The following is a 72,089-nucleotide window of genomic DNA, read 5'->3' on the forward strand; positions in this document are numbered from 1 at the left end:
GTGCCACTCAAGTGGACAGAACCGTGAAGAAGGCCTATAGTGTGTTAGCATTTATTAACAGGGGGCTTGAGTTCAAGAGCCACAGGGCTATGCTGCAACTGTACATGACCCTGGTGAGACCACATTTGGAGTATTGTGTGCAGTTCTGGACACCTCAGTATAGGAAGAATGTGGAAGCATTGGAAAGGGTGCAAAGGAGATTTACCAGGATTCTGCCTGGTTTGCAGGATCGATCTTATGAGGAAAGGATGAGGAAGCTAGGGCTTTTCTCTTTGGAGCGGAGGAGGATGAGACGACTTAATAGAGGTTTATAAGATGATGGGGGGGATAGATAGATTGGACGTTCAGAGACTATTTCCTCGGGTGGATGTAGCTGTTACAAGAGGGCATAACTATAAGGTTCAGGGTGGGAGATATAGGAGGGATGCGCGTGGTAGGTTCTTTACTCAGAGAGTGGTTAAGGTGTGGAATGGACTGCCTGCTGTGATAGTGGAGTCATCATAGAATTTACAGTGGAGAAGGAGGCCATTCAGCCCATCGAGTCTGCACCGGCTCTTGGAAAGAGCACCCTACCCAAGGTCAACAACTCCACCCTATCCCCATAACCCAGTATCCCCACCCAACACTAAGGGAAATTTTGGATACTAAGGACAATTTATGATGGCCAATCCACCTGATCTGCACATCTTTGGACTGTGGGAGGAAACCGGAGCACCCGGAGGAAACCCACACACACACGGGGAGGATGTGTAGACTCGGCACAGACCCAAGCCGGATCGAACTTGGGACCCTGGAGCTGTGAAGCGATTGTGCTATCCACAATGCTACCGTGCTGCCCACTTTAGGATTCCTGAGTCGGACACTTTAGGAACTTTCAAGCGGTTATGGGATAGGCACATGGAGCACACCAGAATGACAGGGAGTGGGATAGCTTGATCTTGGTTTCGGACAATGCTCGGCACAACATCAAAGGTCGAAGGACCTGTTCTGTGATGTACTGTTGTATGTTCTATGTGCAGTTCTCCAGGTTTGGCCTAACCAGTTTGTGAATCTCGGGGCTTTTCCAGTCATACTGAGACCTGAAATCTTCCCTCACAGACAGAACAGTAAAATCTTTTACCTTCCACACCAGATGCTGCTGAAATTCAGTTTCTAATGAATCGAGTGACTCTGTCAGATTGCGATGTGACGTTTGGTTTGTGTTTCCCGTCTGTTAAACCTCCACTTCCAGTATCCTGTAAATTTACAGAAACCTCACTGTCAGTTTAGGATAGAAATTCACAACATTCTCTCCTCGCCAACTTTGAGTAAATGTATTCCTGGAGGTTTGATCACATGACCTGCCCCCATCCTCCAGCCATTAATCGGTCGACACATCCATCCTTGTGACACACTGCCTTCCTCGGCCAATTGGGAAGTAAAAGGACTCATTACCTTACAGGACAGTGATTTGTCAGCCAAACAACCTTTATCCCATTTTCAATATTTTATATCCGCTGAAGAGAAATATTCAAAAATATTTTTGACTGTCCCAATGACTTTCCAGACACCCAGGTATGAATCTCACTGAGGCAGAAGGTAAAATTTGAATTCATTTAAAGTTTACTGATGACCATGAAATCATTGTCGATTGTTGCAAAGACCCACCTGGTTCACTGATGTCCTTCAGTGAAGGGAATCTTCTATCCTTACCTGGTCTGGCCTACATGTGACTCCAGATCCACAGTCAGCTGGTTGACCCTTAAAATGCTCTCTGAGATACACTCAGTTCAAGGGCAATTAAGGATGGGCAGTGAATGCTGGCCCAGCCAGCGACACCCACATCCCGTGAATGAATAGAGAAGAAAATCTGACATCCTTACCTGGTCTGGCCGACACGATTCCAAACCACAGCAATGTGGTTGACTCTTTAAATGCCCTCTGAGATGGCCGAGCCAGCCACTCGGTTTGAGGGAAATTAGGAATGGGCAATAAATGTTGGCTCAGCCAGTGACTCCCACAAATGATTAAAACAAAATCCTGGCGACTCCAGTCAGTAAATCCGGGAGAGTTGGTATCCGCTCCAGGCTCGCAGCGCATGCGCACTGCGGCACCTTGTCCTCTGCAAAGATGGCAGCTGGTAACCCGGGCCTGTCACCGCTCAGCTCTCACTCTATTCGGTGCTGTTTAAGACGGGACCGTTAACATTTTGCTCGGGAGTTCAAGCCCCCACAGGGTATTTATGTAGCCTCCCGTCTCACTCCGCAGCTTCTATTGGTCCCCGGCCACCCACCGGCTCCAATCCTGAAAGTTGCTCAATTGTTTCTTCTTTCCCGCTCCTCGCACCATCAGCGACAACCTGAACTGTGCATGCGCCGGTCACAGCCCGAACGCCGCATGCTCCAGTCACAGCCGGACTCTGCGCATGTGCGAGAAGCTTCTGTCATGTGGATAGAGCATATTCTCAGCTGCAATCCATGTTGGGTAATAAACCCGCCATGGAAATGGATATTTTTTATATAAATTATGCTTTGCAAAATGATTACGATTAGTAACAGTGGGCCAAGGCAACACCCACATCCCAAGAACAAATTAAATTGCCCCTTGATTGGAAAACAATATAAATTTATATTTTTTTTTAATTCTGAGGGATCAAAATAGTTTGGATAGGAAGGTCCTATTCCCTTTGGTTGAGGGATATATATAAAAGGGGGCAGATATTTAGGGAAGGACTATGAGGTTTAGAGGGTGGTGAGGATCTGTGACATGCTGCCTGAAATGATGGCAGAAACGCTCATAACATTTCAAACGTATTTAGATAGACATCTGGATTGATGTAACCCAAAAGATTGCAGACTAAAATCTGGAAATTGGGATTAGGCTGAATACCTACTTTGTAGCCACGATGAGCTGAATGAAATGCAACCGGAACAACAAACTTCAATAAAATCCCGGATAGTAACTCTTACTACGAACAAGGTCAGCAGCTTGCCCACTTTAGCTGCCAAGTATGTTAATGTGGTAATTTTAAAATTTACCTGCATACACAAGAGTACAACAGCAAATTGTTTAACGTCTCCAATGTGATCGGTGTAATTAGTCTCAAATTTAACCTGGAATGGTCATTAAAAGTTTCCTAGTCACTCTGATATCTGAAATCTTTGTCCTCAGACAGAACAGACAAACCATTTTACCTCCCAACGATATTCCGGTCCTGATGAATCGAGTAACTCAGTCAGGTGATGATGTGATGTTTGGTTTGAAGTTCCCGTTAGTAAATCCTCCTCTTTCTAAAGGAATTTCCAAAGGAATTTCACTCTCAGTACTGGAGAGAAATTCAGGAGATTCTGTCTTCCGGCTTCCGGTTCCTGGATGCCCGCGCATGCGCCCTGCTGAACAATTCCGCTGAGAAAGATGGCGGACGCGCAGGCGGCCTGCGGCATATCGCCCCCTAAACAGATGACAGCCGTTAACAGGGGCCGATCAGAGATAAAATCACAGATGCGGCCGCCCCATTCGGTACAAACACCGAACTGTATCAAAATTGTCGGAACCAATTTATCAGCCTGAGGAACGTAACTGAATAATGGCGGATAAGGCTACCCAGAATGCCGGGCGCGGAGGAATACGCCCTATCTCCATCACAGGAGCCAGAACGCGCAGGCGCGAGTATGCCCCACCCCCGAAAGTATCCTCTGCGCAGAGCAGGCGCGGTGCTGCTCCGGGCTGAGCGCAGCCGCAGTAAGAGTAAGTGTGGCTCCCAGAGGCTGAATGAGAGCCGCCGCGAGCGGGGACAATGGTGAGAACCCAAACCCCCCCAATAAGACCCATTGGTTTTATTGTCAGTCTGCAGACAGGAGTTGGAGAACTGAACCCAGGCAGAGGAGAGGGAGGGAGAAAACTGGGAGTGGAGGAAAGAGATGGTGAGATGGGTTTGTGTTTCAGCCCAGGGAGGAGGGAGAGTGTGTGGGACGGGGATTTACAGCTTTGGAGGAACAAGAGAGGGAAAAATGTTCCAGAGAAACTAGAATTGCCTGATCAGAATTTCTGTCTTGGACTGACAGTGATGGCTTTTGTAAACTCCTTTTACAGGATATTAGAAGTGGAGAATTGGCTGACAGAAAACTCAAACCAAACATCACATCGAAACCTGACAGCCACTCTTTTCATTAGGAGCTGAATATGATCAGTCTTTGAATTTGGAGTGAGAAATGTTTGTTCTGTTTCAGCAGTGTGACAGCAAAAGCACCCGAGGGTTCCAATGGACTAACTGTGGAGAGAGCTTTAACCAGTTAGACATCCTCAAACAAAGTATCGCATCATTCACTGCAGGGAGAAATTATACGCATGTTTTGTGTGTGAACAAGGCTTCAACCGGGAGAGAAACTCTCACCATGGAGAAACCGTGGAAATGTGCAGACTGTGGGAAGGGATTTAGTTACCCATCACAACTGGAAGTTCATCGGCACAGTCACACTGGGGAGAGACCGTTCATCTGCTCCATTTGTGGGAAGGGATTCACTCTTCTGACACCAGCGAGTTCACACTGAGGAGAGGCCATCCAACTGTTATATCTGTGGAAAGAGATTTACTCAGTCATCCCACCTGCTAACACACCAGCGAGTTCACAAGTGACGACAAGGTTTAGGTTATACCCTTATTGATGCTGTTAGTCATGTACAGGACTGAATAATGTTCACTCTGACAGTCTTAATCTGCTGATGAGGTTTATTATTCTGAATAAATGTGAAATAAATCAACTTTGTTTAAAACGTTGTTGCAGATCTTTATCTTTCCCACCTGAGTGTTTAACATCACCTGCCTGGGGCTCAGAAAGGACAATCTGGGGGAGGATCACACAGCAGGAACAGAACTTCAGCCTGGACACAGTCCTTCAGGGTCACACTGAGAGGGACAAATTACACTTTCATCTCTCTTGACTGTCAGCAAAGTACCTGTGTGGGTTAATCCTGAGGCGTATAAGAAATGTGTCCCAATCACTCTCTTCCATAGCTCAGAGCTCCTAGACATAGAACAGAAGCTCCTTTACAACTGTTAACAGTCAGGAAGAACAATGGTGAATGCTGGAAACGTGCTGTCAAATCTGAGATTGGTGGAAAACTGTGATGTTCTTGATTGAATGTAAAGCAGCTAGTTTAAGTTTGTGTGACAGTCACAATGAATTAATTGAATAGAAACCTACTTAAAATAGATTGGTTGAATTCTACGTTAAAATAGCAGCTGTTAACTGCTGGGACAATTAGACAACAGTTTGATTCTTGGATAAAGAAGAAGCTCCAGTGTGTGTCCAAGAACTCCCAGTTTTACTGAGGTGTGGTTCCCACATTCTGTCCTTTAAAATAAACCTCAGCCCTACCAGCCTTTAACAATCAGAAACATAACAGAGAAAAAGGTGAAGCTGTGTCTGCCCCTTTAACTGGGAGCTGAGCAGTGTCAGAGTCCCGACTGTCCCCTGAAGACTGAGTGATGTGTTCAGCTGAAGATTCCTCTTGGCTGTTTTCTGCGTGGTCTCCTTATTCTGATCATTCTCAGTGATTGGATTGGAGTTGTTTATTGTCACGTGTACCGAGGTACAGTGAAAAGTATTTTTCTGCAAGCAGCTCAACAGATCATTCAGTACATGGAAGAAAAGGGAATTAAACAAAATTCAAGAAAATACATAATAGGACAACACATGATATCCTCGGGTATGTGAACCTGCTCTCCTGTCTCATTCACTGAACATCTCTCTTCTCTCTCAGATTCTCACTTAACCTCTCTCCACTCTCACACTCACTCATTTCACATATCTCCCACCTCTCTATCTTTCTCTCTGACACTCTCTGTTCACCTTTATATTTACAGAGCGCCTAAATTCACTAAACTTTTCTCTCTCTCATTATCTCTCTCTGAAGAAGCGCCGAACACACTGAACCTGTCCGCTTTCTGAGTGAACATCTCATTTATGGAGACTCAATATTTTCTCTCTCTTCCTCTCACTTTCTCTCTCTCTCTGATTGGCCCTGACTCACTTTTAATCTCCTATTTTCTAATAACCTACTTTGAGGAAAATTTAAGTTTCTATAATGTCCCCTCATTTCTCCCAGTGATATCCTCAGTCCATCTTCAGTAAATATGTTAAAAATCTAAATAACCTCATATTTTAATGTTTAAAATGAGAATGGAGGTGAATGTAATGCTGAGACTGGCAGCAATCTGTGTGGGTGTTCTTGATGCTGTCAGAGTGAGTTCACCCTCACAGGCAGGAAGACTGTTCACGGTGATAACATGAAACTGACGCCTGCTGTTTCATTCTCAGGTAACACAACTTCTTGTTTCTCTGCTGCCAGTTTCAAGCCACACATCTCACTTCTGAGCAGAAAATAAATCCAGGGACCACAATCTGGTGGGACCATCTGTCAGTGCGGCTTATATCTGCCACAGAGTCAGGGCAGAGTCACACAGATCACATTGTGGTGACATTTACAAATGAGCCGGTTATTTCTGTTCAGAGTCCCCATTCCCGGACAGAACCTGCTGTGTCTGCGGACCAGTCACTGAGTTCCCTCTGCTCTCTGTAGCTGGCAACTGATAACCTGCTCCCTTATATTTTATATCATTCTTTCTGTGTTACTTGTTTCCTCTATTTTTCAACTTTAATCTCTCGCCACCTCATCTTTCTGCTGTTTAAAATCTCAGTTTTTCTCACAGTTCTTCTGTCTCTCCTTTCCTCTGTATCTCTCTCTCTCGATATCTGTATGTTCCTATTTAATAGAGGTGTTGAATTTCATGAACGAGTTGTAATAGATTAAAGAAAGAAAGAGGGAGAAAACCAGTAAATGTTGGAAAAACTCAGCAGTTCTGGCAGCATCGGTACTGAGAGAAACAGAGTTAACGTTTCGAGTCCCTGTGACTCAGAGCAGGAGAAACCGGGATTGTCCCTCTGTGATCAGGGAAGGTGAAGGGGAGATTTAATAGAGGTGTTTAAAATGAGGAAGGATTTGTGATGGTGTCGATGGGGAGAAACTGTTTCCCAAGAGCAGGAGGGTGTCTAACGAGAGAGCATAGAGATTTAAGATATTTGACAACAGAACCCAAGGGGGTGATGAGGAGAATTGTTTTTACACAGTGATGTGATGTGATCTGGAATTCACACTGACAGGCTGCTGGAAGCAGATTTCACTAACTTTCAAAGGGAGTAACACTTGTAGAGGGTAAATTGGCAGTATTATGGTGAATTAAATGAATTCGACAGTTCACTCATAGAATCTCTACAGTGCAAAATTAGGCCATTCGGCCCATTGAGTTTGCACTATACCTAGGCGCAATGCCCCATCCTATACCTGTAGCCCCACCTAACCAATGCATTTTTGGACACCAAGGGGAAGTTGATCATGACCAATCCACCTAAGCTGTAAATCTTTGAATGGTTGTAGGAAACCCATGCAGACACTGAAAGAAAGTGCAAGCTCCACACAGTCACCCAAGGCTGGAATTGAACCAGGGTCCATGGTACTGTGAGGTAGCAATGATGCCTTTGTGACAGTCTGAATTTTCTCTCCTGATGTTTAACATTTGATCTTTTCAATCACAATGTGTCTCAAAGAGAAGATTTAAACTTTGGTTTTAGCTGTCATATATATTTCCTGTGTGACTGTAAATCGAGAACCACTAGAATGATTTCAGTTCCTCTCCAGGTGCACCTCAGATACCAGAAATACCTGGAGTTCCCCATGTCCTCATTGCTCTCATCTTGGATAGAACAGTTCTGAATCAGGTGGAGTCAGTCACACGTGCCTCTGTCATGGTATTTCCATTCCTATTTTATCATACTGCTCCCAGTGACACTGACTATAGCACAGAAACATCAAATTATCATTGCTACCTTGCATCTTGCCCTCTTATTATTGTCTAATGATAACAGTGACAGAGTAACACACACTGGATTTGGACTGACAGGCAGGTTATTGTCTGATAATAACAGTGACATAATTATTATCTGGGAAGCAACAGTGCTACCCACTGTGCTACCATGCCGCCCTAGATTGGCCCAGGTAGCGTGATATTTTAGAGAGGTCGGTGCAGATTTGATGGGCCGAATGGCCCCCTTCTGCACTTTAGCGACTCTTATGATTCTACATTGAATCTAATGATATGTTCACTCACACACTACAGTCTGACTTATTATTGGAACATACACTGTGTTTGTTACTCTCAAAGTGAGTGAATCCTTTGCTGTTTCCCCTCTGGGTCCCATCTCCACTATTATTGTCCTGATTGTCCCACTGAGACTCTCACTGTTATTATTGGACAATCAGCTAATCAGCCTGAGCCTGTGGCCGCTCTCACCATCTGGAACCGTCACAATGCCCGGGTGATTGACGGCAGCTCCGGACCAATAGGAGGTGGAGGAGCGGGTCTGGAGGACGATCGGGAGCGGCTGGTCCTCCAACCAATCGGAGAGAATGAGGGGAGGGGTCCACTGTGATTCAAGCATGCGCAATGTGGGTAATGGCGAAGGAGAAGGGCGTGTTCTTCAGATCCAAAATTCGTAAGGGGCGTTTAACAATATGGAGAGAGCGAGAGATCGCGGGGGTGGGCGGAAACGTTGTGTAAAGCTGTTGTAAGTTGCAATCCTCGGTAAAGGGTTTTCGGGACCCGGGTTGTACCCAGCGGGGCTGCAGCTCCTCATCTTCGGCTCGGGTTAACGGCCGCCATCTTTATTGAATGTGCATCAGGGCGCATGCGCGTTTCTCATCTTTGTCGGGGCGATGTTTCAATGAGTGGGAGGAGCTTGTTCCCCATTGTTCAGAATGGAGACAACTTGTCCATCAAACTGGATTAGTCTTTCAGTCCCAATGTTTTATTGATGATGCAAAGCGGTGACAGAGATGGAAAGAAAAGGAAGCCAATCCTGCTCTCCGGATTTCACTGTCTCATTGGACATCCTGCCCCATGTGTCCAAAGCTCTGCGGCTCTGTTCAGCCACATGAAGACCCAGGGCAGAAACTCTCAGCCCTGAGGAGACGTCACGGCCTCACGGTAGCATGGTGGTTAGCATCAATGCTTCACAGCTCCAGGGTCCCAGGTTCGATTCCCGGCTGGGTCCACTGTCTGTGTGGAGCCTGCACGTCCTCCCCGTGTGTGTGTGGGTTTCCTCCGGGTGCTCCGGTTTCCTCCCACAGTCCAAAGATGTGCGGGGGTTAGGTGGATTGGCCATGCTAAATTGCCCGTAGTGTAAGGTTAATGGGGGGATTGTTGGGTTACGGGTATACGGGTTACGTGGGTTTAAGTAGGGTGTCATTGCTCGGCACAACATCGAGGGCCGAAGGGCCTGTTTCTGTGCTGTACTGTTCTATGTCACCCTCAAATCGAGGGACTGCTGATGATAATGAGGGTCAGTGCGCAGCGGGGGGCATGAGCGGTTCATCCTGGACCATAAGCAGTAAGGGAAAATGTTGTGAATTTCTATCCTGGACTGACGGTGGTTAATTTTGGAAACTCCTTTTACAGGGGGTTAGTAGGAGAGGATTTACACACAGCAAATTCAAACCAGGAGAAATGTTTATCTTTCCTGAATTTCCTGAAGGAAAATGTTAATGGTTTTTCAGTTTTTTTCTGAAACAGCACTGAACAGAGTGACAGCTGAGCCGTGACAGGCCCTGGTTACCGGCCGTCATCTTTACAGAGGACAATGCGCCGCAGGAAGGGGCTGGTTTAGCACAGTGGGCTAAGACAGCTGGCTTGTAATGCAGAACAGGGCCAGCAGCGCGGGTTCAGTTCCCGTACCAGCCTCCCCGAACAGGTGCTGTAATGTGGTGACTAGGGACTTTTCACAGGAACTTCATTGAAGCCTACTTGTGACAATACGTGATTATTATTATTATGCGCTGCGAGTCTGGCCGGATGCCAACTCTCCCGGATTGACTGACTGGAGTCTCCAGGATTTTATTTTAATCATTTGTGGGAGTCACTGGCTGGGCCAACAGTTATTGTCCATCCCTAATTTCCCTCAAACCGAGTGGTTGGCTCGGCCATCTCGGAGGGCATTTAAAGAATCAACCACATTGCTGTGGTTTGGAATCGTGTCGGCCAGACCAGGTAAGGATGGCAGATTTTCTTTTCTATTCATTCCCGGGATGTGGGTGTCACTGGTTGGGCCAGCATTCACTGCCCAGCCCTAATTGCCCCTGAACTGAGTGTATCTCAGAGAGCATTTTAAGAGTCAACAAGCTGACTGTGGATCTGGAGTCACATGTAGGCCAGACCAGGTAAGGATAGAAGATTTCCTTCACTGAAGGACAGGAGTGAACCGGATGGATCTTGCAACAGCCAACAATGGCTTCATGGTCATCAGTAAACTTTCAATGAATTCAAATTTTACCTTCTGCCTTAGTGAGATTCATACCTGGGTCTCTGGAAAATCATTAGGACAGTAAAGAAGATTTTTGAACATTTCTCTTCAGTGGATATAAAAATATTGAAGATGGGATAAAGGTTGTTTGGCTGACAGTCAATCACTATTCTGTAAGGTAATGAGTCCTTTTGCTTCCCAATTGGCCGTGGAAGGCAGTGTGTCACAAGGATGGATGTGTTGACCGATTAATGGCTGGAGGATGGGGGCAGGTCATGTGATCCAACCTCTAGGAATACGTTTAATCAAAGTTGGCGAGGAGAGAATGTTGTGAATTTCTATCCTGAACAGACAGTGAGGTTTCTGTAAATTTACAGGATACTGGAACAGGAGGTTTAACAGACGGGAAACACAAACCAAACATCACATCGCGATCTGACAGAGTCTCTCGATTCATCAGAACCTGAATATCAGCAGCATCTGGGTGTGGAAGGTAAAAGGTTTGTCTGTTCTGTCTGTGAGGGAAGATTTCAGGTCTCGGTGTGATTGCAAAAGCCCCAAGATTCACAAACAATGGTTAGGCCTGAGGAAGGATGAAATGGGCCTTGGAGCGAGTGCAGCACAGATTTACCTGAGTGATATCTGAACCCCCCCCCCGGGGTTAGATTACAAGGCAAGATTAGACAAAAATGTCACAGTCAGCTGTCAGCACGGTGGCGCAGTGAGTAACACTGCTGCCTCACAGCGCCGAGGTCCCAGGTTTCGATCCCGGCTCTCGGTCACTGTCCGGTGTGGAGTCTGGACATTCTTCCCGTGTTGCGGGGTTTCGCTCCCAAAACCCAAAGATGTGAAGGCTAGTTGGATTGACCATGCTAAATTGCCCCTTAATTGGAAAAAATGAATTGGGGTACTCTAAATTTATTTTTAAAAGTTTAAAGGAACATTATGGCCAGAGAAGGGCATTCGGTCCATTGAGGTCCATGCTAGCTCACTAATCGGCACAATGGTTAGCACTGTTTGCTTCACAGCGCCAGGGACCCGGGTTTGATTCCCGGCTTGGGTCACTGTCTGTGTGGAGTCTGCACGTTCTCCCCGTGTCTGCATGGGTTTCCTCCAGGGTGCTGCGGTTTCCTCCCACAAGTCCTGAAGACGTGCTTGTTAGGTGAATTGGACATTCTGAATTCTCGCTCAGTGTACCCGAACAGGTGCCGGAGTGTGACGGCTTGGGATTTTCACAGTAACCTCATTGCAGTGTTAATGTAAGCCGACTTGTGGCACTAATAAATATTATTATTATCTGGAGCAATCCAGTCAGAGTCATTCTCCTGCTCTGTCTCTGTATCCTCACAGCTTTATTTCTCTCAGGTTTCTATCCAATTTAAAAAAAAAATAATTTATTGTGTCTATTTCCAAACACTGTCCTGGGCAGCAAGTGCCACTGGCTGTGTAAAAACATTCTTCCTCATACATCCTGGACCAATGTAGAAAATAGGAGCAGGAGGAGACCATTTGGCCCTTCGAGCCTACTCCACCATTCATTGCGATCAGACCTGATTAGGCTCAATAACCTAATCCCGCTTTCCCCCCATATCCTTTGATCCCCTTCACCCTCGTGCCTGTATCTAACTACTTCTTGAAAACATGCAATGTTTTGGCTTTAATTGGCAGCACGGTAGCATTGTGGATAGCACAAATCGCTTCACAGCTCCAGGTCCCAGGTTCGCTTCCGGCTTGGTTCACTGTCTGTGTGGAGTCTGCACAACTCCCCGTGTGTGCGTGGGTTTCCTCCGGTTGCTCCAGGTTCCTCCACGTCACAAAGATGTGCAGGTTAGGTGGATTGGCCATAATAAATTGCCCTTAGTGTCCAAGATTGCCCTTAGTGTTCGGTTGGGTTATGGGGATCGGGTGGAGGTGTTGACCTTGGGTAGGGTGCTCTTTCGAGAGCCGTGCAGACTCGATGGGCCGAATGGCCTCCTTCTGCACTGTAATTCTCTGCTAATTAAAGTTCCTGCAGCGAACGAAATTCCACAGGCCTCACCACTCTCCTGGTTGAAAACATTCTCCTCCTCCTCTGGTACTAAATGGTCTACGCCCGTATCCTCAGACTGTGACCCCTATTGTGGACACAACACTATTGGGAACATCCTTCTTGAATCGCGATTCTGTTTCAACACACCTGTTTTTTTTTAAAACATAAATTTAGAGAGCCCAATTTTTTTTGTGCAATTAGGGGCAATTTTTAGTATGGCCAATCACAAGAGGAAACATCCTGCTCCACATCCACCCTGTCAAGACCCCTCAGGATCTTGTATCGTTCAATCCAGGTTTTACCCAAAACTTTAAATCTGTTTCCTGACTGCTTGTACGATCAGTGAATGGAAACAGAGTTTCTTTGTCCACCCGTTGGAAATCTGGCATAATCTTGTGTCCCTGAATCAAATCTCCCCTCAACCTCCTTTGCTGGAACCATTCTGGTAAATCTCCTCTGAACCTTCTCAAGAACCTTCACATCCTTCCTGAAGAGTGGTGACCAGAGCTTTATAAAGATTCATAGAATAGAATTAGAACCATAGAATTCCTACAGTGCAGAAGGAGACCATTCGGCCCATCGGGTCTGCACCTATTCTCTGAAAGGGCACCCTGCCTAGGCCCACACCCCTACCCTGTCCCTGTGACCCCCATAGCCCCATCTAACCTGCACATCCCTGGACACTAAGGGCAATTTATCCTGGCCAATGCACCTAACTTTCCCTTCTTTGGACTGTTGGACTGAGCACCAGGTGGAAACCCACGCAGACAAGGGAGAAACTCCACACAGTCACCAAGACCGGAATTGAACCAGAGTCGCTGGTGCTGTGAGGCAAGAGTGCTAACCACTGTGCCACCAGAAGCATAGTCTGGTATCAATATTACTGTTTATGAAGCTCAAGATTGAATTTGCTTTGCCAACTACTCTCTTAATCTGTCTTGTAGATATACAAAATCCCTCTTAACCTCTTTCTCTCTCCTCCCAAAGAGGTCAATTGGGTTTTATAACGATCCAGCCATTTTCATGGTCACTTTTTCCCAGTGCCGGCCCCACAAGTGACCAGATTCATTCAGCTCAATTTCACAACCTTTGTGTTTTTGTGGGTTCTCTCTCATTCCCTATTTTCTGTTTTTCAATCAGTTTCACAGGGTGTTCGAAGGGGAGGCCCCAAAGTCCGGAAACTCAAAACAAGCATCAGAACAGGATCTGACAGAGTCCTAATTGATCATATCCTGAATATCAACGTACTTTGAACATGGAAGGAAAAAGCATCGTTCACAGCGGGGAGCAACCGTACACGTGTTGTGTGTGTGGACGAGGATTCACTCGATCATCAGGCCTCACAAGCCACAAATGCAGTCACACTGAGGAGAAACCGTGGAAATGTGCGGACTGTGGGAAAGGATTCACTTACCCATCCAGCCTGGAAACTCATCGACGCAGTCACACTGGGGAGAGACCATTCACCTGCTCCAAGTGTGGGAAGGGATTTACTCAGTTAACGGCCCTGCGGAGTCACCAGCGAGTTCACACTGGGGAGAGACCATTCACCTGCTCAAGGTGGAAAGGGGATCATTCGGTCATCCGACTGCTGAGTCACCAGCGGTTCACACTGATGAGAGACCGTTTCAATGTCCAGACTGCGGGAAGTGCTTAAAAGTTCTGGGATCTGATCAGCCATCAACGTGTTCATACTGACGTGAAACCGTTTAGGTGCTCTCACTGTGGGACTGGGTCAGACGATCATCTGCCCTCATTGTACATCAGCTCGTTCACACTGATGAGAGGCCATTTCAATGTTCAGACTGCGGAATGCTACAAAAGTTCTGGGGAACTGATGCACCATCAACGTGTTCACACTGACGAGAAACCGTTTAGGTGCTCTCACTGTGGGACTGGTTTCAGACGATCATCTGCCCTCATTGTACACAGCGCGTTCACACTGATGAGAGACCATTTCAATGTTCAGACTGCAGGACGTCTACAAAAGTTCTGGGGAACTGATGCACCATCAACGTGTTCACACTGACGAGAAACCGTTTAGGTGCTCTCACTGCGGGACTGGGTTCAGACAATCATCTGACCTCACTGTACATCAGCAGCATTCACACTGGGGAGAAGCCATTCAACCCTTGCACCCAATGTGGGAAGGATTTCACTCAGTCATCTGAGTTGCATAGGGCACCAGCGAATTCACACTGGGAGAGACCATTCACCTGCGTGCAATGTGGGAAGGATTCACTCGGTCATCCGGCCTGCAGAAGCACCAGCGAATTCACACTGGGGAAAGGCCATTTGCCTGCACCCAATGTGGGAAAGGATTCACCGAGTCATTTTACCTCACTGTACATCAGCGAGTTCACACTGGGGAGAGGACCGTTCACCTGCTCCAAGTGTGGGAAGGGATGCACCACTTCATCCAACCTACTGAAACACCAACGAGGCCACAAGTAACCACAGTGATTGGATTTTGCTGTTCCTCACATTCAGGACTGAATAATGTTCATTGGGTCCTCTTTCTGCTGATAACAAACTCCAGCCCATTTACAGGGGCTAATATTCTGGCTAAAAGTCAAATAAATTAGATTTGTGTTAAATACGCAGTGTTTAACTTTTTTTTAATAAAAAATTTTAATTAGATGTTTTTCGGCATTGTAACAATCGAATTACAGACGAGAAAACGAAAGGGCTGTACAGTAAACCAAAGCACATAGTGCAATTGCCGTAGCCCACCCCACCCAGATCTGCCTAAATGACCCCCTATACCACATTCCCCTGACACCACCCCCCACCCCGCTGACGATTAATTCTCCGCAAAGAAGTCAATGAATGGTTGCCACCTCCGGGCGAACCCTAATAACGACCCTCTCAAGGCGAACTTGATTTTCTCTAAGCCCAGGAAACTCGCCATGTCTGACAGCCAGGCTTCCGACTTCGGGGGCTTTGACTCCCTCCAAGATAGAAGTATCCGTCTCCAGGCTACCAGGAAGCAAAGGCCAAGACGTCGACCTCTCTCCCCCTGGACCTCCGGGGCCCCTGAAACCCCAAAAATCGCCACCTCTGGACTCATTGCCACCCTCGTGTCAATACTCTGGACATGACGTCCCTCAAACCCTTACCAGTATCTCCTCAGTTTTGGACGTGCACAAACATGTGGACATGGTCTGCCGGTCCTTTCAGACACTTTATACACCTATCCGGGACACTGCCATGTGGGGCCCGGTGGCCTGGCACATGTTGCAGTCCCATCAGCACCCACATCCGCCCACAGGCCTTCCTCAATCTCCTCTCCCAACACCTCCCATTTATGTCTCAGCTCCTCGGTCTGCGTCCTCCTCCACCCCCAGGAGCTCCTTGTCAATATCCGAGACACTTCCCTCCCCCACCCATCCTCTCGACACTACCCTATCTTGGATCCCCCTCAGTGGCAAGAGTGGAAAAGATGGCACCTGCCTGCGCAAAACGTCCCGCACCTGAATACAACGGAATTCATTCCCCCTCGTCAACCCAAACTTCGCCTCCAGCGCCCTCAAGCTAGGGAAGTTCCCTTCCAAAAACAATCTCTCATCGCTCAATCCCAGCCCTCCGCCATACCCGATACCCCCGTCCAACCTCCCCGGGGCAAAAACCGATGGCTGTCACATATCGGGGACCAGACCGATGCTCTAGTTGCTCCCACGTGCCTCCTCCACTGCCCCAGATCCGAAGGGCCGCCACCACTACAGGATGGTGGAGAAGTGCGCTGGCGGGAACGGCAGAGGCAAACCGTCACAACGCCCCCAGACTGGTACCCTTACCCCTACATGAGGCTGCTCAACCCACTACCATGCCGACCCTCCCCCCACCAACCATTCCTTATCATGGCTATGTTTAGCCGCCCAATAAATAGTTTGCCTGAAATTTGGCAGTGCAAGCCCCCCTTCCCCCCTGGTTCCGCTCGAGCATCACCATCGTCACTCGCGGCGACTTGCCGCCCATACAAAACCCAAATGATCTTGCTTACCCTCTTAAAAAAAGGAACGTGGAATGAAAATGGGGAGACATTGGAACACAAGAAGAATCTCGGGAGGACCATCATTTTTAACTGTCTGTTCTCTCCAGCTAACGACTCCCACCTCCAGAACTCCCCTTCGCATTTGAATCTACCAGCCAGGACAGGTTCAGCTTGTGCAGTCGATCCCAATCCCCAGCGCCACGATATTCCTAGTACCTGAAACTGTCCCCAACTAACCGGAACGGCAGCTCCCTCAGCCGGTCCCCTTGGCCCCCTCTCCTGAACTACAAACATTTCACCTTTTGTCATATTCCATTTCTACCCCGAAAACCGGCCGAATTCCCCAGGGTCGCCATGATTCCATCCCGTCCCCGCCATCGGTCCGAAAATGTACACAAGCAGGTCACCTGTTACAATGAAAATTCTGCTCCACCCTCTTTCCCCCCCCCCCCCCCCCTCCCCGAACCAGCCCCTTCCAACCCTCTGAAGCCCTCAGAGCAATTGCCAGCGGCTCTATAGCACAAACAGCATTGTCCCTCTGGCCCTGCGGGGGGCTCCGAGCTATAGAGTTTGCTATAAAAGTCCTTGAAGCCCTGTTCACACCCGCCGCATCCCCCACCAAGTTACCGCCTCCCCACCACTTTACCTATTGCCCTAGCCGCCTCCCTCTTTCTGAGCTGCTGGGCCAGCATCCTGCTGCCTTTCTCTCCATGTCATATACCGCACCCCTCGCCTTTCTGAGCTGCTCTACTGCCTTACCCGTGGACACCACCCCAAACTCCGCCTGCAGCCTCCTCCATTCCCTCCAGAACTCCGCACTCGGGGTCCCCGCATACCTCCCGTCAATCTGCAGGATCTCCGCTAACAGTCGGTCCGTCTCTGCCCTGTCCATCTTGTCCCTGTGAGCCCGGATTGAAATCAGCTCCCCTCTCACCACTGCCTTGAGGCCTCCCACACCACCTGCTTGCTGAGACTTCCCCCATATCGTTGACCTGCAGGTAGTTATGTATACACTTCCTCACCCTCTCACACATCCCTTCGTCCGCCATCATCCCACATCCAGCCTCCACTGCGATGCTGGAACCTCTCTCTCACCACCTTAGCTCGACCCAATGTTGGGCATGGTCCGGAAATGGCAATTGGCGAACACTGCGCATCCACCACCCCTGTCAATAGATCCCTACTCAGTATTAAAAAAGCGATCCGGGAGACTTCCAGTGGCAGTTATGCAGCAGTAAGCCACACATGTGGGAGCTCCCGTTTTAAAGCGATTTTTCGGCTCTTTTGAGAGCCCAAAACGGAAATTTTTCGACGTCTCCCGGTGGGGGAAGGTGTGCTGAACGACTTTCCCTGCAGTCCATGACTCGAACTCGGAGTGGAAAGGTGGAAAAAACAGCAGCAGCTCCTCAGAAAAAACGGGGGAAGGGATCCAAGATGGCCACCGACAGAGCTCCAGAGGAGTGGAAGCTCTGGGCCCAGAAACAACAAACTGATCTCCTGCGCTGCTTTAAAGAATTCAAGGATGAAGTACTGAGCTCTCTGCAGGAAACAAACAGAAGGCTGTCAGAGATTCAGTCCACCCAGGGTGCTGCCATCAAGAAGTTGCAGACGCAGGCCATTGAACGAGAGGAGGAGGCCGTGGTCCTCGTGAGTAAGGTGGAGGGGCACGAAGCACTCCACAAGAAGTGGCAGGAACGCTTCGAGGAGCTGGATCACCGCATGAGGCGGAAAAACCTGCGGATCTTGGGCCTTGCGGAGGGCTGGAGGGATCGGACCTGACAGCCTATGTGGCTGTAATGCTGAATTCGCTAGTGGGGCCGGGTCTCTCCATCTGCCCCTGGAGCTGGAGGGAGCACACAGAGTACTGGCCAGGAGGCCTAAGGAGAATGAACCCCCGCGTGCGGTGCTGGTGAGGTTCCACCGGTTCAGTGATCGGGACTGCGTGCTGCGCTGGGCCAAGAAGGTGAAGAGCAGCAATTGGGAGAATGGGGTAGTGCGGATCTACCAGGACTGGAGTGCGGAGGTGGCTAAGCGGCAGTCCGGATTTAATCGGACGAAAGAGGTGCTTTATAGAAAAACGATAAAGTTCAGAATGTTGCAGCCCGCGCGCCTGTGGGTAACTTATTCGGACCGGCACCATTATTTCTATTCCCCGAGGAGGCGTGGGCCTTCGTGCGGACGGAGAAACTGGACTTGAACTAGGGGTTGGGGGTTGCGAGGTCGGCTGTAAGATATTAGTGCTGGATTCGGCTGTTGCTGTGTTCTCTTTTTCTTCGGTTTTTTTTCGTCTTGTTTTAGTACTTTTGCAATTTTGATATGGTTTTTACGGAGGGGTTGTTCTGCTATGTTTTTGTTTTTGTGCTTGGGCATTGTTTGGGCTGTGTATCTTGCGGGGAGGGTCGGGGGGTATGTTGTATTCTATGTCGGAGTGGGGGTATGGAGGGGGGCTGATATTTGGGAGCTGCGTCAGAAGGGTGTGGTGGGGCAGGGCGAAGCGCGGTGTTTTTTTAAATTCACCTATATGTTCAGTTTAAAATGCTCTTTCCGAACATAATTTGTTCCTGCAATCATAGCCTGGCTTTACTTCAATGTTCTATCTTGGTGAGATAGATGGATGCAGCTTTATCTCTCCTTCCAACTGTTTAAATGCGTTTGAAATATGGTCCAATATGAATAAAATGTGGTAAAGTTTCAAAAATATTTTGACATACCCCACATACTCGCAGTGATATGACTGTTGTTCTGTATTTTATTTAGTTTGATAATTCATACTTTAGGTGGAGAACTGGTTTGCTGGATTCAATATTCAGATGTTTGTGAAATGTTACGTTTGATTCTGTTGAATGTAGAATTGAGCTGTTTCTCAATGAAACGGGTTGGGTCCTTACGATAAGTTTTGACGTGTTCCTGCTGAGGAGATAGTGTGTCTGGGTGACTTTGAATAAGTACAATTTGTGAAGCAGTTTTCTGTTTCTTCGTTGTTTCTGCATTGTTCAAACTGGGTGACATTGAGCAGTTATACGTTTTCTGGTTAAATGTAGAAAGGTTTGGGCGTTTGAATCTCCTTGAAGCACAATGGTAGGGAGTAAACGCGGCAGGTTTCGAAAATAAAGAAAGGAATAAAAGATTTGAGAGACATTTTTAAATTTTACCTAATGGTGACTGATTAAACTAAACCATGGCGTCATTAAGAACGCAATTCGTTACTGCAATCTGAAACTATTTAATTAAAACGTTTTCAAATTAGCGAGTAAAATTAATATAACTTAAACAATTATAATGCGGTGTTATAACCATATTATCCAAATATGTTTTCCTATTAATATCACTAATGATCAACCACCTTCCACAATTCTGCTGTGCTCTGCACACCATTAGCATGGCCGGAAAATTTCTGGGCTGGGAATATTTTGTGATTATTTATGAAACTGTTTTAATAATAACATACTGATTCTACAGCACTGTTCAGTTGCACAAGATATATTTAAATTATTTTTTATTTCTCTGATTACGTTTGCAGTTACTTATATTGTTTTATAATGCAGTTTGGCAATTTATGTATCCGATTATTGTATTATTTATGTACAGAAGCTCGAATATTATCTCTTCACCGTCATTTGTCATTGTCTCTAATCTAATCATAAAGGGTTTCTCAGAGGTGGAAGTCGCTGACAGTGCACAGGGCTGGAGACACAGTAAAAGCTTGAAATGCAAAAAACAAAAATTACAAAAGGAAAATATTAGCTTTGCAAAAAATAATAACGTCCTATCTCGCATAGCTGTGCTGTACACAATATAGCATTATAGAAATAAAACAAATTATACAATAGAAGAATAGATTATATCTGAGCCTCAAGCTTATTTCTTATTAAATCATAAATTGAACAAGAACATTTCTCCATCATTTTCTCATTATGTTTCAGTGCTGTAGAGGATCTAACTCAGTAATTTTCGTTAAGTTTTGCACTGATTAATTTGGATCTCCTTTCTTTAAGCAATATTTTCAATAATAAAGTTAATCGAATTGCCTGAATGATTAAATCTCGGAAACACTTTTATTGATCACAAACTACCAAGGACTTTATTATTAGAGAAATAGTTTCGAGTTACAACAGTTTAGCAATTTGGGAGTACCGCTTTAACAAACAGATGATATATTACACATGTCTGAATTATTCCATCCGATAATTTGAAGTTTAATATTTAATTAAATCCAAATTATTTAGCAAATTTCAGGCAGGAGCAGGTTTTGAATTACAGAGAACCATTTTTTATTATTTATATTATAGAGTACAAATCAGCTGACAGGTCAACTAATTGACAATTGGCAATAACTTGCAACGTGACATTAGTACTAACTAATTCAACATAAATTAATCCTACAATTGAGTAGTACACTGGCGTGCGATATCAAAGCTATTAGAGAATGTTTAATTGTACTGAAAATAATTTAGAAAACAATACATTTATTTACTCAGGTTGAAGAGGTGACCCGCCTCGATTGTTTTATTGATTATATTTAATTAGAAAATTGCATCAAATCAGGTCATCAGTTTCCAATGTGAATGTTTCCTGGTTTGTTTATTTCTTAGCAAACACTGGATCTTTGTCACGGACATTAAACTTCCCTCAATCTGTTATGTTTAATGTGGTCATTCTCAGTGATAATACATTGTGCCCAGTTCAGACAGACAGGGAGAAATACCTGAAAGGCGAAGGGAGCTTTGAAATTAATATCAGTTTCATTTCAAAGAGGTTATTGAATTCTTATTGTGGTCAGTTGACCATTTATCAATTAGAATCGAGCAGTTTGAATGATTCGTTCCCCTGTGTTTCAGAATGTAATTTGACAGACTAAATACTCTCTCATGCGCACACTGTTTCTCCCTCACACACTCCCTCTCTCCCACAAACCCGGGCTATTCCTCAAACACACAGACACTCTCTCTCACAGACACTCTCACATACACAATAGCTCTTCAAAAACACACAGCCTCTCTCCCTCACACACATTCGGTCACCCACACGCACTGCCTCACTCTCTCATTCTCTTACATACTCACTGTCTCCAACTTTCTCTCTCTACAACTCTCCCTCACACACCAACAGACTGTCACTCGCTCTCACCCATGCACAGGCACATTATTCCTCTCTCTCTTTCACATGCAATCTCCCTCTCTCGCACTCTCTCTCACACACTCTCTCTTACAAGTCTTACCAATCTCACTCACATAAAAAATCATTCGCAGACACACACTCACACACATGCACTGTCCCACACGTCTCTCTCACTCAAAACGCTATCTCACATACAGGCTCTCTCACACATTCGCTCTCTCACACATACACTCTCTCACGCATACGCTCTCTCTCACGCACACACACACTCTGACGTGCATAATCTCTCGCACGGACGCGCTCTCACGCTCTCACGCACACGCTCTCTCACACACACGGCCTCTCGCACACACATGCTCTCTTGTACTCCTGCTCTCTCGCACATATATCCTCTCTTGCATACATGTTCTCTTATGCACATGCGCTCTGATACTCACACTCTCTCGCACAAACTCTCTCACTCACTCACTCACACTCATGTTTGCTGACTCACATGCTCTCTCACGCACATGCTTTCTCACACACATGCTCTGTTGCACACATGCTCTCTCACACATATACTCTCCCACACATGCGTTCTCACACACACGCTCTCTCACACACATATCTCTCACACTCACGCTCTCTTGCACACACGCTCCCTCACACACATGCCCTCACACTCACATGCTCTCTCATACACTCACTCTCTCACACTCATGCTCTCTCATTCCCGCTTGCGCACACGCTCTCTCACTCACATGCTCTCACACATGCTCTCTCGTACTCATGCTCCCTCGCACACATGCTCTCACACACAAATGCTCTCACACATGCTCTCTCGCACACATGCTCTCACACACACATGCTCTCACACATGTTCTCTTGCCCACATGCTGTCTCGTGCACACTTTTTCTCACACATGCTCTCTCACACATGCTCTCTCACACATATGCTCCCTTGCACACATGCTCTCTCACACATATGCTCTGTTACACACTCTCTCACACACATGTCTGGCGCACATGCTATCTCACATACATGCTGTCTCACACACAGTTTTGCGCACAGTCTCTTTCCTGTGGACACTATTTTGCTCCCTCATACACACACATCCTCTCGCTCGCACAAATACACACAATGACGCTCTCACACACAGATATTCTCTGACACACAGAGATACTCTCTCTCACACACACACTCACACGTATACTCTCTCTCCCACTCTCTTGATCCATCTCTCGCATGCATGCAGACACATACATAGACACAAACACACTCTCCCTCTCACACACACATACACTCAGACACGCACACACTTTCAGATACACAGACGAGAGCGACTGAATCTCATATCAGTCATAAAAATAATAATCTTCATTATTGTCACAAGTGGGCTCACATTAACACTCCAATGAAGGTTCTGTGAAAATCCCCGACACGCCACACTCTGGCACCTGTTCGGGTGCTAACCACTGTGCTACAGTGCCGCCAAATCACGGCCTTATTTAAACGTGTGGCCTCGGGGAGCCCAACCAAAGAATGAATGGATGGGAATCAGGAGAACAATCTCCGCTGGTTGGAGTCATAACCAGCACCAAGGTAGATGGATTCCATTGCTGGAGGTTAATCATCTCAATTCCAGGACATCACTGCGAGACTTCTTCAGGGCAGTGTCCTCGGACAAACCATCTTCAGCTTATTCATCAATGACCTTTTCATCATAATGTCTGAACTGGGATTGTTCTCAGATGATTACACCAAGCTCAGCACAATTTGCAACTGTGCAGTCACTGAATAAATCTATGTGTAAATAAAGCAACATGGAGACTACATCAGCTTCTGGCTGACAAGTGGTAAGTAACAGTCAAGTCACCCAATCGAAGGCAATGCCCACCTCCAGTAAGAACGGATCTAACCACCGCCCCTTGACATTCACTGCCATTACCATCATTGAATCCCCACTCGGAACCTCCTGGGGGTTCACATGGACCAGAAAGTGATCTGGACGAATCATATAAATTTTGAGGCCAGAAGAACAGATCAACGGTGAGGAGTCCTGCGGTGAAAAACTCATCTCCTAACTCCCCAAAGCCTGTCCACCATCTAAAGATCCGCTGCAGAAACTCATCATGTCTCCTTAGGCAGCACCTTCCAAACCCATGACAGCGGCCATCTGGACAAGGACAGCAGACACATGGGAACACCGCCAACTGGAAGCTCAACTCCAAGTCACTCAGCATCATGACTATAAAATATATCACCGTTCCTTCACTGCCGCTGGTTCAAAACCATGGAACTGACTCGGGGAAACACCACATGGACTGCACTGGTTAAAGAAGGAAGCTCGCCACCTTCTCAAAGGCAGTGAGGGGTGGAAAATAAATGCTGGCCCAACCAGAGACGTCTGCATCACAAGAATGAATTAACAGAACACGCTCTCCGTGATACAATATGGCAAGAATTTTACAGGCAGAAAAATCCCATTTGCAAAATGAAAATCCATTAAGTTGCAGGAATGATCATTGTCCCAGTTCTAAATTATTTGTGGAAAACGAAATTACATCGGCATTAAAGCAGCTGCCCAGTGATCTACACTGCTGTCTGACTGTACACAGCCGGTGTTATTGAAAGTATTAAAGCAGCTGCCCAGTGATCTACACTGCTGTCTGACTGTACACAGCCGGTGTTACTGAAAGTATTAAAGTAGCTGCCCAGTGATCTACACTGCTGTCTGACTGTACACAGCCCGTGTTACTGAAAGCTGATCAATGTGGAGAATCAGAACAGGATGGATGGAGAGGAAGAGGAGGAGGTGGGGGTGGTGGAGCCGAATGGAGGAGCCCCCAGCACGGCTGTGGACAACAGGCAACAGAAAGCTGAGCCTGAGCGGAATGTCATCCAGAGAAACATCGTCCTAATGGGCTGGGAGCACCTGGGAATCATCACTCAGCCACGGTCACTCACTCACTCACTCACTCACTCGCCCTCACTCACCTATCTTCACTCATTCACTTACCCTCACCTGTCTTCACTCATTCACTTACACTCACTCGCCATCACTCATTGATCCTCACGCACACATCCTCAATGATAAACCTTTCCTTAACCACCCTCACACCCACCCTCTCACCGACGGTCACTCACTCATCCTCACTCACCCACCCTCTCTGACACATTCTCAATCACCCACGCTCACTCACGCACCCTCCTTGACACACCATCACTCACACACACACCCTGACACACACACACTCGCCCAACCTCCCTGACACACTCTCACCCACCTACCCTCCCTGACACTCTCACCCACCCACCCTCCCTGACACTCTCACTCACCCACCCTCCCTGACACACTCTCACCCACCCACCCTCCCTGACACACTCTCACCCACCCACCCTCCCTGACACACTCTCACTCACCCACCCTCCCTGACACACTCTCACTCACCCACCCTCCCTGACACACACACACTCACCCACCCTCCCTGACACACACACACTCACACACCCTCCCTGACACATTCTCACTCACCCACCCTCCCTGACACACTCTCACTCACCCACCCTCCCTGACACAGTCTCACTCACCCACCTTCCCTGACACACTCTCACACACCCACCCTCTCTGACACACCCTCACTCACCCGCCCTCACACACCCTCATTCAGTAACACACCCTCACTCACTACCTCACCCACACTCACCTTCACTCACCCACCTGCCCTCACTCACCCACCCTACCTGACACACTCTCACTCACCCACCCTCCTTGACACACTCTCACTCACCCACCCTCCCTTACACACTGTCTCTCACCCACCCTCCCTGACACACACTCACCCACCTTCCCTGACACACTCTCACTCACCCACCCTACATGACACACTATCATTCACCCATCCTCCCTGGCACACTCTCACTCACCCACCCTCCTTGACATACTCACACTCACCCACCCTCCCTGACACACACTCACCCACCCTCCCCGACACAATCTCACTCACCCACCCTCACTGACACACTCTCACTCACCCACCCTCCCCGACACAATCTCACTCACCCATCCTCCCTGACACACTCTCACTCACCCACCCCTCTGACACAATCTCACTCACCCACCCTCACTGACACACTCTCACTCACCCACCCACCCTGACACACACACGCACCGCCACCATCACTGACACATTCTCACCCACCCACCCTCCCTGACACACTCTCATTCATCAACCCTCCCTGACAGACTCTCACTCACCCACCCTCCCTGACACACTCTCACTCACCCACCCTCCCTGACACACTCGCACTCACCCATCCTCCCTGACACTCACTCACTCACCCACTCTCACTCACCCACCCTCACTGACCCACATACCCTGACACACTCTCACTCACACACCCTCACCCACCCTCCCTGACACACCCGCACTCACCCATCCTCCCTGACACTCACTCACTCACCCACCCTCACTCACCCACCCTCACTGACCCACCCACCCTGACACACTCTCACTCACGCACCCTCCCTGACACACTGTCACTCACCCACCCTCACTCACCCACCCTCACTCACACACCCTCACTCACACACCCTCCCTGACACTCTGTCACTCACCTACCCTCACTCACCCACCCTCACTCACACACCCTCACTCACACACCCACCCTGACACACTGTCACTCACCCACCCTCACCCACCCACCCTCACTCACACACCCTCCCTGACACACTTTCACCCACCCACCCTCCCTGACACACCCTCACTGACCCACCCTCCCTGAAACACTCTCAGTCACCCATGCTCCCTGACACTCACTCACTCACCCACCTCACACCCACCCTCCCTGACACACTCTCACTGACCCATCCTCCCTGACACACTCTCACTCACCCACCCTCCTTGACACACACTCACTCACCCACCCTCCCTGACACACATTCACTCACCCACCCTGACACACACACACTCACCCACCCTGACACACTCTCACTCACACACCCTCATACACACACCCTCACTCTCCTACCCTCACTCACACGCCCTCACACACACACGCTCACCCATCCGCATTCAACATCACTCACTCACCCTCATTGACTCGTTCTTACATGCCCAACCTAACTCGTAACCCTCAATCACACACCCTCACCCACTCCCACTCGCTCACCTACCCCTATTCACTCACCCACCCTCACTCATTCCCACATACCCTCATTCAGTAACCCACCCTCACTTACACATTCTCGCTCCCCCTCACTCAAATACCATCACCCACCCTAATTCGGCCACACTCACTCCCTCACCCTCCCACCCACCATCGCACTCTAATCCTCCCTCACTCACCCAGCCTCACCTATTCACCCTCACTTACAAAGACTGGCACCCACCCTCTTTCACACGCCTTCACTCACAGATCCTCACTCACACACCCTCACTCATCCACATTCCCTCATACACCCTTATTCAGCCACCCTCACCAGACGCACCCACCCTCTGTCACCCACTACCACTCACTCTCATTTACTCCCTCACCCTCACTCACTCTTACTCACCCACATTCACTCATTCACGCACCCTAATTCACCCTCACTCACACACCCAAACTCATTCACTCACACACCCTCATCCACCCACATCCATCCCCTCACTCACCCTCACTCGCTCAACAACCATCACACATATACCCTCGCTCACCCACCCACACTCATTCTCCGCCACTCACACACCCTGACGCACCCGCCCATCCTCACTGACTGTCACTGACTCTCACTACACAACCTCACTCACCCAGCTTCGCACATTCTCTGCGTTTCACTCACTCTCCCTCACCCACCCTGACTCATTCGGCCTCGATGACACAGCGTCGCCCATTTACCCTCACTCAGTCACTCACCCCTGATCTCTCACTTATCAACATTCATACATCCTCAATCACCCAACTCACTCACCCACACTCATTCCCCTACCCTCACTCGGTTACTCACTCATCCTTTCTCACGCATGCTCAGGACCGAGAACTGAAGACAAGTGGCGCTCGAATGTGGCTGCATGACACGGGATTGCCGGGAGCCGGAGGAAAGTGCAGAGAGCCGGAGGAAAGTATAGAGAGCCGGGGGAAGGGGCAGAGAGTCGGAGGGAAGTGCAGAGAGCCGGAGGAAAGTGTAGAGAGCCGGGGGAAAGCGCAGAGAGCCGGAGGATAGTGTAGACAGGGGGAGGAAAGTGTAGAGAGCCGGGGGAAGGGCAGAGAGCCGGGGGAAAGCGCAGAGAGCCAGGAGAAGGCACAGAGAGCCGGGGGAAGGGGCAGAGAGCCGGAGGAAAATGCAGAGAGCCGGGGGATGGTGCAGAGAGCCGGGGGAAGGCGCAGAGAGCCGGGGGAAGGGGCAGAGAGCTTGGGGAAGTGCAGAGAGCCTGGAGAATGAGCAGGGAGCCGGGGGAAGTGCAGGGAGCCGGGAACGGTGCAGAGCCGGGAGAAGTGTAGAGAGCCGGGGGAAGGCGCAGAGAACCGGAAGAAAGTCCATGGAGTGGGCGATAAGCGATAAGAATCGGGGTAAAGCGCACAGTGCTAGCGAAGGGCTCAAAGGGCCCGCGGAATGTGTCAGGAACCGGGAAAAGCCCAAAGAACTGGGAAAAGTGCAGCGCACATGGGAAAACACAATGAGCCGGAAAAAAATGCAAAGTCGAGGGAATGCAAAGACAGGCGGAGTGTGGAGTTAGCAGCACAATCAGGATCTTATTGAATGGGGGAGTAGGCTCGACGGGTAGAACGGCCGACTCCCGCTGTTCATGTTCAATTTTAGCATGGCCAACCCACCTAACCCACACATCTTTGGACTGTGGGAGGAAACCGAAGCACCCGGAGGAAACCCACGCACGCACGGGGAGGACGTGCAGACTCCACACAGACAGTGACCCAGCCGGGAATCGAACCTGGGACCCTAGAGCTGTGAAGCATTTATGCTAACCACCATGCTACCGTGCTGCCCCGCTGTGTATGGTATTTTTCAAGCAAAGTCACTACTCTCTGGTTTGGGGACTGGGGGTAGTGAGGTGGAGAGAGGAGGGGGCATCAGTCAGTTTGAACAAAGGGAATTTCCCAAAACTGCAAAGATACAAATGAAGAGACAACTTATTTATCACAAAGTGCTGTTGATTGTGACGTACACAGGTCAGTTAGCTGGATTGTGACGTACTCAGCTCAGTTAGCTGGATTGTGACGTACACAGCTCAGTTAGCTGGATTGTGACGTACACAGCCCAGTTAGCTGGATTGTGACGTACACAGCTGAGTTAGCTGGATTGTGACGTACACAGCTCAGTTAGCTGGATTGTGACGTACACAGCTCAGTTAGCTGAATTATGACGTGCATAGCTCAGTTAGCTGGATTGTGACGTACACAGCTCAGTTTGCTGGATTGTGACGTACACCGCTGAGTTAGCTGGATTGTGACGTACACAGCTCAGTTAGCTGGATTCTGACGTACACAGCTCAGTTAGCTGGATTGTGACGTACACAGCTCAGTCAGCTGGTTTGTGACGTACACAGCTCAGTTAGCTGGATTGTGACGTATACAGCTCAGTCAGCTGGGCAGCTGGTTCGTAATGAGGAGCGATCCGAACAGCGCGGGTCCAATTGCTGCACCGGCTGAGGTTATTCATAAAGACCCCCATTCTCAACCTTGCCCCTCGCCTGAGATGTGGTGACCCTCAGGTTAAATCACCATCAGTCAGCTCTCAGAAAGAGAGAGCAGTCTCCGAGACTATGGCCTCATTCACATTTTATATTACATGGTGGCTGAAATAATGGCGAAAACGCTCTGCTCCTCTCTTTCAACCCAATGAAAGTTACACCATTCAGATTACATCAAAATGTGTTTCTTTCGATAGAGATGGAGAAAGAAATGTGGGTTTCTAAAGAGGGGGCAAAAAGTAGGTGAATCCCAACGATAGAACTGATTGAAGATTCAATGTGGATGTATGATTAAATCGGTAAATGTTAGGATAGTACGAGTCAAATTATGAAATGCTTGGTTACTTATAAATCACGAATAGCAGAGTCTAACATGTTGGATCGGCCATTCTCTCCCAGCGACACCGTCTGCGCCCACTCTCTACAGCCTGGTCTCCTCCTGCCAGCAACACAACACCGACGGCCCCGTAACCTTTGGCTGTTTGGCGATGGACTACTCCCCAGAAATCACCAGCCTTACCTGGAAGAAAGATGGGCAGCTGATCACCAACGGAGTTAAGAAATATCCGTCAGTGAGAAACAAGAAGGGAACCTACACCCTAAGCAGCCAGTTAACCATCACCGAGTCAGAGGGGGGATGCAGCAAAATCAGCTGTGAGGTTCGACACAGCGGCTCAGACAAGAGTATTGAAATACCATGTAAGTATTGTGGAACCTGTGACAAACAGAACCGCTTTGATTATTTTATTTACAACTTTGGTTATTTATGATACATTTATGGTACTCTGCATAGTTCTGATTCTTGGCGAAAAATATTGACTGCAGATAAACAGTTAAAACATAATAAATCATTTTAATTGTTACAAGATCTTCTGCAAGAAATGTTAACTTGTGTTTTGAAGGCGGTGGAACTGACATCCATCCAAATGTTCTCCTCACCGTGAGTTCCAATGAAGAAATCTCAAGACAGAAATTTGCAACCATCGTCTGTTCAATCAACGATTTCCGTCCAAACTCAATTAACGTGAAGTGGCTGAAGAATGGACAACCCATGGGTTCAGGAATTGTCACCTCTCCCGCCTGTGAAGTGAACGGGAACTTCTCGGCGAGCAGTCGGCTGACAGTCTCAGCTGGGGAATGGTTCAGCAAAGCGGTCTATACCTGCCAGGTCACTCATCAAGAGGTCACCCAAAGTCACAACGTCACCGCGTCTGGTAAGAGACACAAACAGGAAATAATAAATCATCCTGCACTCTGATGTTAACCCAAATCAGGAATTTACTGAAGTTAGTACAAATTACAGAATAACTTCTAATTTACTGCCATGTAGTTTGTGTTTCATTCTGATGTCAGAGCTGCATTAGGGCTGCTCACCATTCAGGATATTACCAGAACAGCAAAAAATGTTTCCCTCTACTTTTAAATCATTTAGTGAGTGAGGTGGACTTGATATCAGTTTTATTCCGAAACAGCTGATTATATTTCAGATGCAGTGGGTGTCTTGAATCCTTTATTGATAACGGCTCCGGGGGAAAGTGTTGAAACGTTCATCCAACCTATTTATAAATTAGCGTTCAAGACTGTGTTCCAGAGATCGGGAATTATGAATCGCATTGGGAATGCTGCAATACTGATTCATTAAAATGATACCGGGGCTAAACGACTTTCACAATAATGGTTAGCACTGAGGCCTCACAGTGCCTGGGACCCGGTTCGATACTGACGCCGGGTGACTGTGTGGAGTTTACACCTTCTCCCCGTCTCTGCACGGGTTTCCTCTGCTTCGGTTTCCTCCCGCAGGCAAATACGTACAGGTTAGGTGAATTGGTCATGCTGAATTGTCGCTGAATGTCCAAAGATTAGGTGGGGTTGTGAGGCTACAGGGATAGGGTGGGGGAATTGCCCTAGGTAGAGTGCTCTTTCGCGGGTCGGTGCAGGCTCCATGGGCCGAATGGTCCTCTTCTGCACTGCAGTGATCTATGATTCTATAATAGCATTGGCAGAACACGCTGGTTTTCTTTTGTATATCGAAGATTAAAGGCGGTCTTCAGAGGTTGTTATTTCGAAGTTGATTTATTCCCATTTAGAGTTCAGGCTGAATCCTGCTGACCTGATTCTGAAGATCAAACTTGGGTTGATTTCCACTTTTTTCATTCACAGATCCTTCCATTTGCACTGATGCCTCAGTAACAATACAGCCACCGCCAATAGAACAGGTCTTACTGGACGCGACTGTAACCTTAACCTGCGTCATTTCGAATGCTCCTTATGGAGTCAACGTGTCCTGGAGTGAAGCGAAGAAGCCGCTGAAATCAGAGATTGCCGACCAGCCTGGGGCAGATACTGAGAGCGTGGTCAGCAAATTAAACATCTCCACACAAGCCTGGCTGAGTGGGGCTGTGTTTGACTGTGTGGCGAGCCATCAGGACCTGCCAACTCCTTTAAGAATTTCAATCCACAAAAAAATAGGTGAGCGGTGAGATTGAAGCAATAATTGAGCCATTGTGTCTATTTCCAGTGTCAGTGCAGCGGTCAGTATTTAGCATTCAGTGTATTTATGGTCCATTCTGATTGATAATTCCACTAACTAAATACTCTCGGCATTTAGAGTTTAAGGGGGAAATTGATATGCAGATGAATGAACAATGAATTAAACCCAGTGATATTGGGTTTAGATGGAGCGAGACCATAGACCACAAGACTTAGGAGCAGATGTAGGCCATTGGGCCCATCAACACCGGCCCAGCCTTCAGTGAGGTCATGACTGATCTGATGTGATAATCTTCAACTCCTCTTTCCCGCCTTATCCCCATATCTCTTGACGCCTTTACTGATTTAAAATATGTCTCTCTCAACCTTGAACATACTGAACAACCCAGACTCTACAGCCCCCTGCGTTAAATAATTCCACAGCTTCGCTACCCTCTGAGAGAGGTAATTCCTTCTCATTTCTGTCTTAAATGGGCGAACCCTTATTTTGTGATCCTGCACGCTGCTCCGAGACGCTCCCACAAGGGAAAACAACCTCTCAGCGTCTATCATAAGAAGTTCCCGGAGAATCTTTCATGTCTCACTTAGGTCGCATTCATTCTTCTAAACTCCAGTAAGTACAACCCAACCTAGTTAGCCTCAGCTCATAAGAAAATCCCTCCATACTCGGGATCAACCTCGTGATCCTTCTCTGGACTGCCTTCAAAACCAATCTGTCTTCCTTAGATAAGGGCAACAAAATTATCCAAAGTGTATCAGGTGTAGTCTAACTAATGCCTTGTATAGTTTTAGCCAGACTTCCCCATGTTTATATTCTATTCCCTTTTAAATAATTGTCAACATTCAATTTGCCTCCATATTACCTGCAGAATTTGCTTTTTGTAGTTTCTGCACGAGGACCCCCAATTCCCCCGTTACTTCAGCTTCCTGCAGTCTTTCTCCATCTAAATAATATTCCGTTATGTTCTTCCTCTTCCCAAAGTGGCTAACCTCACATTTTCCTACACCATATTCCATCTGCCAAGTTTTTGCTCAGTAACTTAAGCTGTCTCTGTCCCTCTATGGATTTTCTGTGATCCTCACCACTTGCCTTTCTATCTATTTTTGTAACTGCAGCCATGGCAATAGTACATTCACTTATTAAACGGAGTTTTTAAATTCATGCATATGACAAATACTGGCTCCCCTTTCTCTAACCTGCTCGTTACCACCGCAAAGAATTGCAATACATTTGTCAGGCATGATTTACCTTCACAAAGCCGCGCTGACTCTGCTTAATTATATTCTGTACGTCTAAATGTTCAAGTATCAAGGTCACTGGCCTATAGTTACCGGATTCTGACTCCCTTCCCTTTTGAATAATGGTGTTACATTGGCAGTTTCCCAATCCTTTGGGAGTAAGGTGGGAGGAGCCTGGTGTGGAGTTTATACACCAGTACAGAACAGTTGGGCCGAATGGCCTGTTTCCCTGCTGTACACTTTCTGAAACTTTCGAATCCAATATCCGTAAATTCTCAGGGAAAAGGATTGTGTCCACCTCTGCTCCGAGCTGGGAACCCGGACAGATCCCAATGTGGAAAATGGAAACCTTTAAAATCCAACACAAAACACATTTCTCCCACATCTAACCCGCGGTTCCATTGTCTCCGGAATTCCCCATTTTATTGACATTTATTGTACATTTTCTGCAGATCCCAATCCGCGGGAACCGTCCGTCTCTGTCCTCCTGCCCTCGGCTGAAGACGTCTCCGCTCAGAGATTCGTCTCCCTCAGCTGCTTAGTGAGAGGTTTCTCCCCCCGAGAGATCTTCGTCAAGTGGACCGTCAATGACAAGCCGGTGAATCCCGGGAACTACAAGAACACCGAGGTGATGGCGGAGAACGGCAATAGCTCCTTCTTCATGTACAGCCTGTTATCCATTGCAGCGGAGGAGTGGGCCAGCGGCGCTTCTTACTCCTGTGTGGTGGGACATGAAGCCATCCCCTTGAAGATCATCAACAGAACGGTTGATAAATCCAGCGGTAAACCCAGTTTTGTGAACATTTCCCTCGCTCTGATGGACACCGTTAATTCATGTCAATGACAATCTATTGGTTATATTTCGAACTATAATAAAATAATAAAGTTTTTTTCCTCCAATTGTGATTTAAATACACAGCCGCTTAATTAATGGTGCTTCCACTTTGCTGATATTAGATCTGTTCAATGAGACCCGGATTTCTACAGGTCTCGGCACCAAGTCTGATACAACCAGTGGTCCCAGCTCAGATACACCCTGGGTTAGAGACAGAGTAAAACTCATTCATTCCAGGATTCAGCAAAATATCTTCATTGACTTTCCTCCCGCTGAGGAGAAATCGGACAATTTCCCATTTCAGACAAATAAACATCACATTTAAATCTCGGTGTTCCTGCTTCTCCCATTGTCCATCCCTTTAAAATGAATGTCAGCTTTAAGTTGCTGTATCACACCCACTGCAAACTGAATTGCGGGTCACACAGAAACATGGACCAGCAATCTCCAGTCAAAGAGAGGAGAAAGTGAAATTGTTAATCCACTGTAACCCACTTCCCCAACAGAGAGGGGGAGGGGCATTAGTTAATCCACTTTACCCCGACTTCACCAACAAAGAGGGGGAGGGGCATTAGGCAATCCACTGTACCCCACTTCCTCAACAGAGAGAGGGGGAGGGGCATTAGTTAATCCACTGTACCCCCACTTCCTCAACAGAGAGAGGGGGAGGGGCATTAGTTAATCCACTGTACCCTCACTTCCCCAATAGAGAGAGGGGGAGGGGCATTAGTTAATGCACTTTACCCCCACTTCCCCAATAGAGAGAGGGGGAGGGGCATTAGTTAATCCACTGTACCCCTACTTCCTCAACAGAGGGAGGGGGAGGGGCATGAGTTAATCCACTTTACCCCCACTTCCCCAATAGAGAGAGGGGGAGGGGCATTAGTTAATCCACTGTAACCCAATTCCACAGCAAAGAGAGGAAAAGGGGCATTACTTAATGCACTGTACCCCCACTTCCCAGGCAAAGAGAGGGGATTAGTTAACACAGTGTACCTCCACTTCCCCAGCAAAGAGAGGGGGAGGGGCATTAGTTAACACACTGTACCTCAATTTCCCCAGCAAAGAGAGGGGGAGGGGCATTAGTTAACACACTGTACCCTCACTTCCCCAGCAAAGAGACGGTGGGGCCTGAGTAATCCACTGTGCACCCGCTTCCAACAATGAGTGGAGCGGCATTATTTAATCCACTGTTCCCACACGTCCCCAACAAAGTGAGCAAAGGGGCAATAAATGGAGGGCCATTTTACCTCCACTATCCCGACCAAAAGAGGAGAAAGGTGATGAGTGAACTCTCTGTATCTCCACCTCCAGCAGGGAGAACCCAAAGGCAATTTGCTGAGCTGACCAGAGAGAGGGAGATTATTAACTCAATTACTTCCCAGTCCCCAAGCAGGGAGTTTGGAAGTAAACGGTTCCCCAGACTAAGAACTCAGTTACTGACATAACAAGATGGCATTTAGCTTACTGGCTGAAGGCTTTAAAAGACCATCATGATCGAGATGTTCTTAAAATATCTATTTATGCAACAGAATTCCTTTAGTGCCCTTGTTCCTCTTATCCGTATGCTGAGACCGATTCCCCATAATCTAAATCCAGACTGGTGATTGAATTCTCCCTGTTTTCACTGTTCTCTCCTGAGACACATCCTTGTATTTTTACATTAGGTCACCTGATGTCAGCTTGCAACTCACACAAAACACATTTATAAGCAGAAAGTTCAACATGTTCTACATCGGTATCAATAATACCCACAACTGGCAAAGTTACAGGCAGCTGATACAAATACAGACAGATATAGACACGAACACTGCACATTCATGCACACAGACCCACAAACACACACACGCTCACACGTAGACACAAACACACACATGGACACACACATAGAAACACATGAATAAACATACACCCAGGCACAACGAACCACACATATTTTGACACAAAACACACGCAAACGTGCGCAAAAAATCACAAGCATGCACATAAACACAAATAAACACATGTTTATACACACACAGTAAGAAGTCTTACAACACCAGGTTAAAGTCCAACAGGTTTGTTTCAAACACGAGCTTTCGGAGCACGGCTCCTTCTTCAGGTGACTCACCTGAAGAAGGAGCCGTGCTCCGAAAGCTCGTGTTTGAAACAAACCTGTTGGACTTTAACCTGGTGTTGTAAGACTTCTTACTGTGCTCACCCCAGTCCAACGCCGGCATCTCCACATCATGTATACACACACAGACACACGTGCACATCCACACATACACACACAAATCCACACACACAAGCGGCTACACAAATGTACACAAACAGACATATACAACCACATGTCCCCACAGATACACAAACATATGAAACGAGACAAGCAGACTGACTGAAGAATATGAAACACAAATGTAACCAACAACATATACAATCGCACAATTACACGATGACAGACATATTTCCATTCAAACAGAGACAATAATCCACACTAACACACTTATGGTCACACATGGACACATATTAGCATACCCATACACATTCTAGCATAAACACACATTAGTGCACATAGAGGCATCAATACACATCAATAGGTAGTTATAAACATTCATCAACGCATAAATAGCACTGCTGCCACACAGCGCCATAAACCCGGGTTCAATTCCAGCCTTGGGTGATTGTCGGTGGCGAGTTTCCACGTTCTCCAGTGCCTGTTCCCGTTTCCTCCGCCTGCTCCGGTTTCCTCCCACAGTCCAAAGATGTGCAGGTTCGGTGGATTGGCCAGGCTATATTACCCCTTAGTGCCCACAACGTTAGGTGGGGTTACCAGGTTCTGGGGATAGAGCAGGGGCATGCGTCCAGGCAGACTGCTCTTTGGGAGGGTCGGTGCAGACTCAATGGGACAAATAGCCTCGTTCGGCACAGTAGGGATTATCCGATAATGATTCCATGATGAAATACACGCATCAACAAACACACACACATACACAAACGCACTTATCCAGACAGAAACATTAAGACACTGACATGCATGTTGAACGTATAAAGACACATTAACACTTTTATTACTGGGCAGGTAAGTATAAACTTATATTAACACAGACATTAATATATAAACATAGTCTTCAACACACAAACACACACAATAAAACACTCATATATACACATTGACAGAAGAGAAACAAAGTTCTCATACAGGCACCGACAAACAAATACACAGATCAATACTCATTGACACATGAACATACACAATGGCACTTATAAAGACATCGGGACACACAAAAGAAGACTAAAGCAAAACACAAATTTCGCATCTACACAGACACAAAAGATGAAGAACAAACACAAACGTCAGGCAATGGCGGCACGGTGGCATAGTGGTTAGCACTGCTGCCTCACGCCACCATGGACCTGGGGTTGATCCCGCTTCTCGGTCTCTGTCCCAGTGGAGTTTCCCCGTGACCCGTGGGTCTCACCCCGACAACTCAATGATGTGCAGGGTTGGTGGATTGGCCAGGCTAACTTGCCCCTTAATTGGAAGAAAAAAGTTACAGAGATCGATTTCTGAGTGTCATGAACTCAACAGTAGATATGCAATGACAAATATATTAAAGAATGAATTAGCAGCGGGAGAAAATGAAACGAGAATATTAAAAACAAAACGTGTATTAACAAAAAATCTGATTATATTTATTCGGCTCTATCCTCATAGACACCACAGACCACACCTGGACTGAAGACAATGAGGATGATAACGGCAATATCTGGACAACCGCTTCCACATTCATCACCCTGTTCTTCCTGAGCATTTCCTACAGCGCTGCAGTCACTCTGGTGAAGGTGAGAAGATTCAATCCACTAACACATCAAACTGACAGAAGTCGTTTAAAAACACTAAATGTTTGATTGATTAAAAACTTTAACATCAATGTCCCAGATCATAAACATCTGCTTCATCATTTTCTCTCTCTTTTACAGATCAAGTGATGGGTTGACGTTCGGATGCTGTAGACTTTCCTCAGCTGTTTATTATGATCTGTGTGTGACAGAAATACAATATCTCCTCTTGGTGTCTCTAACAGTAAAATTCTCTCAGTTTATTATTCTGCATCTGTAACTGAGACAATCATGGACAATATTTCTGCTTTTCAGTTTAAAATGTACGAGATAATTTTGGCTGTAATGTAATTGTAGCTAGTAATTTCTCTCAATGTCATGTCTAAATAAGTAACTTACCTCGTACCTTATTAACAACAGTTGCCTTCCCTTTATGTTGAGCTCCTGTTCTCTCTCTCTTGTGTCTGTTACAGTTGTACATACATTTGGCAGCTCAGAGGGCATGTGTTCTGTTCTCACTGTGACTCTCAATCGTTATGTTCCCTTTTGTAAACATCAAAATAAACTTTTGTGCAATATTTTCTCTGAAATTTTAATAAATATTGAATGAAAAACGAAGACAGTAAGACTAATCTGAACTCCTTTCTCTATGGTCCATCGGCACCGCTCCACTTCCCCGATTATACAGTTTGCTCCCCTTTCCCAGACAGATATTTCTCACCAGTCCTGTCTGGGATGTGTCTGAACTCAAGGCCCCTCAGTGAAAGAGCCACTGTGCCACCAAGTGGCCTATCCGGGTTAAGACACCTTCACCTTTGCCTTTTTATGGTAAACTCCAGAGACAGAATGATTTCACAGCTGATGGAAGAAATGTCTCCTCACCTCTGTCCTAAATTTTAACCCCTACCTCTGAGAATATGCCTCTGGTCCCAGACTCTCCCACAAGAGGAAACAAGATGATTGTTCAGGCTGTGTAACTGGTTGAAGCTCTTTCCACAGTCAGTTCACTGGAACTCTCTCACTCAGGTGTGTGTGTGTCTCGGGGCGTTTCCAGTCACACTGATGTTTGAAATCTTTTCCCACAGTCAGAACAGACAAACACATTGACAGTTTGATATTTAGATGCTAATGAATTGAGTGACTGTCAGATCTTGATGTTATATTTGGTTCGAGTTGCCCAGCTGCCAATCCTCCCGTTCTAATGCCTGAAAAAGAAGTTTACAAAAATGATCACTAGAAGAACAGGGTAGAAATTCACAACAGATCATTTTAATTTCTATCAAACCTTCTTTCCTCTCTTGCTTTCCCCAAGCATGTGGTCCAGTCAAATTAAAAGACCAAAATCAGCTAGAAGCCCCAACAAAAGTGTGACTGCCTGTGCGGAGTCTGCCCGTTCCCATCGTGTCTGCGTGGGTTTCCTCCGGGTGCTCCGGTTTCCTCCCACAGTCCAAAGATGGGCAGGTCAGGTGGATTGGCCATGCTAAATTGCCCTTATGTTAGATGGGGTTGCTAGGTTACAGGGATGGGGTGGAGGCGTGGTCTTAAGTAGGGTGCTCTTTCCAAGAGCCAGTGCAGACTTGATGGGCTGAATGGCCTCCTTCTGCACTATAAATTCTATGATGATATCTCTATGTATTGAACAATCCAGGGAGGTGGGAGGGAGGCAGTGAAATGAGAGCCGGAAGGAAGGCGCGGGTTGCATTAACGAACATGGTATCTCCAGGAGTAGGGAACGAGGAGAATAAAGATGAAAGACAGGAGCAACGGCAGAAGCGGAGGTGAGCGCGAGGCGGCAGCGAGATCTGTCCGGGAGAAACAAGCGACAACACCAACACCAAACCCATTTGAGTATTGCCCACTGTAATTGTTTCTCCGGCACCCAAATGTATATTTACCTCCCCAATCTGTCCCCCCTCCCTCCCACCGCCCCCCCCCCCCCCCCACCCGCCCGCAAACAGTCGATTACTTATGTGTTGTAAATAATTTTGCCAGGTGTACCAAGTTGCTGCTGTTGAGCTGGTGCACAATACCCTACCAGTTATTCTATTTTATTTTTTATTGTATTTTTTTTAATTATTCACTATTTTCTTTTCTTTGGTATGTTGGGGTGTGTCCTTCTCTTCTATACATGTGTGAAAATGAAATGAAATGAAAATGAAAATCGCTTATTGTCAGGAGTAGGCTTCAATGAAGTTACTGTGAAAAGCCCCTAATCGCCACATTCCAGCGCCTGTCGGGGAGGCTGGTACGGGAATCGAACCGTGCTGCTGGCCTGCCTTAAAAGCCAACGATTTAGCCTGGTGAGCTAAACCAGCCCAGTGTGGTGCGTGTATATTTATATATGTTTCTTATCCTGTGTACATAACGGTAAATATACTTTGTTCAAAAACCCAAAAAAAAACATTTACCAAAAAAAAATCTATTGAACAATCAGCGAGTCACCCTGAAATCTGCATCACAATGCCCGGGTGATTGACGGCAGCTCCAGACCAATAGGAAGAGGAGGGGCTGTACTGGAGGGCCGAGCGGGAGCGGCTGGTCCTCCAACCAATCGGAGTGAACGAGGGGCGGGGCCCGCTGTGATTGAAGCATGCGCAGTGTGGGTCATGCCGATGAAGAAGGACGTCATTTTCAGATTGGAAATCGGTATGAGGCGTTTAACAATACGGAGGGAGCGAGAGATCGCGGGGGTGGGCGGAAACGTTGTGTAAAGCTGTTGCAATCGCAAACTCTGAAATGTTTACGGGACCCAGTTTATACTGAGTGGAGCTGCAGCTCCTCATGTTCGGCTCGGGTTAACGGCCGCCATCTTTATTGGATGTGCAGCAGGGCGCATGCGCGTTTCTCATTTTTGTCGGGGCGATGTTTCAATGAGTGGGAGGAGCTTGTTCCCCATTGTTCAGAATGGAGACAACTTGTCCATCAAACTGGATTAGACTTTGAGTCCCAATGTCTACTTGATGATGCAAAGCGGTGGCATGGATGGAAAGAAAACGAAGCCAATCTTGCTCTCCAGATTTCACTGTCTCATTGGACATCCTGCCCCACTAAGCTCTGCGGCTCTGTTCAGTCAGATGAAGACCCAGGGCAGAAACTCTCAACCCTGAGTCAGCATCACCCTCAAATCAGGGGACTGCTGATGACAACGAGAGTCAGTGTGCAGTGGGGTGCATGAGCGGTCATCCTGCACCAGGGAGCAGGAGGAGAGAACGTTGTGAATTTCTATCCCGAACTGACTGATTGATTTTGGAAACTCCTTTTACAGGTGGTTAGTAGGAGAGGATTTACACACAGTAAATGCAAACCAGGAGAAATGTTTACCCCGGCTCTGTGTCACTGTGTGTGAAGTTTGCACATTCTCCCCGTGTCGGCGTGGGTTTCAGTTCCACAACCCAAAGATGTCCAGGGTAGGTAGATTGGCCACGCTAAATTGCCCCTCAATTGGAAAAAATGAATTGGGCACTCTAAATTCATATTTTAAAAAAACATTAACACTGCAATGAAGTTACTGCGAAAAGCCCCTGGTCGCCACATTCCGGCGCCTGTTCGAGTACACAGAGGGAGAATTCAGAATGTCCAAATTACTTAACAGCATGTCTTTCAGGGCTTGTGGGATTTAACCAAAGCACCCGGAGGAAACCCATGAAGACATAGGAAGAACATGCAGACTCCGCACAGACAGTGACCCAAGCCAGGAATCGAACCTGGGACCCTGGAACTGTGAAGCAACAGTGTTACCCGCTGTGCTACAGATACTGCCCCTTAAAACATGTTGTTTGGCCAACAGAAAACATTATCAAAGGGCTTGTCTGGGATATGAACCTGGGACTTCTGGCAAATGTCGAAAACAAAGCACCCGAAGTGAGAATCATACTCCCAGACCAATGAGCCCCTCAATGAAAGAAGTCGCCACTTTCGGAGTCACAAAATGAAAGTCTTTGGACTCATCTGCAACCCGCAGCTTTGCTGGGTGAACCACCCCGAATGGAACTCCTTTCTTAGATAGTGCAGGCTGAACCTTATTAAAGGCTGCTCGCTTCCTCACCAGCTCAGCTCCCACATCTTGGTAAATCCTCACTAGGATAACTGAGTGAATCCCTTCCCACACTTAGAACAGATGAATGGTTTGTCGCGGGTGTGACGATAATGATGAATTTCCAGCTCACATGGAGATCTGAATCCCTTCCCACAGTCCCCACATTTCCATGGTTACAGCATGCTGCTGGTGTCCTTGTCCCTCTCTAAGTCTGACGATCAGTTGAACTCAAGTGTGTGTGTATCAGGTCTTTTTTCAGTAACACTGATCTTTTAAAAATAAATTTAGAGTATCCAATTTTTTTTCCCCAATTAAGGGGCAATTTAGCATGTCCAATCCACCTCGCCTGCACATCTTTGGGTTGTGGGGCTGAAACCCACGCAAACACGGGGAGAATGTGCAAACTCCACCCGGACAGTGACCCGGGGCCGAGATCGAACCTGGGACCTCGGCACCGTGAGGCAGCAGTCCCAGTCACACTGATGTTGAAAATCTTTTCTCACAGACAGAGCAGACAAACATTTCTTCGTCTACATTCACAGGCCAATGATATTCAGGTCCTGATGAATGGAGTGACTCTGTTAAATCTTGCTATGAAGTTTGATTTGAGTTTCCATCTGTAAATCCTCCCCTTGTAATATCCTGTAAGAGGAGTTTATAAAAGTTATCTCGGGCGGCAGGCACAGTGGCTCAGTGGTTTTCCGAGGACTCAGGTTTGATCCCGGCCCCGGGTCACTGTCCGTATGGACTTTGCACATTCTCCCCTTGTCAGCATGGGTTTCAACCCCACAATCCAAAAAGATGTGCCGGATAAAATTACCGCTTGATTGGGACAAAATATAATTTTGTACTCTATATTTAATATAAAAACAATATTCAGCACTCAGTCCAGGATAGAAATTCTGAACAGCCAATTCTAGTTTCTCTGGAACATTTTCTCCTGTCTTGTTCCCCCTGTAAATCCCCGTCCCACACACTCTCCCTCCTCCCTGGGCTGAAATCCAAACGCATCTCACCATTTCTTTCCTCCACTCCCAGTTTTCTCCCTCCCTCTTCTCTGCCTGGGTTCAGTTCTCCAGCTCCTATCTGCAGACTGACAATAAAATCACTGGGCCTTATTGGGGGTTTGGGGCCTCCAGCGGGTGTTTGTAAATCCTCCCTGTCCACCTGCCAGGGTTTCCTTCCTCCCCAGAGATCAGGGTGCCGGCGCCAAAACAGGAGTACTTTACTAGGGCGCCAGTTCCGAGACCCGATTCTCGGGTCCTGGGGGGGCCAGAACGGCGCTGAAGTGGCCCATGCCGCTCCAGCTGCCGCTCCCGGATGGACCCCCCCTCCATCCCTCAACAGGCCGCACCCGGACTGTTAAACCCCGAGGTCCCACTGGGCCCAGAGCATGTTAGAACAGTGCCGGCGGGACTAGGATGTTTTCAGATGGCCGCTCAGCTCATTCGGGCCGGAGAATCTCCGTGCGGCCCAGCACCATGTGTGCCTGCCTGTTTTTTCACGGGTGGGAGAATGGCGTTGGGGTGGCGTGGCGCAATTCGTGCAGTCCCCTGCCGATTCTCCGGCCCGGCAGGGGGTCGGAGAATCGCGACCAGAGTCCTCTGATGATTTGAGCCCAACCTCGAATCACGTTAAATTTCCATTTAATCGGGAAACAAAATTAAATGAAATTTCGTGGCTCCACAAAGTGTTTTCAACTCCTGCCTCCCACCCCGTTAACAGGTGAATGCAATTATTTTTCTTACTGAAAGGGTGGTCTCTGGGGCCATGGTAGTGTTGTGGTTAGCATGGCTGCCGAATGGCGCTGAGAATCCAGATTCGATCCTGGCCCCGAGTCACTATCCATGTGGAGTTTACACATTCTCCCCGTCTCTGCGTGTGTCTCACCTTCACAACCCAAAGATGTGCAGGGTAGGTGATTTGAACAAGCTAATTTTGACCCTTAATTGGAAAAAAAAGTTGGTTACTCCAAATTTATTTTAAAAAAGGACGGTCTCTTTCCTAATATTTAAAATTAAAGGTGCGGATAACCCAGGAGAGGGCTACATTTCAGGGGACAGTAAATGGACAGGGATCGTCTCATGTTCTTATATGGTACAGATTAGATATATTAATTACAGTTTAGTAATAAAATTCATCATTATTTCTCGCCATGTAATATAAGACTAAGACCATAAGACCATAAGACCATAAGACATAGGAGTGGAAGTAAGGCCATTCGGCCCATCGAGTCCACTCCGCCATTCAATCATGGCTGATGGGCATTTCAACTCCACCTCCCAGCATTCTCCCCATAGCCCTTAATTCCTCGCGACATCAAGAATTTATCTATCTCTGCCTTGAAGCCATTTAGCGTCCCGGCCTCCACTGCACTCTGCGGCAATGAATTCCACAGGCCCACCACTCTCTGGCTGAAGAAATGTCTCCGCATTTCTGTTTTGAATTTACCCCCTCTAATTCTAAGGCTGTGCCCACGGGTCCTCGACTCCTCGCCTAACGGAAACAGTTTCTTTGCGTCCATCCTTTCTAAGCCATGTATTATATTGTAAGTTTCTATTAGATCTCCCCTTAACCTTCTGAACTCCAATGAATACAATCCCAGGAACGCCAGCCGTTCCTCATATGCTAGACCCGCCATTCCAGGGATCATCCGTGTGAATCTCCGCTGGACACGCTCCAGTGCCAGTATGTCCTTCCTGAGATGTGGGGCCCAAAACTGGACACAGTACTCCAAATGGGGCCTAACCAGAGCCTTATAAAGGCTCAGTAGCACATCGCTGCTTTTATATTCCAACCCTCTTGAGATAAATGACAACATAGCATTCGCTTTCTTAATCACGGATTCAACCTGCATGTTTACCTTTAGGGAATCCTCGACTAGCACTCCCAGATCCCTTTGTACTTTGGCATTATGAATTTTCTCACCGTTTAGAAAGTAGTCTATGCTTGGATTCTTTTTTCCAAAGTGCAAGACCTCACATTTTCTCACGTTGAAATGCATCAGCCATTTCCTGCACCACTCTCCCAAACTGTCTAGATCCTTCTGCAGCCTCCCCACTTCCTCAGCACTACCTGCCTGACCACCTAACTTCGTATCATCAGCAAACTTCGCTAGAATGCCCCCAGTCCCTTCATCCAGATCATTAATATATATGGTGAACAGCTGCGGCCCCAACACAGAACCCTGTGGGACACCGCTGGTCACCGGCTGCCATTCCGAAAAAGAACCTTTTATCCCAACTCTCTGCCTTCTGTCAGACAGCCAATCCTCAACCCATGCCAGTAGCTCACCTCGAACACCATGGGCCCTCACCTTACTCAGCAGCCTCCTGTGTGGCACCTTATCAAAGGCCTTTTGGAAATCCAGATAGACCACATCCACTGGGTTTCCCTGGTCTAACCTACTTGTCACCTCCTCAAAGAATTCTAACAGGTTCGTCAGGCACGACCTCCCCTTACTAAATCCATGTTGACTTGTTCTAATCCGACCCTGCTCTTCCAAGAAATTAGAAATCTCATCCTTAACGATCGATTCTAGAATTTTACCAACAACCGAGGTTAGGCTAATTGGCCTATAATTTTCCATCTTTTGTCTTGATCCTTTCTTGAACAAGGGGGTTACAACAGCGATCTTCCAATCGTCCGGGACTTTCCCTGACTCCAGTGATTTTTGAAAGATCTCAACCAACGCTTCCGCTATTTCTTCAGCCACCTCCCTCAGAACTCTAGGATGTAGCCCATCGGGGCCAGGAGATTTGTCAATTTTAAGACCTTTTAGCTTTTTTAGCACCATCTCTTTTGTAATGGCAACCATACTCAACTCAGCCCCCTGACCCTTTATAATTTTTGGGATATTACTAACGTCTTCCACTGTGAAGACAGACGCAAAGTACTTATTAAGTTCTCCAGCCATTTCCTCATCTCCCATCACTAGCCTTCCAGAATCAGTTTGAATTGGCCCAATGTCTACTTTGGCCTGACGTTTGTTTCTTATGTATTGAAAGAAACTTTTACTATCATTTCTTATATTACTGGCTAGCCTGCCTTCATATTTGATCCTCTCCTTCCTTATTTGTCTCTTTGTTAACCTCTGTTTGTTTTTGTAGCCTTCCCAATCTTCTGATTTCCCGGTGCTTTTGGCCACTTTATAGGATCTCTCTTTTTCTTTGATACATTTCCTGACCTCCTTTGTCAGCCATGGCTGTCTAATCCCTCCCTGGATAATCTTTCTTTTCTTGGGGATGAACCTCTGTACAGTGTCCTCAATTATGCATACAAACTCCTGCCATTTTTGCTCTACTGTCTTCCCTGCTAGGGTCTGCTTCCAGTTGATTTTCACCAGTTCCTCTCTCATGCCCTCGTAATTACCTTTATTTAACTGTAACACCATTACATCCGATTTTGCCTTCTCTCTTTCAAACTGCAGACTGAACTCAACCATATTATGATCAACAGCGACTGTAGCTACATTATAGATTTCCAGTCATCTCTTCCCTCAGAGGGTTGTCAGTCATTGGATTTCTCTTCCACAGGGACCAGTTGTATCTGGGGGTCATTGAATATATTGAAGCACAAGTTAGACAGATATTTTATTGACAAAGGAGTTAAGGGTTATGGGGAACAGGTAGGAAAATAGAGAGAAAGCTGAGATGAGGAGGGATTTCTTCACTCGAGGATGTGGTGAAGCTTTGGAATTCCCCAGAGGAATATGGAGCCTCAGCCATTCGGTATGTTCAAGACAAATATTGACAGGTTTCTAGATATTGAAGATATCGAGGGATATGGGGATTGTGTGGGAAAATGGTGTTGAGGTAGATCGGCCAAGGATCTAATTGAATGGTTGAGCAGACTCGGTGGGCCGAATGGCCTACTCTTGCTCCTATTCTAATCTCTGTGTCCTGGTCAGGAAGCAGTGAGCTGAGCTTGGATCTGTCAATCAGCCTGAATCAGCACCTTCAGGAGAATTGGGAGGGTGAATATTAGATACAGCAGAGTGAGAATGGAGGGAGATTGTGTGGGATGGAAATTTACAGCTTTTAGAGAAGGAGAGAGGAAATTATATTCCATAAGAACTAGAATTGTCTGTTCTGAATTCCTATCCTGTAATAACAAGTGATGACTTTCGTAAATTTTTTTTAAAGGATATTAGAAGAGGAAGAATTATAGACAGAAATCTCAAACATCCCGTCTCGATGTGACAAACTCACTCGATTCCTTCTGACCTGAATATCATCGGGCTCTGAATATCATTGGCGAGAAGGAGAAATGTTTGTTTTCGATCTGTCGGCTTCAAAAGATTTGAAACATCAGTGTGACTGGAAACAGACAACACACACTGAGTGAGAGTGTTCCAGTGAACTGTGGAAATAGCTTCAACCAGACACACGGCCTGGAAAAAACATCACACCATTCACAGTGAGGAGAGACAGTGCACGTGTTCTGTGTGTAGACAAGGCTTCTGCTGATTGTCCAACCTGGAGAGACATGGAGAGATTGTCCAAAACATGGAGAAACCATGGAAATGTGGGGACTGCGAGAGGGGATTTAGAGCCCCATCTGAGCAGAAGACTCATTGACGCAGTTACACTGGGGAGAGGCCATTCACCTGTTCTCAATGTGGGAAGGGATTCACTCACTTCTTTAACCTGCAGTCACACCAGCGAGTTCACACTGGGGAAAGGCCATTCGCCTGCTCTCAGTGTGGGAAGGAATTCACTCAGTTATCCAGTCTGCAGACACACCAGTGAGTTCACACTGGGGAGAGACCATTCACCTCCTCCCTCTGTGAGAAGGTATTCAGTGATTTATCCACCCAACAGACACACTAGTAAATTCACACTGGGGAGAAGCCATTCACCTGCTCTCAGTGTGGGAATGGATTTACACATTTATCCAGTGTTCAGACACACCAGCGAATTCACACTGGGGAGAGGCCATTCACCTGCTGTCAGTGTGGGAAGGGATTCAATAATTCTTCCAACCTTCGGAACCATCAGCGAGTTCACACTGGGGTGATCAAACCTCCAGGAATACATTTAATCAAAGTTGGCGAGGAGAGAATGTTGTGAATTTCTATCCGAAACTGACAGTGAGATTTCTGTAAATTTACAGGACACTGGAAGAGGAGGTTTAACAGACGGGAAACACAAAGCAAACGTCACATCGCGATCTGACAGAGTCACTCGATTCATCAGAACCTGAATTTCAGCAGCATCTGGGTGTGGAAGGTAAAAGGTTTGTCTGTTCTGTCTGTGAGGGAAGATTTCAGGTCTCAGTGTGACTGGAAAAGCCCGAGATTCACAAACCGTGGTTAGGCCAAACCTGGAGAACTGTGTTCAGTTCTGGGCAACAAACCTGAGGAAGGATAGAATGGCCTCGGAGGGAGTGTAGCACAGATTTACCTGAGTGATATCTGAACCCCCAGGGGTTAAATTACAAAACTAAAAGGAGTCGGAGATATGATGGCACAGAGAATGGCATTCGGCCCATTGAATCCATGCTAGCTCTCTGGAGCAATCCAGTCAGTGCCATTCTCCTGCTCCATCCCTGTATCCTCGCAGGTTTATTTCCCTCAGATGTCTATCCAATTTCATTTTGAAATCAAATGATTCATTGTGTCTATTTTCAAACTCCCACATAGGCAGCAAGTTTCAGGTCATTGCCGCTCGCTGTGTAAAAACATGCATCTCATATCTCCTCATATCTCCTGTACCTTTTACATACAAACTAGGAACAGGCCACTCGGCCCCTCGAGCCTACTCAGCATTCAATAAGATTGCGGCTGATCTTATTCTAACCTCAACTCCACATTCCTGCCTCCCCTTGATGACCTTTCACCCCCTTGCTCATCAAGAATCTATCCAGCTCTGCGTTAAAAATATTCAAGGACTCTGCTTCCACTGCCTTTTAAAGGCGCGAGTTCCAAAGTCTTACAACACTCAAGAGAATAAAAAATCCTCATCTCCATCTAAAATGGGCGACTTTTCACAGTAACTTCATTGGAGCCTACTTGTGACAATAAGCAATTATTATTATTATGACCCCTTATTTTGCAAAACTGATGCCCTCTTCTAGATTCTCCCACAAGAGGAAACATCCTCTCCACATCCACCCTGTCAAGACCCCTCAGGGTCTTATATTGTTCAATCCAGGCTTTACCCAAAACTTTAAATCTGTGTCCCGGCTGCTTGTACGATCAGTGAATGGAAACAGAGTTTCTTTGTCCACCCAATGGAAATCTGGCATAATCTTGTGTCCCTGTATCAAATCTCCCCTCAACCTCCTTTGCTGGAACCATTGTGGTAAATCTCCTCTGCACCTTCTCCAAGAACCTTCACATCCTTCCTGAAGAGTGGTGACCAGAGCTTTATAAAGATTCATAAAATAGAATTAGAACCATAGAATTCCTACAGAGCAGAAGGAGGCCATTCGGCCCATCGAGTGCACTGATTCTCTGAAAGGGCACCCTGCCTTGGCCCACACCCCTACCCTGTCCCTGTAACCCCATAGCCCCACCTAACCTGCACATCCCTGGATACTAAGGGGCAATTTATCAAGGCCAAGCCACCTAACTTTCCCTTCTTTGGACTGTTGGAGGAATCCTGAGCACCGGGTGGAAACCCACGCAGACATGGGGAGAAAGTGCAAACTCCACACAGACAGTCACCAAGGCCGGAATTGAACCCGGGTCTCTGGCGCCGTGAGGCAGCAGTGCTAATCACCGTGCCACCAGAAGCATAGTTTCTGTATCAATATTACTGTTTATGAAGCTGAAGATCGCATTTGCTTTGCCAACTACTTTATTAATATGTCTTGTGGACATACAAAATCCCTCTTCACCTCTTTCTCTCCTCCCAAAGAGGCCAGTTGGGTTTTTATGACAATCCAGCAGTTTTTTTTTAATAAACAATTTTATTGAGGTAGTTTTTGGCTTTTTAAACAGTTACAGACATCATCAGAAAGAAAGGAAAAAAGGCAAAAATGTGCAAACATCCATGTACTTTCAATACTTCAATCGTAACATATTGCACAAGCCCGCTCCTCTCCCACCGGTACTACCCGCCATATTTTCCCTCCTACTCTACTCTACCCCCCACCCCCCTGCTGACGCTCACTCTCCCGCAAAGAAGTCAATAAATGGTTGCCACCTCCGGGCAAACCCCTGCACAGACCCCCTCAAGGCGAACTTAATTTTCTCTATACCCAGGAAACTCGACATGTCCGCAAGCCACCACTCAGTCTTCGGGGGCTTTGAGTCCCTCCACGCCAATAGTATTCGTCGCCGGGCTATCAGGGAAGCAAAGGCCAAAACATCGGCCTCTTTCTCCCCCGGATCCCCGGGTCCTCCGAAACCCCAAAAATTGCCACCCCTGGACTCATCACCACCCTTGTTTTTAGCACCTGGGACATAGAACATAGAACGATACAGCGCAGTACAGGCCCTTCGGCCCTCAATGTTGCACCGACATGGAAAAAAACTAAAGGCCATCCAACCTACACTATGCCCTTATCATCCATATGCTTATCCAATAAACTTTTAAATGCCCTCAATGTTGGCGAGTTCACTACTGTTGCAGGTAGGGCATTCCACGGCCTCACCACTCTTTGCGTAAAAAACCCACCTCTGACCTCTGTCCTATATCTATTACCCCTCAATTTAAGGCTATGTCCCCTTGTGATAGCCACCTCCATCCGCGGGAGAAGGCTCTCGCTGTCCACCCTATCTAACCCTCTGATCATTTTGTATGCCTCTATTAGGTCACCTCTTAACCTTCTTCTCTCTAACGAAAACAACCTCAAGTCCATCAGCCTTTCCTCATAAGATTTTCCCTCCATACCAGGCAACATCCTGGTAAATCTCCTCTGCACCCGTTCCAAAGTTTCCACGTCCTTCCTATAATGAGGCGACCAGAACTGTACGCAATACTCCAAATGCGGCCGTACTAGAGTTTTGTACAACTGCAAAATGACCTCATGGCTCCGGAACTCAATCCCTCTACCAATAAAGGCCATCACACCATAGGCCTTCTTCACAACCCTATCAACCTGGGTGGCAACTTTCAGGGATCTATGTACATGGACACCGAGATCCCTCTGCTCATCCACACTACCAAGAATTTTACCATTAGCCAAATATTCCGCATTCCTGTTATTCTTTCCAAAGTGAATCACCTCACACTTCTCCACATTAAACTCCATTTGCCACCTCTCAGCCTAGCTCTGCAGCTTATCTATGTCCCTCTGTAACCTGCAACATCCTTCCGCACTGTCTACAACTCCACCGACTTTAGTGTCGTTTGCAAATTTACTTACCCATCCTTCTGCTCCCTCCTCTAGGTCATTTATAAAAATGACAAACAGCAACGGCCCCAGAACAGATCCTTGTGGTACGCCACTCGTAACTGAACTCCATTCTGAACATTTCCCGTCAACCACCACTCTCTGTCTTCTTTCAACTAGCCAATTTCTGATCCACATCTCTAAATTACCCTCAATCCCCAGCCTCCGTATTTTCTGCAATAGCCGACCGTGGGGAACCTTATCAAACGCTTTACTGAAATCCATATACACCACATCAACTGCTTTACCCTCGTCCACCTGTTCAGTCACCTTCTCAAAGAACTCGATAAGGTTTGTGAGGCATGACCTACCCTTCACAAAACCATGCTGACTATCCCTAATCATATTATTCCTATCTAGATGATTATAAATCGTATCTTTTATAATCCTCTCCAAGACTTTACCCACCACAGATGTTAGGCTCACCGGCCTATAGTTACCGGGGTTATCTCTACTCCCCTTCTTGAACAAAGGGACCACATTTGCTATCCTCCAGTCCTCTGGCACTATTCCTGTAGCCAATGGTGACCTAAAAATCAAAGCCAAAGGCTCAGCAATCTCTTCCCTGGCTTCCCAGAGAATCCTAGGATAAATCCCATCAGGCCCCGGGGACTTATCTATTTTCACCTTGTCCAGAATTGCCAACACTTCTTCCCTACTCACCTCAATGCCATCTATTCTAATAGCCTGGGTCTCAGCATTCTCCTCCACAATATTATCTTTTTCCTGAGTGAATACTGACAATAAGTATTCATTTAGTATCTCGCTTATCTCCTCAGCCTCCACACACAACTTCCCACCACTGTCCTTGACTGGCCCTACTCTTACCCTAGTCATTCTTTTATTCCTGACATACCTATAGAAAGCTTTTGGGTTTTCCTTGATCCTACCTGCCAAAGACTTCTCATGTCCCCTCCTTGCTTGTCTTAGCTCTCTCTTTAGATCCTTCCTCGCTTCCCTGTAACAATCAAGCGCTCCAACTGAAACTTCACGCTTCATCTTCACATAGGCCTCCTTTTTCCTCTTAACAAGAGATTCCACTTCTTTGGTAAACCACGGTTCCCTCGCTCTACCCTTTCCTCCCTGTCTGACTGGTACGTACTGATCAAGAACAAGCAATAGCTGTTCCTTGAACAAGCTCCACATATCCAGTGTGCCCAACCCTTGCAGCCTACTTCTCCAACCTACACATCCTAAGTCATGTCTAATGGCATCATAATTGCCCCCTTCAAATCCCTCCCAGTACCCCCTAAGCTTAGGGCATGCCCAAAACATGTGCACGTGGTTCGCTGGTCCTCCCGCGCACCTAGCGCATTTGTCCTCTGTCCCGAAGAATTTGCTCATCCGAGCCACCGTCATATGGGCCTGGTGAACGACCTTAAATTGAATCAGCCCGAGCCTAGCACATGTCGCTGTCGAATTTATCCTACTCAAGGCCTCTGCCCACAGCCCATCCTCCATTTCCCCGCCTAGTTCCTCGACAATCCAGCAGTTTTAATGGTCACGTTTTCTTTGATTCAGATTAGTTTCAGATTCCAGCATCCGCAGTAACTTGCATTTATCCAGCATTTTCTCTTTCACTTTTTCTTAGTGTTGGCCCCACAAATGACCAGATTCATTCAGCTCAATTTCACATCTGGCTTTGTGTTTTTGTGGGTTCTGTCTCACTCCCTATTTTCTGTTTTCAATCAGTTTCACAGGGTGTTCGAAGGGGAGGCTTTAAAGTCCGGAAACTCAAACCAAGCATCACATCAGGATCTGACAGAGCCCCCAATTTATCATATCCTGAATATCAGCAGATTTTGAACATGGAAGGAAAGAGCATTGTTCACAGTGGGGAGAAACCGTACACGTGTTGTGTGTGTGCGCAAGGATTTGCTCGATCATCAGGCCTCACAAGCCACAAATGCAGTCACACTGAGGAGAAACCATGGAAATGTGCGGACTGTGCGAAAGGATTCAATTCCCCATCCAAGTTGGAAACACATCGACGCAGTCACACTGGGGAGAGACCATTCACCTGCTCCAAGTGCGGGAAGAGATTCACTCAGTTATCCACTCTGTCCACACACCAGCGAGTTCACACTGGGGAGAGACCATTCACCTGCTCAGAGTGTGGGAAGGGATTTTCTTTTTCAACCCACCTGCTGAGTCACCAGCGAATTCACACTGATGAGAGACCGTTTCAATGTCCAGACTGCGTGAAGTGCTATAAACGTTCTGGGGAACTGATTCGTCATCAACGTGTTCACACAGACGAGAGACCGTTTAGGTGCTCTCACTGCGGGAATAGGTTCAGACAATCATCTGACCTCACTGTACATTGGCGAAGTCACACTGGGGAGAGACCATTCACCTGCGCCAAGTGTGGGAAGAGATTCACTCGATCATCTGACCTGCAGAGGCACCAGCAAATTCACACTGGGGAGAGGCCATTCGCCTGCTCCAAGTGTGGGAAACGATTCACCCAGTCATCCGACCTGTTGAGTCACCAGCGGGTTCACACTGATGAGAGACCGTTTCAATGTCCAGACTGCGGGAAGTGCTATAAAAGTTGTAAGGAACTGATGTACCATAAACGTGTTCACACTGACGAGAGACCGTTTGGTGCTCTCACTGCGGGAATTGGTTCAGACAATCATGTAACCTCACTGTACATCGGCGGATTCACACTGGGGAGAGGCCATTCACCTGCTCCTGGTGTGGAAGAGGATTTACTGTGTCATCAGCCCTGCAGAAGCACCAGCGAATTCACACTGGAGAGAGACCGTTCAGCTGCTCCCAGTGTGGAAAGGGTTTCGCCTCTTCATCCCACCTGCTGAGACACCAACAAGGCCACAAGTAACCACAGTGATTGGGTTTTGCTGTTCCTCACATTCCGGACTGAACCATGTTCATTTGGGTCTCTTTCTGCTGATAACAAACTCCAGCCCATTTACAGAGGCTAATATTCTGGCTAAAAGTCAAATAAATTAGATTTGTGTTAAATACGCAGTGTGTTGAAACTTTTTAATATCTCTGAAACAAGTTAGTTCCTTTTGAAGTTCTCTCGCTCTCCTCTGTCTCTTCCATCCTCACCTCCAACAAGAAGTGTGAGGAGCTTGTGGAGCTTCTTTGTGACTGAGATTGAGTCAATCCGATCAGCTGCCTCTGCTGCTTCCCTCCCTTCCACGAGCCCACCGGACCAAACTGTCTCTAAATGTCATCCTTTCCCGAGCCCTAAACCCACATCTTTCTCTAGTTTCTCTCCCATCTCCCCTCATGCCCTCTCGGAGCTCATCTTGTCCATTATCGAGGGACAACAATACCTGCTGGAGACAGACAGACAACTAAACTTAGGGCAGCATGGTAGCATGGTGATTAGCATAAATGCTTCACAGCTCCAGGGTCCCAGGTTCGATTCCCGGCGGGGTCACTGTCTGTGTGGAGTCTGCACGTCCTCCCCGTGTGTGCGTGGGTTTCCTCCGGGTGCTCCGGTTTCCTCACACAGTCCAAAGATGTGCGGGTTAGGTGGATTGGCCATGCTAAATTGCCCGTAGTGTCCTAAAAAGTAAGGTTAAGGGGGGGTTGTTGGGTTACTGGTATAGGGTGGATACGTGGGTTTGAGTAGGGTGATCATTGCTCGGCACAACATCGAGGGCCGAAGGGCCTGTTCTGTGCTGTACTGTTCTATGTTCTATGTAAACAACATGAATCACAACACCAAGCTACCTAGACCCATATACCCGAGACAGGGAGCATTGGAGACGGACTGGAAGAACTTAAAGACTCGAGACACATTATCCGAAAACAACAAAGTACAACAGATAGAACCAAGGAAGTTCTGTCTGCTCCCTAAAACACCCAAACACATAGACTGTACCAGGGAAATACCCCCAGAGAGACCCATCAGATCAGACTGTGAGAGCAAAAGTCCGACAGAATCATAGAATTTACAGGCCCATCAATCCTGCACCGCCCTTGGAAAGAGCACCCTACTTAAGTCCATGCCTCCACCCTATCCCTGTAACCCAGCAACCCCACCAAACTTTTTTTTGGACACTAAGGGGCAATTTAGCACAGCCAATCCACCATTCCTGTACATCTTTGGATGGTGGGAGAAAACTGGAACACAACGGAGGGAACCCATGGAGACTCAGGGAGAATGTGCAAACTACACATTGAATTGAACACAGGAGCCAAATACAAAATGCTGCCAAGAGTCGATCCGGTCATCCAAACCTTCTCATTGGTCAACACCTCTCAGGCAGGAAATGAGGTTGTGGAAACCGTGCACATGTGGCCAATGGGAAGAACTCAAAATGATGCAGAGTCTCAGCCAATGATGGAGATCCAGGATCAGCCCTGCCCCTCATTCACTCTGATTGGTTGGAGGACCAGACACTCCCACTCGTTCCTCCAGTCCCGCCCCCTCTTCCTTTTGGCCCGGAGCTGCAGTCAATCACTCCCGGGCATTGTGATCCGGAGCATGCACAGTGTGGCTGCTGGACATGGAATTCAGCCCTTGTTTGTCCCGGAGAGGCGGATTGAGCGTCAGGCGGTGGGTGGGAGGATTTGGAAACACTTTGTGGGCCCGCAAACCCTTCACCATCATTGTCAGCTCCCTGGTTTGCAGCTGCGGAGCTTCTCCCTCCCTCCCGGGAACAGGCCCAGGTTAACGGGCACCATCCTGCTTCACACACTGGAGGGTGGTTCACATCACAGGATGGGGGAGGGGGGATAATAAATAAGAGCTTACACTTTGCACTCAAATCTATGAGGACTCTGATCTCTGGCAAGGAAGGAAACCCTGGCAGATGGGGGGGGGGGGGGGGGGATTCACAAACACTCGCTGGAGGCCCCCAAACCCCCAATTAGAACCTGCAGATCCTGGGTTTCCAGCTCTGAGGGTTGTTGGCTTCAGGTGCGGCCATCTTGGTGAAGGGACATAGAGTGGGTGGGGCTTGAGGGTCCCAGTGACCAGGAAGAAAATTATTGATTAATTGATTTTATTCTAACTTTGTACAGAGGGGCTTGAGAACAGAACCCAGCCAGAGGGGAGGGAGGGTGTAAACTGTAAGGAAAAGAATTGTGAGGGTGGTGTGCAGGGTTTGCTGAGCTGACCAACTCTCAGGGTAAAAATTAAGTCACAGCCTGCACTGAAAGGCTGGCGTTCTGCCAGAGCTGGGACCAGGCCGCCTGGGGTAAGTCTCTGCCAGAGCTGGGACCAGGCCGCCTGGGGTAAGTCTCTGCCAGAGCTGGGACCAGGCCGCCTGGGGTAAGTCTCTGCCAGAGCTGGGACCAGGCCGCCTGGGGTAAGTCTCTGCCAGAGCTGGGATCAGGCCGCCTGGGGTAAGTCTCTGCCAGAGCTGGGACCAGGCCTCCTGGGGTAAGTCTCTGCCAGAGCTGGGACCAGGCCGCCTGGGGTAAGTCTCTGCCAGAGCTGGGACCAGGCCGCCTGGGGTAAGTCTCTGCCAGAGCTGGGACCAGGCCGCCTGGGGTAAGTCTCTGCCAGAGCTGTTGGAACACAGAAACAGTAAGGAACATGGTTCTGTGCATTGAGAACAGCCCAGTTTATGTGACAGACAACATCCAGGCAGCATGCAGCCTGGGACAGAGAACACAAATACATTCCTGTAAAATACGGGACTGTTAGTCACTGTGGGATTTGCAACCAGCCCCAGGAGGCAATAGAGTGCATGGGATTAGGATTTACTGCTTTGCAGATACAAATGTCGAAAATATGTTCAATGGAAAATAGAATTGTACATTCAGAACTTCTCTATTTAAAGTTTTGTAAACTCCTTTTCCAGGGCATGAGAATGGTGGATTTACGAACAGGCTCCAACTGAACATCCCAGCATTATCTGACAGAGTCACTGACTCACCACGGCCGGAATATCATAAGTAATTGAATTTGGAAGTAGAAATGTTTGTGTTTTCTGTCTGTCTGACACCATTTAAAACATCTGTGACTGGAAAACCATCAAACACACACTGGAGTGAGAGGTTCCAGTACACTGACTGTACAAAGAGCTTCAATCAGTTAAACAGCCTGTAAAAAACATTACACGATTCTCAGAGGGAAAAAAGCGTAATTGTGTTGTGTGTGTGTGGACAAAGCTTCAACTAATTGTCCAAACAGGAGAAATACAAGGAAACTGGCACCATGGAGAAACCGTGGAAATGTGAGGAATGCGATAAAGGATTCAATTCTTCATCCCGGCTGGAAATCCATCGACGTGTTCACACTGGGGAAAGGCCTTTCATCTGTTCTGTGTGTGAGAGGAGATTCACTCAGTCATCTGCCCTTCGATTACACCAGCGAGTTCACACTGAGAAGACGCCATTCAGCTGCACAACCTGTGGAGAGAAATTCAAGTCCTTATCCATCCTCACTGAACACCAGCGAATTCACACGGGTCAGAAACCATTCATTTGCTTTGTGTGTGGGGAGGGATTCACTCAGATATTCACCCTTCAGACACATCATCAAATGCACACAAATGAGGATCCATTCAGGTGCATCACCTGTGGAGAGGGTTTCAGTCAGTCAGCTGATCTCAGTGCGCACCAACGCACTCACACTGGGGAGAAGCTGTTCACCTGCTCCGTGTGTGGGAAGGGATTCCCTTGGTCATCCCAACTGCTGACACATCAGTGGGATCACACCGGGGGGGGGGGGGGGGGGGGGGAGATGGTTCACCTGCTCCTTGTGTGGAGTGGGATTCACTCAGTCATGACACCTGCTGAGACACCAGCGAGTTCACAAGTGACTGCAGGGACTGGAATCTGCTGTTTTGCTGCTGCTAATCACATCCAGGATTGATTGTCTGACAATATCTGGTTTGATTCTGCTGATGCTGACAGTTCCTATAACTGGCTGCAGTTCAATATTCTGGAGATGTCACTGATTTTCGGGGCTGCAATGCCCCTTTTTAAAAGCCCCACCTGTGATCTTTCTCAGTTCAAAAACTCTCAATCGGAACACCTTTACAGTAAAATGATCAATTTGTACTTCAACCCTAAATTGATCTCTGATGCAAATCAGTGTCAGCAAATGCTCCACTGGTTGTCAACTTCAATTAGAAAGTGCAGATTAATCCTTGCTGACAATTCCTGCTGACTTCTGTCCATTAGGGAATTAAATTGCATCATGTGAAAGTAGACAAGACAGATGTGTAAAAATCAGGGACATACTCTGTAAATAAACATTGGATCAGCTGGTGTCAGTGATTCCAGACTGCCTGTGACAATGGAAATCTCTGTGTGATGAGATCAAGAGGGCGCTTCATCCGACCATCACCAAAGTTGCCCGGCTGAAATTGGCAGGTGGTGAAGATCTCACCGACAGAAGTAACCAGATGTCCCGCTGGGTTGAACATGACTGAGCTGTACCCCTGTGAGACGGACATCTCCCAGTCTCTGTTTGACTCTCCTGCAGCTTCCTGTCACAGTGAGTTGGACAAGGAACCCTCATCATTTGAGACGAATAGGGCCATTGATTGCTGAGAAAGCAGAAAGGTGCCCGGCAAGGATGGAATTCCAACTGAACTACTCAACCACGGAAAGTCCCATCGACTGCCACACCTTCATGACTTCCTTCATCTCTGGTAGGTGACAGGAACCATTCCATATGCGTGATGCAAGCATCATCACAATATATACAACCAGCAGTGACGGAGGAGATTACAACAACTGTAAAGACATCTCAGTCCTTAACATCACTGGGAAGATCTTCATAGGGTCATGTTTAAAAGACTCCAACTTCTTGCTGACTGTCAGCCATTGACTCTAATCGGTCATTAAGGCCCATTTGTATTATTTACGTCCTCTTGTTAGCGCGCAGGCATGAGGCCCAATCCCGCCATCAGCAGGGTGGCTGTCAGAGCATCACGCTTGGATCGGCGCCCAACGCCAATACCGATTTTCCGATTCTCCACTGCATCAGGGATCCCGCTGTGAGTGGTGGAGATTCCAGCTCTATGTGTATAAACATCTGCTTCATTCATCACAAGTGTCTGGCAGTTGCCTTTCCGTTCCAGGCTGATATTGTCTCTGACATTATAGGCAGAAAGAGGTGCTGTCTGTTCAGGGTTTGGGAAGACACTCTCAGACTCTGTTAGCAGCAGTTTGTCAAATGGCCTCTGGTAGCTCCCTCTGATGTTGGACAGTGCAGTTCATGGATGGTCTGATGGAAGCTCTTCAGATGCACCTTATAAGTGAGACATTTCCAAATCGGAGAAGTGAATATTTTTATTCTGCTGACTCATAGGCAGAGGGTTGGCCATCTTATTGGTTGCTGTTCACCCAAAAAATCCAGTTTGAACATAAGAAATGCAATAAGGCACTTTTTTCACCAAAACATACACGGTTAGGTTCTGTCCTATCGCGTTAAGTGGAGTCGGCCAATGTTACTGAGGTGAAAATAGTCTTGTGGGTATATAGTTGAAAACTCAGCTTGGGGTGAAATATTTTGTGTTGAGTGTGAGCCAGGGTTCAGCCTGAGACAGTTCCCAGGGAGCGGGATGGAGTCCGTGTATCGGGAATGTAGATTGTCGTGGAGATTGAAGAGGGATGGAGTCAGTGAGTAGGGAATGGAGTTTGCAGTGAGGGTTGAAGACAATGGCCTCATTCTACATGTTTAACTGGAGGAAGTTTCTGCTCTTTCAGCCTGAATGTCAGACAAGTCAGGATGGTGTGTGACTTGGAGAGGAATTTGGTGGTGAAGGTGTTCACATATACCATTGAGGTGGTGGAGGGGAGAGTTTGGGAGGTTCTGGTCAATTGTAGATATGTAAAAAATCTGTCTCACTGGCCACTGCCTCGACCCCACCAATGACCTGGTTCAACACAATTTCATCAGCTGTCTTTGTGTTTTTGTGAGTTCTCACTCCCTTTTTTCTGTTTTAACTCAATTTCACAGGGTACTGGAAGGGGAGGACTTTCTGTCGGGAAACTGAAACCAAACATCACATCAGGATCTGGCAGAGATAATTTACCATAACCTGAATATGATTGGATTTTGAACATGGAAGGAAAAAGCACCGATCACAGTGAGGAGAAACTGTCCACGTGTTATGTGTTTGGACGACACTTCAGCCGATCCGACCAGTCGAACAAACAACGTCACACTGAGGAGAAACTGTGGAAATGTGAGGATTGCGGGAAGGGTTTTGACTATCCAGTTAGGCTGGAAATTCATCGGCGAATTCACACTGGGGAGCGACCGTTCATCTGCCCTAAGTGTGGGAAGGGATTCACTACCTCGTCCCACTTGCTGATACACCAGCGGGTTCACACTGGGGAGAGGCCATTCACCTGCTCAGAATGTGGGAAGGGATTCACTCAGTCATCCAACCTGCTGACGCACCAGCGAATGCACGCTGGGGAGAGACCATTCATCTGCTCCGAGTGTGGGAAGGGATTCACCATTTCAGCCCACCTGCTGAGACACCAGCGAGTTCACTCTGACGAGAGACCTTTTAGATGCTCAGACTGTGGGAAAGGCTATAAAAGTTCTGGGGAGTTGATGTCCCATCAACGTGTTCACACTGACGAGAAACCGTTCAGATGCTCTCGCTGTGGGAGTGGGTTCAAGCAATCATCTGACCTCACTGTACACCAACGCACTCACACTGGGGAGAAGCCGTTCTCATGCGCTGTGTGTGGGAAGAGATTCAATCAGACATGTACCCTTCAGAGACATCAGCAAGTTCACACTGGGGAGAAGCCATTCACCTGTTCTGTGTGTGGGAAGAGGTTTGGTCGGTCATCCACTCTGCTGAGACACCAGCGAGTTCACAAGTAACTGCAATGAGTGGACCTTCCTGTAAATCACATCCAGGCCTGAACAGGAGGAGCAGCCAGATTGGCAGAGACTGTATCTGATTGGAGGAGCTGTTTCTCACACATTCTGTCTCTCCCACATTCAGGAGAGAGTTCATTTTCAATGGTCACCCCAGTGGTGAATTTTAATTGGCATATTGGGGGGTTTTGATGGGCAGAATTTGCCCACCTCCTCCATTGAAATTACACCTTGTTCCAATTCTCCACATCTCCGATTAGAAAGTGCTGGTTAATCCTTGCTAACAATTCTTGCTGACGTCCACATAAATTATCAAGGAATCTGAAACAAAACAGTGAATTATTTCACAGACACAAGATTCAACAATCAACATTGATATTGATGGAGTTTGGAAGTCGCTGAGTTGAATCATTTCTGACACAGCAGCAGCAACATTTGGTAAAGGTGGAACCCACACACAGACTAATTTGAGAGCCACTCAGAAGAGATGACATCTGTCATTGAAGCAAAAAGCAAAGCCGACCTGATGAACAACATACATCCAACACTGAGAACACTGCATCATGTGAAAGTAGTCAAGACAGTTGTGTAAAAGACAGGATGTGTGAAATAATCACTGGATCAGCCCACATCACAAAATGTGAATTCCCTCTTAAATCTACTGTATTTGATGGGATCAAGACGTCACTTGGTTCTTCCTTCATCAACGTTGTTCCCTTGATATCAGCAGATGATGAAGTTCTCATTGACAGAAGTAACCAGCTTTTCCGCTGGGTTGAACATGACTGTGAGCTGTACTCCAGTGAGACGGACACCTCCCAGTCTCTGGCTGACTCTCACAACTCCCTGTCATTGAGTTGGACGAGTTGCCCTCACCAATGAGCTGGAAAAGGCCATTGATTGCTGAGCAAGCAGAACGGCACCCGGAAAGGATGGAATTCCAGCTGAATGGCTCACACACAATGTCCCAGTGATTGTCACACCTTCATAACCTTCTCCTCCTCTGTCGGGAGGGAGTATACATTTCACAGGAAATGGATGACACAAATATCACATTTTACAAAAACAGCGGTGACAGAGGGGATAACTGCAGCTACAGGGACATCTCACTCCTTAACATTACTGGGAAGACCTTCACTCAGGTCATGTTTGAAGATTCATCTACTTGCAGACTGAGTTTATCCAGAAGCACAGTGCGGTTTCTGTGCTGACAGATCTACAGTGAACATGATCTTCTCCACACACCAGCTACAAGAGAAGAGAACAATTGGGATTTAATCTAAAATACTGCCAGTTCTTGTGCTGAGAAAAGTGAAATGTTCCAATTACTGAGTGGAAGTAAACCTTTCAGTGTGATAACAATTTACTGGGATAATTGGAAAAGGCACCAAAATGTTTGATTCCAAAAAGATAATATTCAGCCTTGAAGTTATATTTCGGAGCTCACAAGCTGTGGGAAGCTCCACCCTCTTGAACTCTTTTTTGTCTAAAAATGTTGAAGCATTTGTTTACCCACAAAAGCTAACTTTTTTTAGTTTGATGTTTTCTGAGTTATAAGACAGCGATTGGGAAAGACTCCTGAAGAAAGAAAAGAAAACAATTGGGAAAAACTAGGAAAAATACCAAAATCATTGGAAAAACAAAGATCAAAATGGTGTCTTGTTCATCTTTAATCTGGAAATAAAGTTATGTGACGTTGACACAATTGTGCCCATTTGTGAATGTTTGCTTCACCCTTTTACACTCAAGCAGCGTGGTGAAAATTTAAACTAAAGATTCTGTTTTTTAAAGATTTGGCTTCATCCCATTTGCTATCGTTCAAGACATATTGCCTGAAAACAGGAGAGTTACCCACAAACCGATCTGTACCTCTGTCTCTGATCTAAAAATACCGGATTATGTGAGTGTTTAATTGGGCAGTAAAGCTTCCGCAGGCTCTTGTGGGAAGCCTGATTTTCAAAGAAAATAAATCACACCAGCGATTGGGAATAGGAATAATTCACTCTGGATCTAGTTCAATGGAACAGACAAACTGGATATTCACGTACATTCTAGTGGAAGTCAGGAAAGTGTAGTTGAGACAATAATTTTTGGTTTTCTCTTGATGCTTGTGTCCTTCCTTCTGCGCTTAAAAATAACAGAATCTGACAGTCTGGTCACTACCTGAAGGCATTGGAACCATATAGAGACAGGCAAACATCTTCATGGAGACGCTACTGTCATCTTTTTAATAACATGAAAATCCATGAGTGGGCGGTTGCAGATGGTAGATGAAACATCCTTTTGGGACACAGATGTGAGTGTGCAGATGTGATATGTTACATGTAGTGCCAATAATTTGTGGAAACACATGGTGACCCTGCACTGGCGAACTGGTCCCAGGCATGTTCAGCTGTCCGACTACAGAACAACTTTGAGAGATTAACATAGAATGAGAGAGCAGCAGTGGTTAGCACCACTGCCTCTCGGCACTGAGGACCCGCGTTCGATCCCGGCTCCTGGTCACTGTCTGTGGGGAGTTTGCAATTCTCCCCGTGTCTGCGTAGGTCTCACCCCCACAACCCAAAGATGTGCAGGGAAAGTGGATTGCCCACGCTAAATTGCCCCTTATTCAAAAAAAAAGAATTGGGTAATAACTTTATTTTAAAAAATGAGAGCATTTTTAAGTTATCACAGTGACATATCTTGCACAGAGAATCTGACTTTAAAACAATCAGGACAGAATTAAACTCACTGGTATCTAATAATAATGACAATAATAATCATTTATTGTCACAAGTAGGCTTCAATGAAGTTACTGTGAAAAGCCCCTGTCTTAGGTTCTTTGGGGGTGAAGACAGGTGCGTCAGGTGTTCGGGGAGTCCAGCGAACCACGCCCATATGTTCTGGGCATGCCCTGCACTGGAGGAGTTCTGGAAGGGGGTGGCGGGGACGGTGTCGAGGGTGTTGGGATCCAGGGTCAAGCCAGGCTGGGGACTCGCGATATTTGGGGTTGGGGTGGAGCCGGGAGTGCAGGAGGCGAAAGAGGCCGATGTTTTGGCCTTTGCGTCCCTAGTAGTCCGGCGGACGATCTTGCTGCAGTGGAAAGATGCGAGACCTCCGAGCGTGGAGACCTGGATTAATGACATGGCGGGATTCATTCAGCTGGAAAGGGTCAAATTTGCCCTGAGGGGGTCGGTACAAGGGTTCTTTAGGAGATGGCAGCCTTTCCTCGACTTTCTGGCTCAACGATAAGGTACTAGGCCAGCAACAGCAGCAACCCGGGGGGGAGGGGGAGGGGGGGGGGGGGTTCAGGGGGATAGTGTTTAAATTAATTTGCTTACTGTTAATTTATTTTGGTGTTTATTGGGTTTGGGGGGAGGGGGGGGTTGTTATAGGCGTTGTTACGGGTGCCGGGGGGTGTTTATTATTATTATTGTTCTGTTGATATATATTTTTCAAAAATTCCAATAAACATTATTTTTTTTAAAAGGAAAAGCCCCTGTCTATCAGAGGGAGTGAAATTAAAGTGAGGAGGGATATAGAATTTGGATTTAGAAAATATCCACAAGGTGGATGCAGGTGAACAGGGAGCTGGAGAATCTTTAAAGTTTGTGCCTGAAACTTTGTTTGAACTGGATGTGTTTACGATGCCAACAGTTTCGAATTGTGAGAGATGGTGTGCAGGTGGGAAGGATAAATCTCAATCAGTAATGATCACATTTTGCTGGAAAAGATTTTACATTTATTCTCGGTGGCAGCTCAAGGGTCTGTGTTGCTGATTCTGATCATTCCAGCAGCTTTAGACTGTTATCTATGGACTGTAACAAGAAATTCGGAAAAGAAGCTTGTAGTTTAGAAATAGCTGGGTTAATCAGAAATCAGATTGTGAGACGTCAGTAAGGATAATCCCTCTGCAAGGTGGGAAGATCTGTCAGAAATCACTGACTAATAACCTCATGAAATCTTCAGAAACGTATTCATTACAGGAATAGCTGTGTGTGTGTCTCTGTCTTGCTTAGAAATAAAGATTCCTGGCTTGACAAATACTGGGAAATGTATCCCAATATTACCTCATAGGGATGGAGTTAGGGAACGGAACTTGCGGCGATGAAGACTGAAGACAATGGCTTTGGTCTTCCCAAATTTTAATTGGAGGAAATTTCTGCCCATCCAGTACTGGATGCTATCAGAAAATTTAGCAACAGAAGCTTCATTACCTTCATCCAAGTCATTTATATAAATTATAATAAGTTGAGTCTCCAGTACTGATCCCTGTGGCACACCACTCATCACATGAATGAAATGAAAATGAAAATCGCTTATTGTCACGAGTAGGCTTCAATGAAGTTACTGTGAAAAGCCCCTAGTCGCCACATTCCAGCGCCTGTTCGGGGAGGCAGGTACGGGCCCACCAATCAGAAAAATACCCAGCTATGTCTACCCTGTTTCCTGTTGGTTAGCCAATCTTCAGTCCATGCCAGTATGTTACCCCTTATATCCTGAGTTTTTATTTTCTATAACAATCTTTGATATAACTTATCAAATGCTTTCTGGAAATCTAAGGACAATACGTTCACCCGTTCCCCTGTATCCACAGTCACGTGGTCCATCAAGTAACTCTGATAAATTGGTTAAGTGTGATTTTCCTTTCACAAAACCATGTTGACCCTGCCTGACTGCCTTGAATTTTTCTAACAGATCGGACATAACATATTTAATAATAGCTTCTAACATGATCCCTATGATTGATGTTAGACTAACTGGCCTGTAGTTTCCAGCCATCTGTCCCCCTCCCTTTGTGAATAAAGGAGTTACATTTATTATTTTCCAATTTAATGGAATCCTCCTCGTATCCAGTGAATTTTGGACAATGAAACGAGTGCATCAACTCCCTCATTAGCTGCTTCTTTCAAGACCTTATGGTGAAGTCTGCCCGAACCCGGGATTTTGTCAGCCTGCAGACTCAAAACATTGCTCATTACCACTTCCCTGGTGGTTGTAATTTTTCCATTACTTCCTGATTTATGGATATTTCTGGGATGTCATTTGATTCCTCCATACCTGATCAATTCATTTGCCAAAACCTTACTTTTCATTGTTCATTTCCCAGACAAGCTTTCTGGAGAATCAACACTCACTTGAATTATTTACTTACACAAATGTCTATAGAAACTCTGTCTTTATATTTCTAGCCAGCTTTCTCTGGTACTCTAATAATAATCGTTTATTGTCACAAGTAGGCTTCAATGAAGTTACTTTGAAAAGCCCCTAGTCGCCACATTCCGGCGCCTGTTCGGGGAAGCCGGTTCGGGAATTGCTCCCCCGCTGCTGGCCTTGTTCTGCTTTATAAGCCAGCTGTTCAGCCCAATTATTCCCTCCTTATTAATATTTTTGTGTTTATATTCTATGCTTTATATTCTGCCCAATGTTCTGACCCGAAATCTGCCTTTGAGCAGTTACATGCTTTGTAAAAAACATTGATATGTCTTTAACTTTTTTAGTTAAAGACAGATGCTGGGCCCTCCCCTTGGAATTTTCCATTCTCACTAGAATGTATCTATTCTGTTTATACTGAAATATCCCTTTCAATGTTTGCTACTGAATATCTATTGACCTGACACACAAGCTCATTTGAAAGTTCATTTTAAGCTAGCTCTGCTTTGATGCCCTCATAATTGCTCTTATTGAAGCTTAACTTACTCGTCTTGGACTCAATCTTCTTCCCCTCAAACTGCATGTCAAATTCAATCATATTATGATCGCTGTTACCTGGGGATGTCTTCACCATGAGGTTATCAATTAATCTTTGCTGCACAATACCGAGCCTGGTGTAACCTGCCCTCTGGTTGGCTCCAAAATGTGCTGATTGTAGAAACTATTGCAAGAACATTCTGTGAACTCCTCACCTATGCTACCTTCGACAATCTGATGTTTCCAGCCTATAAGTAGACTAAAATCCCCCTTGATTATCGCTGTACCTTTTCTGACAGACTCCCATTATCTCTTCCTTAACACTCTGTCCTACTGTGCCGTTACAATTAGGAGGTCTGCACACCACTCCCAGAAGTAAATTCTTGCCTTAACCATTTTTCATCTCAAACCAAACCACTCCTACATCCTGGTTTCTTGAGCTTAGGTCATCCCTGTCTAATGTGCCAACAGCATCAATAATTAACAAAGCCGCTCTTCCACCTTTTCCGATATTTCTGTCCTTCCTAAAGTTCACATACACTACAATATTCAGCTCACCACCACCTTGGATGATGTGCAATAAATGTTGGACTGGCCAGTGACACCCACATACCACGAATGAATATAAAACAATTCAGGTCCCAATCTATTTCTCTGAATGGCCTTCAGATCGTACTTACTTATTTCTATAGGTGCTGCCAATTCATCAGTTTTGTTTCAAATGCTACTTGTGTTTTGCTGCAGAGCCTTTGGTTTTGTTCTTTTATTATTTTTGTAGCGTTTATCTGATGTAATTTTAAATGTGTTCTCTCCGTCTCTTCCTGCCACAGTCTGTTTATCATTTCCCATATTCTTACCTTTCTCTCTGGTCTTACTCTTTACTTTACCACATCATACAGAACAAATCAGAAAAGACACAACAATGGAACAATCGGTAACAGTTAATCAATCAGTCTCCTCCTATCTGAAAATGAAAATTGCTTATTGTCACAAATAGGCTTCAAATTAAGTTACTGTGAAAAGCCCCTAGTCGCCACATTCTGGCGCCTGTTCGGGGAGGCTGGTACAGGAATTGAACCGTGCTGCTGGCCTGCCTTGGTCTGCTTTCAAAGCCAGCAATGTGCTAAACCAGCCCCGATCTTAGAGAAATCAAGGACTCGAACATTGTCGTTAACACAAGGCTAATTTTATTAATCTATATCCAGAATATTAAACTTCGGCTGAGTCACAGGAATGATTAACATCAACTGAAACAAACTCCAACTGTCAGAATGAACACGGCTCAGTCCTGGATGTGATTAACAGCAGCAATAACAGAATCCAACCCCTTGTGAACTCGCTGGTGTTTCTGCAGGGTGAATGAATGAGTGAATCCTTTCCCACACACAGAGCAGATGAATAATGTCTCCCTGGTGTGAATGTGCTGGTGTTTCAGCCGGAGGGAATGCTGAGTGAATCCCTTCCCCCACACGGAGCAGCTGAACGGCCTCTCTCCAGTGTGACTGCGCTGGTGAATCAGCAGATCCATTTTGCCTTTAAAGCTCTTCTCACAGGCGGAACATTTAAAAGGTCTCGTGTCAGAGTGAACACGTTGGTGTGAGGCGAGTTGGGCAGACTGAGTGAATCCCTTCCCACATTCAGAGCAGATGAACTGTCTCACCCCAGTGTGAATGCGCTGGTGTCTCAGCAGGGTGGATGACTGAGCGAATCCCTTCCCACACACACAGCAGAGGAATGGTCTCTCCCCAGTGTGAACCCGCTGATGGTCCAAAAGTTTGCATAACTGAGCGAATGTCACCCCACACTCAGGACAGGTGAATGGTTTCTCTCCAGTGTGAACTCGCTGGTGTGTCAGAAGGTTGGATAACTGAGCGAATCCCTTCCCACACTCAGTGCACGCGAATGGTTTCTCCCCGCTGTGCAATCGCTGTGTGCCGAAAGGCTGGATAACTGAGTGAATCTCTTCCCACATTCAGAGCAAGTGAATGGCCTCTCCCCAGTGTGAACTCGCTGGTATGTCAGAAGATTAAATTTGTTTTTAAAGCTCTTCTCACAATCGGAACATTTAAAAGGTCTCCTGTCAGAGTGAACAAGTTGGTGTGCAGTCAGATGTGTTAGTTGAGTGAATCCCTTTCCACACTCGGAACAGGTGAATGGTCTCTCCCCGGTGTGACTGCGGTGATGAGTTTCCAGCTCAGATGGGTAACTGAATCCCTTCCCACAATCCGCACATTTCCATGGTTTCTCAATGGTGCCGGCATCCTTGTGTCTCTCCATTTTGGACGATTAGTTGAAGCTTCTTCGACACACACAACACGTGTACAGTTTCTCCTCGCTGTGAATGGTGTGGTGTTTTTAAGGCTGTGTAACTGGTTGAAGCTCTTTCCACAGTCAGTTCACTAGAACACTCTCACGCGGGTGTGTCTTTGTGCTTTTCCAGTCACACTTATGTTTGAAATCTTTTCCCACAGACAGAACAAACATTTCTCCTTCCACATTCAAAAGTTCATGACATTCAGATCCTGATCAGAGTGACTGTCAGATCTTGATGTGATGATTGATTTGAATTTCCAGTGTCGATCCACTCCTTGTAACCCTGTAAAATCAGTTTACACAGGTCAGAAATTCATAGAACATAGAACAGTACAGCACAGAACAGGCCCTTCGGCCCTCGATGTTGTGCCGAGCAATGATCACCCTACTCAAACCCACGTATCCACCCTATACCCGTAACCCAACAACTCCCCCCCTTAACCTTACTATTAGGACACTACGGGCAATTTAGCATGGCCAATCCACCTAAACCGCACATCTTTGGACTGTGGGAGGAAACCGGAGCACCCGGAGGAAACCCACGCACACACGGGGAGGACGTGCAGACTCCACACAGACAGTGACCCAGCCGGGAATCAAACCTGGGACCCTGGAGCTGTGAAGCATTGATGCTAACCACCATGCTACCGTGCTGCCCCTTCAGAACAGATAATTCTAGTTTCTGGGGAATAATTGTTTCTCTCGTTTCCTAAAGCTGCCAATCCCAGTCCCACACTTTCCCCTTCCCACACTCACCACAATGGTTTCTAGGTTATTAATACTGAGTGCAGCTTTGAATTCCAGATTATGGCTTGAATTTAAATTCTACCATCTGCATTAACAAATCCATCAGTGTGAGTGCAGGATAGAAATTGCCCCATTCTCTCCTCCTGCTGCAGGATCAGTAAAGTGAGTTAAAGATCATTTCTCCTGAACAAATCCATTGCTGCATTTCCTTCCTGAAGCCACATTTGTCCACTGGGGCCTGGCACCGGGAGAAAGCGGCAGCTGCCGTTGTGTTGGGTGTTGAGGCGGTGCGGCTAGTTTGTTATTGGGGGTGTTGAGGCCTCCACTGGGTGTGTGAAGCCTCCCCTCCCACCCACTGCCCCTAACGCTGCCTCCGCTTATCCGCCTCCTTCCCGCCTGAAGATGAGACAAACAAGCGTCTGTCCCTGGACATGAGCCTCACTGCGCATTCCCCACATCACAATGCCCGGGGAGTGATTGACGGCAACTGCGGACCAATAGGACGAGGGGGCGGGATTGGGGGACCGAGCAGGAGTGGATGGTCCTCCAACCAATCGGTGTAAGTGAGGGTGGGTGGGACTTCGACTGAAGCATGCGCAGTGTGGATAATGGCGATGGAGAGAAGATTTTATCTCGGATCTACAAAAGGTAAGAGGAATATTGTGGAACGCTGGAGCGATGGATGTGGCTGGTGTGTGGAAAAGTTTTCTAAACATGTTGTGCACGTCCACACTCCGAAAAATTACTCCCGAGTTCCCCCGTTTCACGGAGCGCGGCCGCGACGGTCCAGTGATCGGTTCGGGATAACGGCCGCCATCTTTACTCGGGATGTGGAGATGCCGGCGTTGGACTGGGGTGAGCACAGTAAGAAGTCTTACAACACCAGGTTAAAGTCCAACAGGTTTGTTTCAAACACGAGCTTTCGGAGCACGGCTCCTTCTTCAGGTGAATGGAAAGGCTTGTTCCAGAAATGTTTATATAGACACAGTCAGAGATGCCCCGGAATGCGAGCACCTGCAGGCAATCAAATCATCAAAGATGCAGAGAGAGAGGTAACTCCAGGTTAAAGAGGTGTGAATTGTCCCAAGCCAGTTCAGTCGGTAGGCCTCTGCAAGTCCAGGCTTGTTGGTGGGGGCCGAATGTAATGCGACATGAATCCCAGATCCCGGTTGAGTCCGCATTCATGCGTGCGGAACTTAGCTATAAGTTTTTGCTCAGCAATTTTGCGTTGTCGCGTCTCCTGAAGGCCTCCTTGTAGAATGCTGACCCGGAGATCAGAGGCTGAATGTCCTTGACTGCTGAAGTGTTCCCCAACTGGAAGGGAACAGTCCTGCCTGTTGATAGTCGCACGATGCCCGTTTATTCGTTGTCGCAGTGTCTGCATGGTCTCGCCAATGTACCACGCTTCGGGACATCCTTTCCTGCAGCGTATGAGGTAGACTACATTGGTCGAGTCGCACGAGTATGCGCCGCGTACCTGGTGGGTGGTGTTTCCACGTGTAATGGTGGTGTCCATGTCGATGATCTGGCATGTCTTGCAGAGATTACCCTGGCAGGGTTTTGAGGTGTTGTGGTTGCTGTTCTGAAGGCTGGGTAATTTGCTGCAAACAATGGTTTGTTTGAGGTTGCGCGGTTGTTTGAAGGCCAGTAGTGGGGGTGTGGGGATGACCTTGGCAAGATGTCCATCCTCGCTGATGATGTGTTGGAGGCTGCGAAGAAGATGTCGTAGTTTCTCCGCCCCAGGAAAGTACTGGACGACGAAGGGTACTCTGTCAGTGGTGTCCCGTGTTTGTCTTCTGAGGAGGTCGGTGCGGTTTTTTGCTGTGGCGCGGTGGAACTGTCGATCAATGAGTCGAGCGCCATATCCCGTTCGTACGAGGGCATCTTTCAGCATCTGTAGGTGTCTGTTGCGCTCCTCCTTGTCTGAGCAGATCCTGTGTATACGGAGGGCTTGTCCATAGGGGATGGCTTCTTTAATGTGTTTCGGGTGAAAGCTGGAGAAGTGGAGCATCGTGAGATTATCTGTGGGCTTGCGGTAAAGCGAGGTGCTGAGGTGACCGTCCTTGATGGAGACGAGTGTGTCCAAGAATGGAACTGAATTTGGAGAATAGTCCATGGTGAGTTTGATGGTGGGATGGAACTTATTGATGTCATCGTGTAGTCGTTTCAGTGATGTCTCGCCGTGGGTCCAAAGGAAAAAAAAAAAAAATGTCATCGATGTATCTGGTGTATAGCATCGGTTGAAAGTCCTGTGTGGTGAGGAAGTCCTGTTCAAACTTGTGCATGAAGATGTTGGCATATTGAGGTGCAAATTTGGTCCCCATGGCTGTTCCGTGCGTCTGGATGAAGAATTTGTTGTCGAAGGTGAAGACGTTGTGGTCTAGAATGAAACGGATGAGTTGCAGAATTGCGTCTGGAGATTGGCAGTTGTCGGTGTTGAGGACTGAGGCTGTTGCAGCAATGCCGTCGTCATGGGGGATGCTGGTGTAGAGTGCCGAGACATCCATTGTGACGAGGAATGTTCCTGGTTCAACTGGTCCATGGGTGCTGAGTTTCTGTAGGAAGTCCGTCGTGTCGCGACAGAAGCTGGGTGTACCTTGTACGATGGGTTTCAAGATGCCCTCGATGTGGCCAGAGAGGTTCTCACACAGGGTCCCATT

The 72,089-nt window shown here is 47.0% G+C and overlaps 2 long non-coding RNA genes and 1 gene segment (V, D, J or C); all 3 read left to right on the forward strand.

Moving 5' to 3' along the window:
- The first annotated feature begins 3,708 nt into the window (after positions 1 to 3,708).
- Positions 3,709 to 4,751, forward strand: LOC119959420. Its single transcript, XR_005459204.1, has 2 exons — positions 3,709 to 3,778; positions 4,072 to 4,751. It is a non-coding gene; the product is annotated as an uncharacterized LOC119959420 (long non-coding RNA).
- Positions 4,752 to 29,329: 24,578 nt separating this feature from the next.
- On the forward strand, positions 29,330 to 33,744 carry LOC119959417. The segment is given in 5 exon segments: positions 29,330 to 29,384; positions 29,545 to 29,844; positions 30,048 to 30,359; positions 31,306 to 31,614; positions 33,327 to 33,744. Coding segments are annotated over 5 exon segments (1,353 nt in total).
- A 3,622-nt stretch (positions 33,745 to 37,366) lies between these two features.
- LOC119959418 lies at positions 37,367 to 38,151 on the forward strand. Its single transcript, XR_005459202.1, has 2 exons — positions 37,367 to 37,534; positions 37,673 to 38,151. It is a non-coding gene; the product is annotated as an uncharacterized LOC119959418 (long non-coding RNA).
- The last annotated feature ends 33,938 nt before the right edge of the window (positions 38,152 to 72,089 follow it).

The sequence above is a fragment of the Scyliorhinus canicula genome, unplaced genomic scaffold (assembly GCF_902713615.1).
Source record: "Scyliorhinus canicula unplaced genomic scaffold, sScyCan1.1, whole genome shotgun sequence".
NCBI lineage: Eukaryota > Metazoa > Chordata > Chondrichthyes > Carcharhiniformes > Scyliorhinidae > Scyliorhinus > Scyliorhinus canicula.